Source organism: Myxocyprinus asiaticus, chromosome 34, assembly GCF_019703515.2.
Source record: "Myxocyprinus asiaticus isolate MX2 ecotype Aquarium Trade chromosome 34, UBuf_Myxa_2, whole genome shotgun sequence".
Taxonomy (NCBI): Eukaryota; Metazoa; Chordata; class Actinopteri; order Cypriniformes; family Catostomidae; genus Myxocyprinus; species Myxocyprinus asiaticus.
In genome coordinates this window covers 5,408,754-5,480,842 of record NC_059377.1, presented here as the reverse complement: position 1 = coordinate 5,480,842, position 72,089 = coordinate 5,408,754, and the positions used below count along the sequence as shown (strand labels likewise).

Sequence of the window (72,089 nt, the reverse complement as noted above, 5' to 3'; positions counted from 1 at the left end):
GGATGGGGTAGAGCACGGAGATTTGAGGAGGATTTGTTGCTGGCTCAGCCTTGTGTGCCTCTCTCCTCCAGCCAGGGCTGGGAGCACGCTGACACAGCGAGAATCAGAATCAGAATAATTTTATCTGTAACTTGACGTACATTGTTGATCACATGTTTTATTATAATTGCCCCCTTATATTGAAGCTTGGGGAGAATCCTTCTACGAACTTGTAGACGATTGTTCTCATGCTGACTTCTGCCTTTGAAGCGGCAAACAACCTTTCTTCAGTAAACTCTTCTTCAGTTGATTGCAACTTTGACTCCTGGCCATCATTTCACTCACTGGTTTTATGAGAGAGGTCAATGGAGAATGGCCAGACTGGTTTGAGCAGACAGAAATGCTACAGTAACTCAGATAACCACTCTGTACAATTGTAGTGAGCAGAATAGCATCTCAGAATGCACAACACATCAAACCTTGAGGCAGATGGGCTACAACAGCAGAAGATCACGTCATGTTCCACTTCTGTAAGCCAAGAACAGAAAACTGAGGCTGCGCTGGGCCTACCATTTGTGTACCTCAGCAGAAACTCCAAATAAGGACACAATGGAAACTGGATACTGTCGTAACCTCCATTCCCTGATGGAGGGTACGAGAAGTTGTATCGATGTAGTGACACTAGGGGTCACCCTTGGGAGCCCCAAACACCTCTGATCTTTGAGAAAAGGCCAATGGGAATTGGCGAGTAGAATTTGCATGCCACTCCCCCAGACATATGGGTATAAAAGGAGCTGGCTTGCAACCACTCATTCAGGTTTTGTTCTGAGGAGCTAAGACAAGGTTCTGGCCATTTCAGTGAGTAGTTCAGTGTCGTGGCAGGAGGGACACAATGTCTCGTTCCCTCCATCAGGGAATGAAGGTTACGACAGTAACCGAGACGTTCCCCTTCTGTCACACACTCGACGTTGTGTCGATGTAGTGACAGTAGGGGTCCCTATACAAAACGCCACAACTAACTGAACTGTGTTATGTGGACTGGCAGTGCAAGACTGGCAGACCTCTGTGTGCCTCGTAGCCAGCACACCCGGCCATCATGTAACCTCCCCCAATGCTCTTACAGGCGTCAAACGGTCCCCTGCACCTCAGGGGCAAGTCGACTGCCCAAAATTAGGGACCGGCTGACCCAGCCGCGGCCTCTTCTCTTTTTTCTCCCCAAAAGGAATGAAATCGTTCAGCTGGGGGCCATATAGGGTCCGTTTGTAGGGTGGTGTCCCTCCCAAGGGGAGAACACTGCGGAGACCACACCCCACCCGGAGGGGGTGTATTTGAGTGGAAATACGTCACATGGCCTTACCGAGTCTTGTCGGAAGCATCTCATGTGGAGAAGTGCCGTGGTAGGTCCTACCTGAGAGGGGAGGAGTTCTTCAAACATGGTGACCGGGGGCAGAGAGACCTCTGCCCAAGAAAAAACAAGTTAACCAACAGGGAAACTCTTTTTGCAGAAGATACATCACACGGGGTTACGTATAGGCAACCAGCGAATGTGGAGCACCTACCCCAGTACAGGGCCTAGTTAGCACACGTACTGGGCCGGCAGCGAGTTCCTCCGTAAACCCGCCTGCCACAGGGCTAAGGAGGAAGGACATCCAGGGTCCACGACTTCGTGAACACAACTGGAGGCAAAAAGCACATATCTTCACCTCAGGGGAGGGGAAAGGTGCTATGCCCAAGTGGTACACCCGGCCAGCTGTCCTGGAACTTATCTGTTCGTACCTGACAACACACGGGACGAGACCGGCTCAACCCGGAGATGATAGAATCTTGCAAAGGTGTTGGGTGTTGCCCAGCCCGCTGCTCTGCAGATGTCTGCTATAGAGGCGCCATTGGTCAGGGTCCAGGAGGCCGCCACACTCCTAGTAGTGTGGGCTCATAGCCCCAAGGGGAGCGGCACGTCCTGGGCGTGATATGCCATTGCGATGGCGTCAATGACCCAGTGGGCGATCCTCTGTTTGGAGACAGTGCTCCCTTTCCGCGAGGAGCGCGAGGTCCGAATACCAAGTCTGGGTGGGCCAGTAATGTGCTACTAGGATGACCTGCTCCTTGTCCTCCCTGACCTTGCACAACATCTGTGCAAGTAGGCTCACTGGGGGGAACGCATACTTGCGTATGTGCCAGTACATCTGTGCCAAGGGGAGCCTCGGTCAGGGCATACCAGAGCGAGCAGTGGGAGGATTCCCGGGAAGCAAACAGGTCCACCTGTTTTTTTACACAAACCTGTCGGTTTGCTTCAGAAGACATTAATTGATCGACTGGAGTCATGTGGATTACTTTATGCTGCCTAAATATGCCTTTTGGACTGTCAAATAGCCAGCAGTCTAATGACACCCATTCACTTTCATTGTATGAACAAACAGAGCTGAAATGTGCTTATAAAAACCTTCATTTCAGTTCTGCTGAAGAAGGAAAGTCAGACACATCTGGGATGGCTTAAAGGTGAGTAAATCATAAGAGATTTATCATTTTTGGGTGAACTAATCTTTTAATTTGCAACATAAATGGCTCATTCACACTCAAGAAATGGTTAAATTACAAAGTAATTTGATTGAAAACTGTGAAGACTGTGAATCAGAATTGAGATTATAACTGTCACTTGAAAAGAGAAAAGCGTCATCTGATGGGGATTACACACCTGTTAACATTAGTGTAAGTGAACAGAACTGCTTATAACAGCTCATAACACACTCACTATGATGCTGTGAACTCTTTATTTACTACTGCCTATATAAAGTTAAGTTATTAGCTTAAATTTAGCTTGGAAGAAATGTAGATGTCCTTGCTGATGTTTTACATGTTCATTTGGCAATGGGGACTGACACTGTTTGTTCAGTCTGCCTCATGTCACTATTACAGATGACCCAGCAACAATGTTTTTTTAAAAACATTTTTGGAGGATAATGTCTATAAAATTCTGCTTAAAACCACTCAAACACACATTAATCCCATAGACTCTTGTTGGAAAAAAGTAAACACTTGTCAGAGAAATGGCTCACGACAACCGTTGCTAGGATAGGATTGCTCAGAAATGCTTTTAGGGCTTAGCGAAGAGTCAATTTTGACATAATGCTTTGATATCAGAAATTATACTTTTTTAAATTTATACATTTAAAAGAATAGGCTAAAACTTTAGTGAAAGTTAAATGTGAACACTGCTCTCAGAACTTAGTCATGCAACAATGATATCAAAGCTTGCTTTAATGATGAACACTGTAAGAAAATACCTTTTTTTCTTTTTTTTTTTTTTATAAAACAAGCACAATTTTACAGGACATTAAATTTTAGGTAATATTTCTCAGGTTAAATGTTATTTTATTTTTTCAACAGAGACATTTGAAGGAGACAGAGAAAATTGCAGCAGAGAATCCAGCAGAGAGAGAAAGATGTTGAGGAGCTGAGAGAGGCTATGAAGTCTCATAAGGTGAGTTTTGAGCAGAAGAGAAGTTTGAGACTCAGTTGGGACTCTCCTCCAGTGCTGAAGCTCTTTCACTGTGTGAATGTAATGTGTGTGTAACAGTGCTCTGCACAGACAGCAGTGGAGGACAGTGAGAGGATCTTTACTGAGCTGATGCGCTCCATTGAGAGAAGCCGCTCTGAGGTGACACAGCTGATCAGAGGTCAGGAAAAGGCTGCAGTGAGTCGAGCTGAAGGACTCTTGGAGCGACTGGAGCTGGAGATTGATGATCTGAGGAGGAGAGAAGCTGAGATCCAGCAGCTTTCAAACACGGACGATCACATCCATTTCCTACAGGTAACAGAATGACAATACAATTATCAGTTGAAATGCTGACTGGAATGTTGTCAGGAATTCTGTCAGGCGATTTTAAATGTGTTGGGTTCTCATTATTCTCACTGAAACTTCTTTTTCTTGAGACTGAAGTTCTAAATGTTGCTCATCTCTGGATTATGTATTTTATTTAACATCAGCTATTTATTTATTTGCATGTTTTTTTAATTAGCTGTTTCTTTATGATCAAGACATATTACAAGAAAGATCACGTTGGGCTGCTGGGTAATTTGGGCCGGCCCACTGCTGTGCAGTACCAGCCCGTCCTACAAGCAATACAGGCAGCTACCCATGCAGACCCCATTACAGAGCGAATATACAATAAACACTGTAAGGTAAAGCCAATACAATGGCTTTTATTTTGAAATAATTAAATGTCTTATCGGAGCATATCCGCATGTGCACATTATTTCTGTACCTCGTTTGGGCCTTACTATTTAACATACAAATCACAATAATGGTGACGACCAAAAACAACATATTAAGTATAAGATGAGCTCTGAATATTTACTATATTATTGACTTTGCTTCCGAGTGTGTGTGTGTGTGTCCATGAGTAAGAGTTTGTGTGAGAGCTAAAGAGAGGGGGAGTGTGAGGCCGGGTGCTTTCCACTATATGAGAGGCTGATTTGGGCAAAATATATTGAAACACTAGCACATATTAAAAGTTATCGCTGATCATAAGGAGTGGTGGTGGCGTAGTGGACTAAAGCACATAACTGGTAATCAGAAGGTTGTTGGTTTGATCCCCACAGCCACCACCATTGTGTCGTTGAGCAAGGCACTTAACTCAAGGTTAATCCAGGGGGATTGTCCCTGTAATAAGGGCACTGTAAATCACTTTGGATTAAAGTGTCTGCCAAATGCATAAATGTAATAATGAAACTGTTGTATTGATCAAGTTGCAGAGGTGCGGCTCTGTTTGTTGGTCATAACTCATCTTTAAATGTGTGTGTGTAGCTGAGAGAGAGAGAGGAAGTGCAAGGGCACATTTAAATTGAAATAAATTTAGGATATTATAGAGATTGCTTGTCATTCTTATCTGATGTACTTAACCAGTGTCTTTGTTTTAGTTTGTTATTTTGCTGTGGTAGCCTGTACAGCTCTTTGAAATAAGCGAAGTGATATGGAACCGTTATGTGGTCAAGAACTGGAACTACTGCATAGCCGTGCGTTTACTTGAAAAATAATTGCACACCTTCGAACGTCTGTCAATCAATCCGAATCAAGCATTCAACAGACCTGTGGTATAATGATAAATAATGATAAATTATTTATTGTGCATATTTGTGAAACGTTTTGTAGAATAACATATTTCAACATTACTGAGTTTTGCACTCCGCTCACATTTCCTTCAAAAATGTAATATTTAGTCCTTAATTTGCAACTGTATCATTCCTTTCATGTTGGGTCCATATGTAACTGTGTGAAAAACCCTCCAATCAGAGAAGTCAATGATGAAAGGGAATTTCCGGCAGTCTCCTGTTTCCGTGGTAACACTCTTCGGCATTGTGGTTACTGTAGTTCTTCACCATGAATTCGACAGCTGACCCATGCCACCAGCTGTTTCCAAGCTGCTACTGTATGTCAAAGGGAAAAGCCCAGTTTGAGCCCCTCCATTGCGAACAGCAAGCTTAAACTGTTTACATTTACACATTTATATATACAGATATATATATATATATATATATATATATATATATATATATATATATATATATATATATATATATATACAGGTGCATCTCAATAAATTAGAATGTCGTGGAAAAGTTCATTTATTTCAGTAATTCAACTCAAATTGTGAAACTCGTGTATTAAATAAATTCAGTGCACACAGACTGAAGTAGTTTAAGTCTTTGGTTCTTTTAATTGTGATGATTTTGGCTCACATTTAACAAAAACCCACCAATTCACTATCTCAAAAAATTAGAATATGGTGACATGCCAATCAGCTAATCAACTCAAAACACCTGCAAAGGTTTCCTGAGCCTTCAAAATGGTCTCTCAGTTTGGTTCACTAGGCTACACAATCATGGGGAAGACTGCTGATCTGACAGTTGTCCAGAAGACAATCATTGACACCCTTCACAAGGAGGGTAAGCCACAAACATTCATTGCCAAAGAAGCTGACTGTTCACAGAGTGCTGTATCCAAGCATGTAAACAGAAAGTTGAGTGGAAGGAAAAAGTGTGGAAGAAAAAGATGCACAACCAACCGAGAGAACCGCAGCCTTATGAGGATTGTCAAGCAAAATCGATTCAAGAATTTGGGTGAACTTCACAAGGAATTGACTGAGGCTGGGGTCAAGGCATCAAGAGCCACCACACACAGACGTGTCAAGGAATTTGGCTACAGTTGTCATATTCCTCTTGTTAAGCCACTCCTGAACCACAGACAACATCAGAGGTGTCTTACCTGGGCTAAGGAGAAGAAGAACTGGACTGTTGCCCAGTGGTCCAAAGTCCTCTTTTCAGATGAGAGCAAGTTTTGTATTTCATTTGGAAACCAAGGTCCTAGAGTCTGGAGGAAGGGTGGAGAAGCTCATAGCCCAAGTTGCTTGAAGTCCAGTGTTAAGTTTCCACAGTCTGTGATGATTTGGGGTGCAATGTCATCTGCTGGTGTTGGTCCATTGTGTTTTTTGAAAAGCAAAGTCACTGCACCCGTTTACCAAGAAATTTTGGAGCACTTCATGCTTCCTTCTGCTGACCAGCTTTTTAAAGATGCTGATTTCATTTTCCAGCAGGATTTGGCACCTGCCCACACTGCAAAAAGCACCAAAAGTTGGTTAAATGACCATGGTGTTGGTGTGCTTGACTGGCCAGCAAACTCACCAGACCTGAACCCCATAGAGAATCTATGGGGTATTGTCGAAAGGAAAATGAGAAACAAGAGACCAAAAAATGCAGATGAGCTGAAGGCCACTGTCAAAGAAACCTGGGCTTCCATACCACCTCAGCAGTGCCACAAACTGATCACCTCCATGCCACGCCGAATTGAGGCAGTAATTAAAGCAAAAGGAGCCCCTACCAAGTATTGAGTACATATACAGTAAATGAACATACTTTCCAGAAGGCCAACAATTCACTAAAAATGTTTTTTTTTATTGGTCTTATGATGTATTCTAATTTTTTGAGATAGTGAATTGGTGGGTTTTTGTTAAATGTGAGCCAAAATCATCACAATTAAAAGAACCAAAGACTTAAACTACTTCAGTCTGTGTGCACTGAATTTATTTAATACACGAGTTTCACAATTTGAGTTGAATTACTGAAATAAATGAACTTTTCCACGACATTCTAATTTATTGAGATGCACCTGTATATCTGTATATAATTTTATTTTTTTAAGGGTGTAAAAAATATTGTATTGTATTGTATTGTATCGTACGATACAATGCTCACGTTTCAATACCATATGTATCGTATGATCTCCTCCACAGTGAGGGGGCGCTGAGTGCTCACAGGAAAAACAGAGCAACATACCTACAGTACATAGGCGAGAAGATCGATGGCAAACACCAAGTAGCGTTAGAGCTTGTCGACTTTGCCAAACAATGGTGTCATGTATGGCAAACATACTGTATGCTACAGTATGTCAAACATGTAGTTTTATTTTTGCCGACATCACAGCTCAAATCATTGGATTTGCGAGGCAGAAACAGCAGCAGCAAAGTTGCATTTAACATCCAGCCTCTCCCAGAGGCTAAATAATATTGGATTATGTATATATATCGTAAATCCAGAGGTCAGGTTCCTCTCAAGTTTTTTTTTTTTTTTTTTTTTCACCACTAAATAACATTGAAAGAAGTTTTTTCCTTGCTACAGTCATTTCAGTTTGTTCACAGGGGGCTTTAATACATTAAGGCATGATTTTCTATGAAGCTGCTTTGAAAGTGCTTTTGTGAAAGTGCTATACAAATATAAATGACTTGAGTGTAGACAAAAAAAAAAAAAAAAGAGTTTTTCTCATTACAATCACACAAAATAAATTCAGTGCTATTGTTTAAGTTACTTTATTATACATTATAATGCAGTTGTGGCCAAAAATATCAGCACCCTTGGTAAATATGAGCAAAGAAGGCTGTGAAAAATATGTCTTTATTGTTTATCGTTTTGATCTTTCATTCAAAATATTCACAAAAAAATATCTAACCTTTAATTGAAGTAAACTAATTGAAGGGGGGACAAATCTCATAAATAAATACATATTCTTCTCCAAAACACATTTGCCACAATTACTGGCACCCCTAGAAATTCTTTTGAGTAAAGTATATCTGAAGTTTATTCCCATTAATATTTTAGATTTTTTTAGTGCACCTGTGTGACTATGAACATGAAATTGTTCAGCCATGACTTCCTTTTTCACAGGGGTATAAATATGAGGTAACACACAAGCCAAATTCCCTTAATCATCCATCACAATGGGTAAGAGCAAAGAATAAAGTTATGATGTGCTGCAAAAGGTTGTTGAGCATCACAAAATGGGAAGTGGCTATAAGAAAATAGCCAAAGCACTGAAAATGCCCATTTCCACATTCAGGGCAATAATTAACAAGTTCCAATCAACTGGAGATGTTTAGAATTGGCCTGGAAGAGGATGTGTGTTTATATTGTCTCCATGCACGGTGAGGAGGATGGTTCAAGTGGCCAAAAATTCTCCAAGGATCACAGCTGGAGAACTGCAGAAATTAGTTGGGTCTTGGGGTCAGAAAGTCTCCAAAACTACAACCAGACGTCACCTACATCACCACAAGTTGTTTGGGAGTGTTTCTAGAAAAAAGCATCTGCTCTCATCCAACAACAAACTCAAGCATCTTCATTTTGCCAGACACTACTGGAATTTCAAATGGGACCGGGTTCTATGGTCACATGAAAGAAAAATAGAGCTTTTTGTCAGCAAACGCCAGGGATGGGTTTGGCATGCACACAGAGAGGTGGCCATATGAAAAAGAAACTCATGCCCACGGTTAAATATGGTGGTGGATCTATAACGTTGTGGGGCTGTTTTTATGCCAGAGGTACTGGACATCTCGTTCGGATAAATGGCATCATGGACTCTATCAAATACTAACATATAAAAAAATCAAAACCTGACCGCCTCTGCCAGAAAGCATAAAATGGGCCCTGGTTGGATCTTCCAGTAAGACAATGATCCAAAATAAACATACAAATCAACACAAAAATGTTTCACTGACCACAAAATCAAGGTTCTGCATGGCCATCCTAGTCCCCTGACCTGAACCCCATAGAAAACCTGTTAGGTTGAAGTGAAGAGGACAGTCCACTAGCATGGACCTCTGAATATGAAGTATCTGGAGAGATTCTGTATGTAGGAATGTATATTATTAACATTAAACAAGACACATAAATACCGTAAAGACGTGTTATTTTTTTATGGTTAGTTGACGTTAACTAATGCACTGAGTAATCTTAACTTGAACACCTTTTAAAGGTTCACTCAGTATTTTTTTTTCCTCATTAAAATTGTAATTTTGAAACATATGTATAAAATCATGAGCACTAACATTAAAATGAAGACTCCAGTCATATCAGTAACCTTATAAAAGCAGTTTTATTCTACATGGAGAGGGTCCGCATATGGGGGCTGCCATGTTAGAATCACATGACCAGCCGAAAACTACTTGCTTAATCTCAGTAACCGTCCTGTTATTTGACACTTTCACTCATTGATTAAAGTAAACATGGCTGACTGTAAATAGTGAATTTCTATAAAGGCATCTGTAACTAAAAACGATTGGTTTTAAACGATGCTGCATCCACGCTGCTAGGTGTCAGTGTAAGTCCAAGATGACACAAACAAAAAAGTTGCTGAGTGCACCTTTAATGTTAAGAAATGTATTATTATAGGCTTTTGTATAAATTGACATTAATAAACACTGTAAAGAAGCGCTGTTCCTTGTCAGTTCACATTAACTAAATATCTTTAAATGAACATAAACCAAGATTATCAAATGCTGTAAAAGGGTGTTGTTCATTGTTAGTTTACATTAGCTAATGCATTTAGAAATGTTTACATTTACACCTTTTTAATGTTAAGAAATATGTTAGCTTATGTATACATTAACATTAACCAAGATTAATAAATGCTGTACATAAGTGTTGTTCATTGTTAGTTCATGTTAACTAATGCATTAAATAATGTTAACTAAGGCATTAACTATGCAAACTTATTGTAAAGTGTTACCGATGAGGCTGCTGCCTCGGCAGCCTGCTTTTGTGATAATCAGCATTTTTCAAAATAATTCTACATTATTCACCTTTAATCTTCTAATTGTATGGTTTTGATATAAAAAATATTACTACTTTAGTCTCGCAATGTTACGACTTTATTCTCAGAACTGTATGCCTTTATTCTTGTAAGTGGCCTATTATGAGATTGTTCTCAAGACATTACTTTATCCTTAATCTTTTTTTATTTTAATGTGGCACTGATATGCCATCATAGTATGTACCATTACCTGTACTGTGAAATGTAAATAAAGAAAACAGTGAAGCTTTTTCTGTAATTTTTTATTGTTATAGTACAGTATACTTGGTTATACCTGTATACAATTTAAAGACATACTGTAGTGTGTTTTTTCCTCCATGATTGAAGGACTTGTTTATGTAATTAGGGGAGATCAGGGCATGTTGTCATACTTATTGTCTACTCCAGTGAATATTTCTTAGGGTAGGTTACTTGTTAAGTTCACCATGTAGTTACTGAAATATACTCCTCGTGACAACTTCCAAGTGAGACAACTAGCCCCGATCTGCTTTACAACGTTTCTGATCTGCACTCTAATTGGTGGCTGTTGGTAATTTACATAAGTAGATTAGAGCTGACAATTCTGTGCATTTTTTCAGCCAAATGTAATCCTTAAAACATTATGAAATACAAAACTATTCATGAAATGCTAAAATTGTAAAAGATAACAAACAAAAACTTCAAACAATTGTTTTGGTCAGCGGAAATAGTAATTACTAAATTTGATAAAATGACATTTGAAACACATGTGACAATTTGATTGGGGGTCTTTATAAAATTAGTTGCTCAATGATTTGATTTGATAGTGAAAAATGACTTATATTATAATCTGTTTAAAGTGTTTGTATGCTTTCAGAAGACTTGGAATATGATGAATGAACTAATTTTATGACACTTTTGGGTGTTTTATTAAAGGGATAGTTCACCCTAAATGAATATTCTCTCATCATTTACTCACCCTCATGCCATACCAGATGTGTATAAATGTCTTTCTTCTGCTGAACACAAAAGCTCTGTTGGTCCTTTCAATGCAGCTGAATGGTGGCCAGAAATCTGAGGTCCAAAAAGCAGATAAAGTAGCATAAAATTCATCCAAAAGACTTCAGTGTATAAATTCATATCTTCAAAAGCGATACAATAGGTGTGGGTAAGAAACAGATGAAGATTTAAGTCCTTTTTAACTATAAATCTCCACTTTGACTTTTACATCTGAAATTTACATGTGGCGCCTGTTTAGTTACACTTTTTACATCTGAAAGTGAAAGTAAAAGTGGAGATTTATAGAAGAAAAAAGAAAAGAAAAAAAGGATGTAAATATTGATCAGATTCTTACCCACACCAATCATATGGAGTCTTATGGATTACCTTAATGCTACCTTTATTCCCTTAACACTCTTTCTGGATGAATTATCCCTTTAAGATTTAAAGTGAGTTACTATGCACTGCCATTGTCTTGAATTCAGCCAATGTGTCTGTACTAAATATCATTAAATCATAAAAGTAATATGGGTTTGGAATGACATTAGGGGTGTAAATGATAACAGAGTTGTAATTTTTAGGTGAACTATTCCTTTAATGTATGGCAGTGTGGTTTTATTGAATTCACTTATTTACTCAACATTTATAGCAACAATATGAAGATACTGGAATTTTAGTTTGATTCACAAAATTCATATTATAATTTACAACAGCTTTGAACTACTGTAAATGTTTGAAACCTACATACAAAACCACTGCAAGAGCAAACATTTTTGACTCAAAACCTTATAATTACTTATATATAGTCCTTGTGACAAATTCCCCATATGAGAATAAGTCCCAGTCTACCACATTTCTGATCTGTACTCTGTTTGGATGCTGTTTGCACTTTACTCAAGTAGGTGGAGCTCTGAGCACAATAACCCAATCTGATTTCATTCCATCCTCCCCCTTGGTGTGCTGAAGTTGGTACAGTCTGTTACTTGCTGCCACACACACACACACACACACACACAGACAGAGAGAGAGAGAGAGAGACAGAAGATGCCCTGATACACACCTGTTCTGTCCTTGCGAAACATGATGCACAGAGACAAGGAAAACATCTCTCTGTAGGGCTGCTCATTATTGGTAAGTGAGACAATTAATCTAGAATATTAGATTGTTAATATTATATTAAAGATATGCATTATTATAGATATGCTTTTTGCACTTGAGAAGCAAACATACCAATTTGATTTGTGTTTTCACATTTATTACAAACAAGTTTTGCATTATATGAACATCAGTGGACACAAACAGCCACCCATATTGAAATGTCCAATATTACTGCGGAATTAAAGCCAGTTAACATTTGTTTGATGTTCCAGTCATAAAATATAGATACTGTCACATGTCATTGTTTTTAAGAGTATGAAGTGAATTGATGCACATAAGGAGGAAAATCTACCTTAAAAACCCAAATGTTCCTGTTGTCATATTGCATGGTTTGTTTGAGCTTAATGTAATAAGAAAATCTACACTGTAATTCTGATGGGCCAAAGTTCAGTCTGTGCAAGAGAGACAGCACCTTATTAGTCGTAAAACCATTATCAGTAACATTATCAATAACATTCAACATGATCATAAATATTATTTTGAATCTGATGCTTCAGTTTAGAAATATTCTTCACTTAGCAAATGAATAGTTGTCTAAATGTGACCTAAAGAACGTAAGCCTATTTACCTCATCGCAGACATGCATTAGCTATGATCCGAGTTTATATTTTTCAGCCAAGGCCTGTTTGGTTTGCTGTGTACTTGCCAAAGGCTACATTATAAAAATGTCATCATGACCCATATGACAAGATGCTGTTTGTGTTTTGTCTTGTTTAATTAGAGGAGACCGGGGCCAGTTGTCACAAGGTCTATTTCTCAGTAATGATAAGGTTTTGAGTCAAATGTCCAATTACTTCTCTAGCAGTGGCTTTACATGTTGGTTTCAAAACCCTCTTCAATGAAACATTTTTTTGTGTATTCTATCCCCCCAAACAACAATTCCAATATCATCCATTTTTTGTAATGTTAGGTAAACAAGTAAACACAATAAAACCACACTAGCATACATTCAGGTATGAGTCAAGAATATAATGAAGGTAGATTTGAACTGAAAGGTTGAACTGTGTTCCAGAACAAGTGTATATTATCTCAGTTTGGGGCAGGTTGTCACATATTTATTGGGCTGTTATTACATGTGTTTTACATTTTTGTATGTTTCATGAATCATTGCTTTACTGTTTAAATTGTGCCATTATGCGATTTAATGTCAGGGCCCCTGACAACTTACCCCATGTAGTGTGACAACATGCCTCACCATAAGCTAACATGCGTCAGATGAACTGTCTTTTTTCCTGGGAAATAACGGAGGAAATATTCTGGAGCTTATTTGTTGCAAATACTTAAAGTTTGTGTCTACTCTGAAATTGACTTTCAAAAATAAACCTACCTATACTGAGAAATATTCATTGGAGTAAAAAGCATGACAGCTAACCCTGGTCTCCCATATTTAACTTGACTGTTAACACTTTACATCAAGGTTCTCTTTGCTTGGGGTTTATCAATGGGTTCATTAATGACTAATAAGTTATTTACAAATGTATTATAAATCATTGACATGCAGTTATAACAACATGCAAAAAGGGCATTTTTCATGCAATATAAATTATATATAGTTATAAATGCTTAATACTGAGGATTAAATCATCAACATGAATAATACATCAAACATGAATAATAATCAACACGAATAAGTAGATTTTTTTTCTCCCCAATTTAGAATGCCCAGTTCCCAATGCGTCCTCGTGGTGGAGTAGTGACTCACCTCAATCAGGGTGGCGGAGGACGAATCTCAGTTGCCTCCGCGTCTGAGACTGTCAATCCGCGCATCTTATCACGTGGCTTGTTGAGCAGGTTACCGCAGAGACATAGCGCGTGTGGAGGCTTCACGCTATTCTCCGCAGCATCCACGCACAACTCACCACACGCCCCACCGAGAGCGAGCCTCATTATAGTGACCACGAGGAGGTTACCCCATGTGTCTCTACCCTCCCTAGCAACCGGGCCAATTTGGTTGCTTAGGAGACCTGGCTGGAGTCACTCAGCACGCCCTGGATTCGAACTCACGACTCCAGAGGTGGTAGACAGTGTCAATACTCGCTGAGCTACCCAGGCCCCCTTAAGTTGATATTATTAATCAAAATGATAAAATACCCCAATTTATGATTTATGTCACAATTCAGCAAAAACAGATGATTATAGTGAGATTAAAAATGAGGTATTATGTTTATATTCATTACTGTAATGTCTTGACTCACTTGTGTTGTGACTTGCCTTGTGACATTGATGTCAAAAGAATGGTTTTAACTAGTTCTAGTTACCTAAAGTCCTCTGCAAAAACACTTTTCAGCTCTTTATGCTCATTCACAGCATACATCATATAATAAAGCCTGATGACCATTAAAAAATACTGTACATTATGTACACAGGTTTCTAATATTGGCGACTTCTCAATAAATTCTTCATGTGTGTCCATATTACATAAAGGTGCATTCTCATAGTTTCCTAATGTTGAATATGTATTTATAGCATGAAGGGTAAAATGGCTCACTATTGGGCAGGTATTGCACGAAAGTCACTCTTTTTTGCATTTTGTTATAACCGCATATTAATCATTTATAAAGCATTTGTAAATTACTTATTAGTCATTAATGAGCCCTTTATAAATATTAACAAAGGGAACATTAATGTAAAGTGTTACCATATTATTTTTCAAAAGCATGTGGAGGCTGATATTTCGATTTCCCCTTGGAGAAATGTCAGCCTGTAATGATCTCTTTAACCAAATGAGTCACTCTCATCTCTTTACACCCCGCCCTGTGTTCCAGGACATGTAGCTTTTATGTAGTGCAATGGAAAGGAGCAAAAGATGCATAAACGCGCTGTGTGTACTTTTGATTCCCAGCAACATATGGTAGTTGTATAAGATGTCTCAGAGTGGTATTCTGGGTAATTCAGCACAGTTAGCCCACACTTTAACCTTACTTTGTGAGCTGCTTAGAGTCGCTCCGTGTTTACTGGCTCTTTGTGGTCACCTTGACAAGACATTTCATCATCTTTCAACCAGTCTCTCTCACTCTCTTTCTCTCCTTCAATTTGCTGTCAGTTAATACACATTGGCTTAAAGAGAGAGCTGGTTGTTGAGCACCTTGGGTGTATGTTGTTTATTATTAGCTATTTGTCCAATTTTATTATCAGACTCAAGTGGGCAGCAATCATACTAAACAAACAAGCAAGAAGTGGCAACTCAGATTTTTGTGCTTATACTCCTACAAGGGTGCTAGGATGTTGTGAGTGGTTACCAGTGAGCTGCTATGCAGTTGCTAAGGTGTTCCAAGTCATTTTGTGAGCGTTGAAATGTGGTTGCTAGGGTGTTCTGGTGGTTGCTAAGTAGTTAGTTACTGACCCAAACAAAATCTTCCACCTCCAAAGTCTCTATGTATGATATTCTGGTCTCTAGATGGCAAGTGCATCAGTGCAAGTCTATTGGATGTTTTTGCATGTTTTATCATCCACCATATAGAAATGTTGGGTTTCTTCGAAAGATAATTCACATACCTCTCTTCAACCAGCTGCATGATTTGACGTTTCATTTGTGTCCGTAGCACAAACAATGTCGGACGAGTAACATGCAAGAGTTTAATTTAATTCACTAAAACATCCATCCACAGATCAATTGGTCACTCTTTTAGCATATATCACAAGATGAGATGTTTACATATATGTAGGCTATGATGACAAACTAGAGATATAGCGAGCTAATTATACAAGTGTCGGTAAAGTACACTAGAGTGGCTGCCTGTTGTAAACAGGGTTAATACTAGCAGATGAACTGTATGGGTTATTAAAAGGCCAATTTCGATAAAATTGTGATATAGCAGAAGATTTTTTCTTCTGCTGTCAGAGCAAATGGGTATGCAAGAATATGGTCTCCCAAGTACCTTTATAGAAGTGTACAATCTATAGTTAACAGTACTTTGACATTCCAAACCCAGAAATCTGACAACGTTGAGTACATGAATATTAAATTTTGGCCGATTATTCAGCTTGGGGTGCATTTCTTAAAAGCATTGTTAGCCAGCTATGGTCGCAAGTTCCATTGTTACAAACATAGTTCAACAATTTGGTGTTTCCAGAAACCGTAGTTCCAACGAACATTCACAAACAGCATCGCAAAGTTGTGTGGTTAGAACTACAGCTCTTCACCTGTGGTTACAAGCATAATTCTTTGTTAGTTTGCTGTGTGGACATCATCATTCCAGGGTTTTGCAGAAAAGCGCTGTTCTTAAACATGATGTCACGTAAACACGGATGCAGCCATTTAAGGGATTAAAGGCTGTTAAGAGAAAGCGCTTTATCACACACATTTTCTGTCGGAGAATGCAGCTTTTATGTGTATATGTTAACGCATAAATGGCGTTTATATGTTTCTGAAGAGTGCGCATGTGCATATGTGCTCAAGTGCGTTGGGGAACCCTGAAGTTTGATGTAGAGGGAATGCAGCTTTCCTGTCTTCAGCAGCTTTCTCACATTAAATGGCTTTTGGTGTATGTTTAAACGAGCTTATATAATTTAATATTCGCAGAAGTTATTACTCAACCCTCTGACGTCATTAACGACAGCTCTATACTGTTGAATCAATATGGTTCGAACTATGGATGTCCAACACAGTTACTACGGTTTCAGGAAACAGTCGAGACTAGCTAATGTCTTCAACAATGCATCGTACTATGGTGAAGTGAGTTACGTCATTGTATGGGAAACGCACCTCTGGCTGGTAAATTATCACTAGTTAAGCTCAATCAACAGCATTTGTGGTATAATATTGATTACCAAAAAAAAACATTTTTGACTCGTCCCTCCTTTTCTTTAAAAACAGCAAAAATCTGGGTTACAGTGAGGCACTTACAATGGAAGTGAATGGGGAAAATGAAAGTGAATGGGGCCAATTTTTGGAGGGTTTAAAGGCAGAAATGTGAAGCTTATAATTCTATAGAATCGCTTACATTAATTCTTCTGTTAAACTCGTATTATTTGAGCTGTAAAGTTGTTTAAATCATAATTTTTATAGTCTTTTACAGTTCATTGACTTACATCGTCAAGCAAAGACGCTGACTACCACACCTGGAGTCGCATGTTCGAATCCTGGGTGTGCTGAGTGACTCCAGTCAGGCTTCCTAAGCAACCAGTTGGCCCGGTTGCTAGGGTGGGTAGAGTCATGTTGGGTTAACCTCGACGTTGGGTCGCTATAATGTGGTTCTCGCTCTCAGTGGGGCACATGGTGAGTTGCGCGTGGATGCCGCGGAGAATAGCATGAAGCCTCCACACGCGCTAGGTCTCCGTGGTAACGTGCTCAACAAGCCACGTGATAAGATGCGCGGATTGATGGTCTCAGATGCGGAGGCAACTGAGATTCGTCCTCCGCCACCCGGATTGAGTCACTACGCCACCACAGGGACCTAGAGCACATTGGGCATTCCAAATTGGGGAGAATCCCCCCCCCCCCCCCAAAAAAAAGGGAAAAAAAAAGAAAAGGAGGTGCAGGTCAAAATTAATTTAGGTGGTAATCAACATTATGCCATAAATGCTGTAGATTGAGCTTAACTTGTATTGAACCAGGGATATTCCTTTAATACTAGTATTTTTTTAGCAAACTCCTACTAAAACTGTAAATGTAGAGACTCCAGCTAAAATACTGATGTTTTGTTGCCACCAACAGCACACACTGCATTTCCCAACATGCTACAGAATGTGTGTTTTTCATATGGAGTTCTATTTGTCTGGCTTATTTTCTAGTGTTGGGTTCGAGTCCATCTCAGTCAAGTCTGAGTCAAGACCAATTGCATGAAACCCCTTAAATTAATAAAACCTTTAGTGACAATACACTTGCAATTATAAGGGTTTTCTTATCTTAAGGTGGTTTCCTGCAACTAGGCCTTGTTCTTTAATCAAATTTGAGTCAAGTTCGAGTCCAAAGTGGGCTGAAATAGACTCAAGACCAAATCCATAACAGCTGAGTCCATGTCGAGACTGGAAGTGAATCTGTTTATGAATCTGAATTCAAATTGCAACTGTAAACTCAACACTAAGCCATTACCTCAACCTTTTTAACTTACTTTAACCTTCAAATAAGTTCACAACTAAAGAAAAACAATATGACAATATCAGGGGTGCAACTATCCATTTATGTATAAAGTTGCACTTGAGACCATCAAGTCCAAGTCAGAGTCCGGATTCAAGTACCCCAACTTGCCCTTTAAGTTTTTAAATAGGTGCTCAAAGGCAAAATGGGTTTATGTTACAGGGCAAGCAGAATCCTTCCAGCCTTTTGTTTTGCATTTGTCTGGAGCTGTGTCAGAGGCAGGGCCAGTACTTTGAGCCAGATGGCCTCTGATCGCTGGTGCACATATGCTAACTGACCGTACTATAGATAAGTGTCACACACTCTCTGTGTTTGGACTGACCTTTCAAAGACCTTGCAGTTTGCAGTGACTCTTTGTGCTATACGTGTATTATGAGTGTGTTTGTGTATGTTTCCAGTTGCATGATTTTGTCTCATGTAAGTTAATCCTCATTCGTTTCTAGTTTGGTAAAAACAACTGTTGACATTTAACTCCGCAATTAGGCTGCAAAGGTTAAGGAAAATGAGATCTATAATAGCGGTTATGACTGCTGTGGTCTTTTCTACTATATTAAGTACTCAGTGATGATTAGTAATATATATATATATATATATATATATATATATATAGTGTCAAGAAAAAGTATGTGAACCCTTTGGAATTACCTGCATTTATGTATAAATTTGTTTTAAAATCTGGTTTGATCTTCATCTAAGTTACAATAATGAACAGGCACAGTCTGTTTTAACTAATAACACACAAATGACATACTGAATACATCATTAAAACACAGAGTAGGTTGGAAAAAGTATGTGAACCCCTAGGCTAATGACGTCAACAAAAACTTAGTCAGGAGTTGGCAAACCTGGCATCTAATTAATGAAACGAGATTGGAGGTGTGGGTTAGAGCTACTTTGACTTATAAAAAGCACTCAAACATTTTGAGTTTGCTATTCACATCTGCTGACATGGACCATGGCTCGCAAAAAAAGAGATCTCAGAAGATCTACAACAAAGAACATGCAGCACTACGTATGGCGTAAAAGGGCACCGCATACCAGCAAGAAAACATCATCCCAATGGTGAAGTACAACATCATCGAGGGGAAAATGAATTCAGAATCAGAATTAGAATGAGCTTTTTTGCCAAGTATGCTTACACATACAAGGAATTTGTCTTTGTGACAGAAGCTTCTAGTGCACAAACAATACAACAACAAGACAGAGATAATAATAATTTAAAAAAAAAACTGAAAAAGTGAAAATAAAATAAAAATAAAAAGCAAATAGAAAATATATGTATATATAGAAATACACAATAAGACTATATATATACACTACTAGTCAAAAGTTTTGAAACACTTACTCATTCTTTATTATATTTTTTTTTTTTCTTCACATTTTAGAATAATAGTAAAGTCATCAAAACTATGGAATAACATAAATGGAACTATGGGAATTATGTTTTGTCTAAACAAAATCCAAAATAAATCAAATCTGTGTTATATTTTAGCATCTTCAAAGTAGTCACCCTTTGTCTAGAATTTGCAGACATGTACTCTTGACATTTTCTCAACCAACTTCTTGAGGTATCACCCTGGGATGCTTTTTAAACAGGAGGAAGGGGAAGGGGTTCCCATCTATGCAATTATTGGCTGCTTTTCTTTATTAATTGGACCAAGTCATTAATTTCGAAATCTTTTTTTATTTTTTTTTTATTACATTTTAGTTTTATAATGAAATAAATTAATATGGTGGCACAATTATATTTTTGTCTACAAAACTAATTTCAAACTTCAGATCAAAAGATTTTTAAGATCATGAGAAACATTTCAGTCAAATGTTTCAAAACTTTTGACCGGTAGTGTATATAAATATATATATATATATATATATATATATATATATATATATATATATATATATATATATATATATATATATATATATATACAAATCTGTTAAGGGAATGTAATGCAGAAGAGGTGTGGTATGTTGGATAAATATAAATAGACTAAGCTGTGAATTGCACATTTTTGCTCAATGGGGCAGTTTTAACTGTTCATGAGATGGATAGCCTGCGGGAAAAAACTGTTCCTGTGCCTGACAGTTCTGATGCTCTGTAGCGCCGGCCAGAAGGCAACAGTTCAAAAGGTAGTGGGCTGGGTGAATGGGGCCCAGAGTGATTTTTACAGCCCTTTTCCTCACTCTGGAAGTGTACAGATCTTGAAGGGAGGGCAGGGGGAAACCAATAATCCACTCAGCAGTCTGAACTGTCCTTTGTAGTCTTCTGATGTCCGATTTCATAGCTGCACCAAACCAGGCAGTTATTGAAGTGCAGAGGACAGACTCAATGACTGCTGAGTAGAACTGTATCAGCAGCGCCTGTGGCAGGTTGAACTTCCTCAACTGGCGAAGGAAGTACAACCTCTGCTGGGCCTTTTTCACAATGGATTCAATGTGAGATGGTAGTGCCCAGGAACCTGAATGACTCCACTGCTGCCACAGTGCTGTTTAGAATGGTGAGCAGGGTCAGTGTTGGGGTGTTCCTCCTAAAGTCCACTATCATCTCCACTGTTTTAAGCATGTTCAGCTCCAGGTTGTTTTGACTGCACCAGACAGCCAACTGTTCAACCTCCCTTCTGTATGCAGACTTATCATCATCCTGTCATATCCTACAGGATAATGTCAGTGTGGCTGTGTGCCAGCTGAAGCTCAGTAGAAGTTGGGTGATGCAGCAGGACAATGACCCTAAACAGCGAAGTAAATCTACTAGAAGTGCTTCAAAAAAATTAAATCCACCCTTTGGAGTGGCCAAGTCAGAGCCCAGACCTTAACCCAATAGAGATGCTGTGGAATGACCCCAAGGAAGACGTTCACACCAAACATTAAGAATATGGATGAGCTGAAACAGTTCAGTAAGGAAGAATAGCCCAAAATTCCTTCTGAACATTGTGCAGGTCTAATCTGCAGCTACAGGAAACTCTTAGTTGAGGTTATTGCTGCCAAAGGAGGATTGACCAGTTATTAAATCCTAGGGTTTACTTACTTTTAAAAAAAAATAATAATTTTGACATCCCTCCTTTTCTTTAAAAAAAGCAAAAATCTAGATTCCATTGAGGCGCTTCCAATGGAAGTGAATGGGGGCCAATTTTTGAACGTTAAAATACTCACTTTTTCAAAAGTAAAAGACATAAACAGTATGAGTGCAAACATGATTTTTATGTGATGAAATCACTTACTAACCTTTTCTGTGAAAAGTTATGGCCAATTTTACAACTTCTTTGTCATGACGATGTGATGTCAACAAACCCTAAAACACTAAAACGACTGTAAATGATAATTTAAACAACTTTACAGCTCAAATAATACATGAGTTTTAACAGAAGAATTAATGCAAGTGCATTTATAAAATTATAAGCTTCACATTTCTGTGTTTAAACCCTCCAAAAATTTGCCACACTCACTTCCATTGTAAGTTTCTCACTGTAACCTCGATTTTTTTCTTTTTTTAAAGAAAAGGAGGGATGAGTCGAAATAATTTTTTTTGTTAATCATTATTATGCCACAAATGCTGTCGACTGAGCTAAACTTCTACACACTTTTACCTACAGTTGTGTAGAATTAAGCAGATTATTTGTCGTTCTTACTTTCATGAATAGTGATCAAGTGTGGAGATTGATTTATTTTTACAAACGGTCATTTTACGTCTGCAATCCACAGTAGTGCTCGACTAACTTGCTATGTAATGTTATTGTTTTGGTAAGGGTTTTCTAATCAGCTGTGGGCCGGCTTTTAACTAAAACTGTGTAACAAAAATGGTCAATCTCAAAAGTCTTAAGTAATTATATAATTACAAGCTGTAATGTTACGGACACTATCCACGATTGTCCACAGCTATCTTGCTCACTAACTCACTAATACACCCGGTAATGTCCAACCGGGAGTAAGTCTCTGTTCTCCGTTCATATCTCGGCTGAAAAAAGTTCGGCCAAAACCATTCCAGCAAAAGATGACTAACTTAGATGCAATATGTGTCTTTTACATGAAGCTTTGTTAGGTTCACAATAATCAACAGTGTACTTGTGAGAAAGCTACAAAGTTAAAACTTACCACTGTGAAACATTCTGCTCAAGTTGTGTTTGCGAAGGTGGTTCGGGTCGATCATCTTGTTCTTCCAAACTTACATCATAGGACTCAGGCTAGAGCTGGTACGGCAAAAACCAACGCCACTGTTACCATAGTTACAGTAGTGTTTACAGCTGCTCAGGAAGACTCAGGAGCTGAAACTCGGTTATGGTTACATTTCTGACACACGCACTACGTGGTTGACCAATCACAACAGACTAGGCCAGCTAGTACCCTTTTTGTACAAAAGGGTTCTTTAGGCTGACAATTGCTTAATGTGAGTATGTATGCATGTATAAGTATGTTTAATTTACATTATTAAAAGTTTTATTTATAATTAGTTTTGAACAATACACTACATTACTTTTGCATTAGCAAGCATTTCATACTGCAGAAAAATAAAACTTCCAATTTACTTTTTCAATTTCGAGTTTAATTAGAAAAGGATAAATTACTGTACTCTTTTAGAGGACGAGTTTATCTCAGTATCAGTATACAGACTATGGTACAGCCTATTCTTGATTCATAATTCAACAACAGATGCATAAATTGTGTTTATCATAAACATCAAAAACTTGAACTTGAGCAAACAACATAGCACTAAGACGCATTTAAGCTGCGCGCTTGCAGATGCGCAACTCGCACAAGTGATAAAAATGCGCGATCATCCTTTTTCAAATGTCAACTGTCATGGAAAGTCGGTTGAGCTGAAAGCCTGAGAGGGTGATATTACCCTGGTCACTGAGAGAAATGTATTTGTTGATATATTTTATATTATTTTTATTTATTTTGACCTAACTCCTTGTCATTTATGACTTACATGTTAATATTAACAAGCACAAAGAAAAAAAGTCGACAAAACTGTTTCATCCAGGCCTGCAATACTCTCCACCAGGAGGCTAGTCATTTCAAACTTGAATCATTACTAACATCTCTTTAGTAATCCTGATATAACAGCTGACAGGTTATGTTATAATTTACTTTTCTTTCCACCTAGAAAAATGGAAAAAACAAAACAAGTTTCCAGGAGCACATCAAAGCCAAACATTGAATTAAGCACAACGCACTGATTAAAGAGAATGTAAATTGTCTAATGTCAAAGAAAGGAAGTGATGGAAATGCTTCAATTTTTCTACTTGTGAGTATTTGGTGTTTGTAGTTTTATTGTAATTTACAAAAATAAAATAATTATGTATTTATTTTTTCATATTAAGCATATTAATTGAACATGGGTTTTTAGCAAAGACCTTCACCTAACTCAGAGAGCACTTCTGAAGTTCTGGCCGGTTGCACTTAACTTAGCCTAGTTGTGGCGTAAATGGGCACTAAGTCACAATTTACGCACTACTAAATATTTGAGCATTGCATCATTAATCTTAGGTAGAACATAACCCTACGTATAAACTAAATATCTATGGAAGACTCCAACCAGGAGTAACTGATGTAATAAAAAAGCAGACTCACTTAATGACATAAATGAGCTCATGTTTTAGTTGACAGGCTTCAGTCCTTTTGACATAAACTCAGCAAAAAAATAAAAAAAAAAAACGTCCCTTTTTCAGTACACTGTATTTTAAAGATAATTTTGTCAAAAATCCAAATAGCTTTACAGATCTTTATTGTAAAGGGTTTAAACAATGTTTTCCATGCTTGTTCAATGAACCATAAACAATTAATGAACATGCACCTGTGGAACGGTCGTTAAGACACTAACAGCTTACAGACGGTAGGCAATTAAGGTCACAGTTCAAAAACTTAGGACACTAAAGAGACCTTTCTGCTGACTCTGTAAAACACCAAAAGAAAGATGCCCAGGGTCCCTGCTCATCTGCGTGAACGTGCATTAGGCATGCTGCATGGAGGCATGAGGACTGCAGATGTGGCCAGGGCTATAAATTGCAATGTCCGTACCGTGAGATGCCTAAGACAGCGCTACAGGGAGACAGGAAGGACAGCTGATCATCCTCGCAGTGGCAGACCACGTGTAACAACACCTGCACAGGATTGGTACATCCGAATATCACACCTGCAGGACAGGTACAGGATGGCAACAACAACTGCCCGAGTTACACCAGCAACACACAATCCCTCCATCAGTGCTCAGACTGTCTGCAATAGGCTGAGAGAGGGCTTGTAGGCCTGTTGTAAGGCAGGTCCTTACCAGACATCATCGGCAACAACGTCACCTGTGGGCACAAACCCACCTTCGCTGGACCAGACAGGACTGGCAAAAAGTGCTCTTCACTGACAAGTCGTGATTTTGTCTCACCAGGTGTGATGGTCGGACTCACGTTTATCGGCGAAGGAATGAGCGTTACACCGAGGCCTGTATTCTGGAGCGGGATCGATTTGGAGGTGGAGGGTCCGTCATGGTCTGGGGCAGTGTGTCACAGCATCATCGGACTGAGCTTGTTGTCATTACAGGCAATCTCAATGCTGTGTGTTTCAGGGAAGACATCCTCCTCCCTTATGTGGTACCCTTCCTGCAATGCCACCAGCCATACTGCTCGTTCTGTGCGTGATTTCCTGCAAGACAGGAATGTCAGTGTTCTGCCATGGCCAGCGAAGAGCCTGGGGACATCTGGGACCTGTTGGATCGGAGGGTGAGGGCTAGGGCCATTCCCCCCAGAAATGTCCAGGAACTTGCAAGTGCCTTGGTGGAAGAGTGGGGTAACATCTCACAGCAAGGACTGGCAAATCTAGTGCAGTCCATGAGGAGGAGATGCACTGCAGTACTTAATGCAGCTGGTGGCCACACCAGATACTGACTGTTACTTTTGATTTTGACCCCCCCTTTGTTCAGGGACACATTATTCCATTTCTGTTAGTCACATGTCTGTGAAACTTGTTCACATGTCTGTGAAACAGGTGTCCTGTCTTGTTTTTGTCGTCTGTTGCATTGAGTCACAGCCACTTGTGTATTTTCTCCTAAAAGGTGTATCATTTTGCTGTGGCCAAAGGCTTTTAAAGAGCTATCCTGGGACTAAAATTTATTTTTGACAGGCCCAACCCTGTCTGGCGCCCGAATTTTTTAATTCAATTTATTTCATTTAATTGAATTAACTGTTTAAATAGCTATTTTGTGTTCGCCACCGTTACATTTCGGTCTGAGATTTTGAGTTTGTGTGTGGCCAAATTCTCACACAGGTGTCCTGTCTTGTTTTTTCACCTGTTACGTGCATCGTGTGGCATTTGCCTCGTGATGTATGCTCAGGTTTAGTTTATAGTGTGAATGCATGGCATCGCTTTGTTTACCATTGCTAAGCATTCTCTCGTCTTGTTTGTCGGTTGGCATGGGCGTATATAGCCTTATTGTCTTGGCGAAGTGCGCTCATGCCACTCGGGTGTTGTCTTGTGAGAGCACATGGCTTTGTTTTGTTTCTGTATCACCGCATGTCTCTCTGTCTTACGTCATACCCCGCCTCCTTGTTTGCCCATTATTAGTTTATTAGTCACACCTGCCCTGTCTTGTTAACCTGTTGATTTCTCTCCATATTTTAGTCTCATCATGTGTGCTGTCCAGGGCCAGTTCATCTTGTGTGTCCAGTCGGTTGGTCTAGTTTATTCCCTGTCGGTCCTGTTTCCCCTGTCTGGTTCCTGTTTCGGTCTGGTCGGTCCTGTTTCCCTCTGCCCCAGCCTCGATTACCATTTCCCCCCCTCAGGGTAGTTTATGTTTATTTTTTTCCCCGTTGTGGGAGTTTTTTTTTTCCTTGTTTTTTTGTTTTTTTTGTATTCAATAAATTACTGTTTTTGCACTCTGCTATTGGGTCCTGCCTCTGCATTTGTGACAGCCAACATCATCAGATCCATGACAAGTGAAAGTCAAAAGGGGACATTTTAACTAAAAACAATGACATAAAAGGTATATCTTTTCCCATTATTTTGTACTGCATCAAGGTTTTTATGATACTAAGAAATTATTAATTATTAATAACTTTCCATTTTTAATTACACTGCATACTGACATCATGTCTATTTCATGTTTCTCTTACTTACAGGGTTTAGCACATCCATCCTCGACCTAATCTTTCATATGGTGTCCAGACCCCTCAGAGAGTACAGAGAGTTGGCATTAAAATGACAACAGGGAGATTGCTGAAGTAAAGTTTTGTTCAATTTGTTGTATTCAAAATACCTCATTCAGTGGGTTACAATATGGCCATGCTGTAGAAAGAACCCCAGTGGAAACAAAATTATTCTGTATCTGCCCCAGTGATAAAATTGTTAAACAAATTTCCATAGGTAATTTGTTTTAATTTATTTTTCACTTAGTTTTGTACTTATTTATTAATCTTACTTATGGTAATAATTTTAATTTATGGTTAATGTTATATGATATATAATATTACTACTTTTAGCTTATTACAAACCTGTGGATTTATTAAGTCAATTGTTATAACTATTGCATTATGAATTGTGTTATTTATTATTCGTCTTATAAACTATTAAAAATACTTTACTAAATAATACCTAAATGTGTTTTATATGGTTATTTCACTTTCTTAGTGATATAGTATCTATATGAACTATTTAATTCACATATCCATTAAACGTTATTCTGGTAATAAAACTACATTTAAAAACTAAACAAAAACCAATTAAACCAATTGAACCTAAAAGGTTCTATATAGAACCTTTTCACCTGGCTCAAAGAACCCTTAAAGGATCTATATAGAACCTTTTCACCTGGCTCAAAGAACCCTTAAGGGATCTATACAGAACCATTTTGGGGTTCCAAATATGAAGCGGGTGATAGAACCCTTTTGAGTTCTATATGGAACCTTTTCTTCTAAATGTATCGGTTCAACCCGCTGAACGAATACGCCCCTCCTTCACTGAACTAGTCGGTCATTTGAGTCTGAACGAGATGAGAGGTGGTTCATGAACGAACTCAATATACTAATAAACTCATTTGCGAATGACTCGTGAACGAAGATCTGCTGAACAACTGAATGACATGTGAGTCAGTCGCGTTCAACAAGGAAAGACGGGGTGAAATGCACTTAAGACAAGTTTATTGGTATTCTCAAAACATTATCAACAATTTATGAATGTGTAAAGATGACTGAAGATGTACAGTAAAAATTACATAAATTACAGATGGAAATGTTGTGCTTTGATGCACAGTGTAAGATATTTCGGCTTTTTTAAAACTTTTTCTTTGTCTTGGTAATAATTGAGCCCAGCATTTGACAAACTATAGGGAAAATAATACCTGCCATTTATGGTGAAAAATATTATGGTGTTAAACTCTATTTTTAAAGTATCTTCGTACATTTAAACACAAATAATTTGTCGTGCTTGTAAAGACTGTCTTCAGCGTGAGCCAGTAGTATTAGAGAGCAGGCTGTGAAGGAGGATATCATTGGTTTAAACCACTGCACGAATACACCCCTTACCTGAACTAGTCAGTCATTTTGTTTGTGTCGTGAATGAACTGAATGTACTGGTAAACTCGTTCGCAAATAGCATGAATGAATCAGTCATCATGAACGATTATCTGCTGCCCGGGAGAAGGAGCTGTATCTCGTTCAACAAGAAAAGGGGACGGATGAATTATAAATAAAAGTGAGTGATGACAACACATTACAATGACATACAGACGTTATTGAAACTCCTAATTATTTTTAGGCTAGTATTTTATTATTATTTTTTTTATATATAGTTTGATAAAAAGTCGTGCTCAGCAGTTCACAGTATGATAGATATGCTTTGTTGTCATTTGTGGGGAAAAACTTATGATGCTTTAACACTGCCTACTCTGTGTAAGTCTCTTAGTAGAATTTTAATAAAGGATAATTAAACTGCTTTCAGTTCAATGCAATTACCTAAAATATGGTAATTTGGCGCCATCTGCAGGCACAAAGGTGTAATTGACAATCTGGTCAGTGAACGAATCACTGAATAAATCGGAATGAATCGGAATCAAAAGAATCGATTCACTAAAATTAATCAAAATCACCACCACTACTGCTGAGTCAAATTTTGCACAGTTTCTAATAAGACCCAATAGAAAATTGTAAAGAATAAAGTAACAGTTACTAATTACGGCATGCATTAAATATTTTTAAAGAATTAGCTTATTGTTTTCAATTTAATTTCATGTCAACTAACCAATGTTTTGATTGTGATGTCTATACGTTTTATCATTGTATGAATATATTGTGTAAAATGCAAAGAAACAAATTTTTCATGTAAATGGACAGTTAAGTCAGTGCTTAACATTTCCGCTCCAGTGGATGATAATGAGATGGTTGCCATGGAAGCAGAACCAGGGGATGGAATACATGCACATGCTGTAACAGTCTATTAATAGACAGACAGTATTAAAGACCTTTAAATTAACCATTTCCACATAATGTGATCCTGAAGCCGTTAATAACCCACGCTGCATAAAAGCATACAGCCTGTGAATGGGCAGTTTGAGGGTTTTGTTTGTTTTGTTTATTTTAGATTAGTTATTTGAAAGTTGTGGATAACCATCAAAGTTTAAACCAGTTTTAAACCATGAGCTTATTATATTTTTGATGGCTTGATTCACTTTATGAAACAACTTGTTAATTAGCATTTTTGAAGTTAATTGCCCACTTCTGTGATGCACTGTGAGAATAAATAATATAATGGGTATAAACTGATTGTATATTGGATTACATACTTAGAAATGGATTATAAGCATATCTTTAATAAAAATGTATCTTGCGTCATTAGCCATCATGGATTTATTATTTTCACCAAGCTTGAACATAACAGTGAATTATCGGTATGCCTTCTCAAATGGTATGCTGCCTTAGAATTTGGCATCTTTCTTAGAAGAAAGTGTAATTAAGTTACCAAGCTTTTGGAGCAGCCTTCGTGTCGGGAGCACACCTATGATATCTTAAAATGCTGCCTCAAAGTCAGCTGACTAGGTGTTGGATCAGACTACAGTGATATATTCTTTATAGACTTCGTGAAATGTTGGAAGTGCACTGAGCAGTATTATTTGATATATTTAAAGTAATAAATAAGCACAACTATATATTAGATACTTTACTAGATTTTTTAATTTTCTGAAGAAAATGTCCACCAAGATGCTAGGTGGTTGCCAGGTTGATGTTATGTGATTGTTAAGGTGTCAGAGTGGTTGTTAGAGGTTGCTGAGTGGTTGTCTCCTGGGTGGATGCTTGGGCATTTCTAGGTGGTTGATAGGGTGTTCTTACAACTGTCATGACACCGTCTGGACTGCACTCTGCTTGTCTATTGTGGCTGTGTGTTTGTTTCTGGTTTTGTGTGTTATCACATGGCTTCGTGTTTGTCAGTCATGTGCTCCCCTGACCCTGCCTCCATGTTTCCTCTCACCACACCTTCTCATTTAGTCCTTGTTCAGTCCTCGTCACCACCTGCTCCTCATGTGCATGCTCCCCTTTACATTGTTCCCTCTTACATCTTATGTTTGTTGGATCGTTTTGTTTGTTCCTTTCTTGTCATGTCTGTTGGTTCCTGCTCTGCTTCAGATGGTTTTGTGCCTCACAGCCCTGTGTGTAGTCTGTTTTTCTCCACTGTGAGAGTTTCTGTTGTGTTTATCTTTTGTTTAATGAAATCCAGTTTTTGCATTCCTGCGTCTGGGTTCTCCTTCCGGCAACTCGTGTCAGCATCATGATCACATGGGAAGTCAGCATGTTGTGTCCAAGAGTTCCAGTACCCTAGAATCGGACACATTATGAAGAAACACTGACAAGTGTCATCACCCATCAAACATTTTTGCATTGGCTCCAGCATGTTTACCTTCCCTTGTGGCATGACTGGAAGTGTGCTGTGTCATCAGCGTTGGAGACCTGGGTTCGGATCCCTCGTTAAAACCAGGAAGTATTTCGGAGATTGCATTTTTCCCCTTGGTTTGGGGCTTGTGGCTGGGTCAGCAAGAGACAGATACAGTGGGTGTGGCGTCAAGCCTTGGAGTGGCGTTTATTTTAAATATTAAAAACAAAATAAAATGTTCAAAAGTGGGGATTAAAGTGTCCATGGGGATAAGTGTCCAAACAAAATGGAATCTGGAAACTTCGCAGTGCACTGGGTATATCTGCAGGATGTGCAGTGAAGACAGGGGAAGGTCCAGGTATAATGGGTGGGGTCCAGTGGCCACACACGTTCCCCTCCTGGGCTCGGTGCACGAGAGGCGGCGGCTTCCTCGAGCGGCTCAGCTTCCCTGAGGCTGAGGTATGTTAGGGGAATGGCAGCCCGGCATCTTGGGCCGTCAGCCGCAACACGTGGTCCAATCCCTGGCATCACATCTAACTCGCACAGGGGTCCAACGACGCATCAAATTCACGCTTGACTCTTCCCGATCCGTGCCTGGACCAGCAAGGATGCCAGTGTGTGCACACAAGGAAATAGAAGCTGGCTCCGCTCGACGTATTTATTGCAGCAGTGATTAGGATCTATTCACCTCAGGTGCACCTCATCATCCACTGCCCAAACAAGACTTATTAAATTGCACCCCTCCTCTCTCCTGCCCACTCCCGTTGTAAGCCTGGCTAAAGAACGGCCCTCAGAGGTGGGACGATAACGATGACAGGAAAGTGCGGGTCATTCCGCCACAGGGTTTATTTAGCACAATATGCATTCCTCTTCACTGTGTTACATCCTGTACAGCTGAAAACAACTTGCTGCACAACTCGCTTTAGGCAACCTTTTTACCCAGAAAATGGAGCTTACATGTGCCCATAAGCACAACAACACTTACCGCTTTGTACACTGGAGGTAGTGTTTCAAATTAGGTACGTACAGACCAATTTTAGTTAAAGAAAAGTAAACCTACTGGTTTTGAGTAGTTGCTTACTGGTCAAAAGAGTCTACCCTGAAGTCTCTTGAACACTCTTGATGTGGCTCGGGTCCCTCTTCAGTATAAGTCTATGGGATTTTTTCGCCCATGTTATCATATGCCACGTCTAAGTCTGCTTGCTTGTAAAAGTAACAACACACCTCTCCTCATCCAATTCGCACAGTTTGTGGTATTATTCCTGTCTGAAGCACATAGGCTACAGTGTGGTATAAATCATGTGCCCAAGGTAAATGCGGGAGGTTAGGGCTTTACGCAGAGCACTAACCCCACATATGAACAATAGGTTTTGTGGTGCTTGCCTTATAAAACACCACTGATTACTCTCCACTGTACATTCTTAAAAATGTTTTTTTCTTTTTTTTTCCTTTTTTAGATATTCCTGTGCCATCTAAAGAAGCTTTCATTATTGCAAACACCTACTCAAAAGTGAGCAAAAATATAATTTAGTGAAGAAGTTATTGGAATTGGATGTTGTTTATGTCAGCTCTCCATTTGTTGGTATGTCTTTTGTCAATTTTTTGACTTAGAGAATCTCTTCAGAAAAAAAATAAGCACACATTTTCTAAAATGACTGCTCTATTACTGAATATAAGCCATGCTCTTGACTCAAGTTCTCTTTTGCTGGACTAGGTTCTCTCAGCCTCCACACGCTTAACGTTATACATGTACGATTTTACATTTTGCAGATGTATTATCCATGATTCTTCCAAAATTGATCCAAGAGACTTGCAAATAAGGAATGCCACAATACAAGCAATTTATCCTAAGAAGAAAGTACAAATTAAAAAAGTTGGCTAGAAATTTACAAGCTAGTACAGAGACGTAGGAGTGACAGAGCAACGGCGAAACTGAAAGGAGTAATTTCTTTTAAAATAAGGGTTCAGAAGGCAGTATAAAAAGGGTTTGAGTGTTAAGGCCGAAACAAACTCTACACAAGTATGTGAACACAGACATTTCCAGCGACACAAACTCAACTTCGTGTGTTATATTCCCAAATGTATCAGACTGCAATTCTTTGCACAATGCAAGTATTGCATTCTCATCGTTGCCACAAGGGGTGCTAAGCGAGATTAGTGTGAATTGTCTACTTCTACATTTGTCTTGCGATTTAACAACTGTCATGGGAAGGTAAGAGCAAGTAAGTTAAAGTCAATATATTTATAGCAACCTTCATATACCTGAATAATAACACATCAAGTTACATGGCACAGACTTTTTGTACTCTCTCTTTACTCTCATTACCCTTATGTTATTTCAAACCTGTATGACTTTTTCTTCCACAAAATGAGATGTTTAGCACAATGTCCCTGAAAATGTTCCCCTCCACCATAGCTCTCAAAACCCAGTCCGCATATATGGCACACGAAGGTGCCGTGACCAATTTGAGCTCATGATGCCAAATGCCACTGGTTCTTGCGTGACTCTTAACCGAACGTGATGCGCCAGTGTGAATGTGCAGATGTGTGCTTCAGATTTAAGAGTACACAAAACTATCCTGTTGCTTCAGAAGACTTTGAATATAGCTATGGGTCATACGGACTATGTTTATGGTGCTTCTTTGGTGCTTTTGTCATTTTTGGAGCATGACATCATGCGTTCCCATTAATTTTGTTGTTTGGAAAATTGCAGTATAAGCATTCTGCTTAACTTCTTGTTTTGTGCTCCACAGAAGAAGGAAATTCATACAAGTTTGGAATGGCATGAGGGTGAGTAAATTATGACAGAACTGGGTAAACTATTCCTTTAATGATTATGGATCAAGTACTCATGGTAGATCAAGCAGTTATTTAGTTTGGGACACAAACAATCACTTAATCAATTATTTGACCGATCTTTGAAACATTGACAAATATTCCAAATTCTGTCACAGATGTGCTTCTCATGTTACATTTTATGTTCACATCAGGGACTATGAAGTTCTGTGAACTTGTGCATGTTTGTATGCGCTTTTACCGGCAAAGTTTAAAAACTTCATTTTAGTGCAGCGGTTGATTGACAGTTAGAAGTTTCACACTAGAACTTTGTTTCACTGGACTCAAACAAGGGGAGTCAAAAAATCTATCATAAAAGCCTATCTACTGTCATTTATGTGCCATTATAATGGATGCTACGTCCCTCAATGCCCTAGTACTAATAAAATGAAAACAATTATGACTGATAAAAATAGATCATAACAGAAATTTTACAGAGAGTGAAGAATAAAGACTTTTTCTAGCGCAACCTCTGAACATGATGTCACACAAACATCCCTAATAATTTAATCCCAGCACAAAATACCACTAAGACATGCACATCCACGTCAAAAAGCTCAAGTAAACGTGAAAGTAAACCACAGATAGGCAAATCGTCAAAGGGTGTGCATATTATCTCACTAACTCGAATGAACAGCATAACAAAACTGATCAAAATGACAACAGACTTCTGATATTTATCAGTCATTGTAATCTAATAAAAACCAATGCATCAACAACAAAACACCTCAACGCAATGGCATACAATTCATTGAAATGATGAACGGTGCACTTTAACTAATCCAACCAGCCGCACATTCGGAAAAAATAGCTTACCAATGAAATTCACTACGCAGGTCTACCTTGCACCCAGTAACTTTCGAGGCTCATGTCAACAGCTTGACATAAATATGATCGAAACTTTTGACTGGCTCAGGGGCAAAAGCAAACTAGCCCCTCAGGCCATCTTTGAATGCTCGTTGCACATGCGCATGACGTTCTCCAGATCTCCATTGATTAACATTGAGGATGAAGGGCTAGACACACGCATCGCAAATGAGAACAATTAAATGGCTTTTAAGCAACCTACCTTAATAATAATAGAATTTCTCAAAAGAATATATACTTCTTTCTTGTATAATGGACATTTAAGTTGCGGAAAATATAATATTTCTTAAAATAAAGTTATGATGATGCCATGCAATTTGCACAACAGCGCCACCTCTGGCGGGGCATAGCCCCCACTTGCCCCAAATGTAGAGATGCGGCTGAGATCAAGTACTCATGGTAGAATCATGTTAAGATGAATCAAGATGTTTTTGAAGATCGTGAGCTGCTCGTGTGAAGTTTGGAAGATAATTCTGCCTGTTGTGATGGTACCATGAGATGCTGCTTATAGAGCACAGAAGTTAGGAGGATTGGATGCCTTGCACAGTGGGTTTTTTATAGTATCAGTCTAATATGACAGATTTTGGCCCTGTTGTCCGCTGACTGAAGCAGTTATAAATGTTGACAGTGGATAATTGCAACATGTTTTGTCTGATTCAACAGGCGAGACAAAGCAGAGACCTGAAATCTCTGCCTGCTCTAACCCTGCTAAAATATGTATCTCTCTGTAGCTTGTGAGATCCTTGTTAGAGGGACCAAGTCACCTGCTTATGTTGTGTTTTTGGTGCTGGTCCCCCAGGATGGGATACTGGTGTGCTGGTGACTCCACCAGGCTTTTAAACTAGCTTCAACCAGCTTCATCAGAAAGACCATGCTGGTCAACCATCTTCACCAGCTAGATTTTGCTAGTGAAAAGCATGGCTATGCTGGTCCACCAGCTAGCACAGTACCAAACAAGCACTAGCCAGCATAAAACAGCCTAGGCCAGCATGGGAATTGCATGCTGTTTAAGCTGGTCTTTTTAGTAGGGATAATAGACTGACGCTGAGAAAAATTAATTAATATAATTTCACTGCAGTGTCGGTCTGGCTGTATAGAAAAGAAGAAGTAATTAGCAGAAATGTGTATAGACTTTCAAATTTTTGTTCTCAAAAAATAAATCGATTTTTTAACCCTCCTGTTATGTTTGGGGTCAAATTGACATTACAGCAATTGTTCCTAAGCAACTTTGCCATCTCTTAAAAATATGCTAAACTTGAATCTTTCTGACTTTTCCTACATTTCACAGAAGAACACATAAATACTGTATGTACTTCACGTTTCAGAGTTGTCAAAATCCCTGTATACATTTTGACCACATCTGTGATGTTTAGGGTCATTTTGACCCCAACCTATTTTATGGTAGGCAACCCGGAAAAATGTACAGCTTTATTTTTCTCTGCTGTTTTACCTTTTCTTACCGACTCTCTCCCATGATATTGTCAACTTATTAAAAAAGTATCCCTTACCTTTATGCCCGAACATGAGTTTTTCTCTATTAGATAGCTTTTATGAGCTTTTTGTCCCCTTTCAGTGTTTCATGCCTCTGAAAACCTCTTTTTGACTAATTGGGAATGCTTGATATCAGCAGCTTTTCCTAAAATAAAGGCAGAAAACAAGTATTTGTATAAAAAAAAAAAAAAAAAAAGGTTTATAAACACATTACTCAATGAAAAGGCGTCGCTTTCAGATGCAATAAACATTTACAAATGGTCTGTACATTGTAAACATTGTGCAATGTACTATTCTAAATTTGTGTTTAGCATGCAACACACTATCAATAGTGCCACAGAAAAAGGTATACACATTTGAATTGATGCAGAGATGTCTGATGGGGGATGGCGCTTGCCAGCAACTCGGCAGAATGGGGTCGATATCAGGGTGCTGGAATATTTGTGAGCAACATATTGACTTCCAGTATTATCATGTTGATTGGAAAGGGAGAGGTTTTCAATTGTACACTGCATACCCAATTATTAGGCAAGTCAGTATTCTGATCTTATCATTATTTCCATGCACATTTTCCAACTCCAAACCATATTAACTTGAATGCTTATCGGATTCAATCATTTTCAGGTGGTATGTATTTGTGTAATGAGGGAGGGTGTGGCAAAAGTGACTAACACCTTATATCAAGGTGTGCATAATTATTAGGCAGCTTCATTACCTCAGGTAAAATGGGCCAAAAAAGAGATTAAACTGACACTGAAAAGTCAAATGTTGTAAAATGCCTTTCAGACGGATGCAACACTCTTGAAATAGCTAAACTATTGAGGCGTGACCACCGGACAATCAAACGTTTTGTTGCAAATAGTCAACTGGGGCGCAAAAAACGCATGGAGAAGAAAAGGCGCAAATTAACTGCAAAATACTTTTTTGCAAGAAGCTACCAGGAACCCATTATCCTTCAGTGCTACCATATTCCAGAACTGCAACCTACCTGGAGTGTCCAGAAGTACAAGGTGTCAAGTGCTCAGAGACATGGCCAAGGTCAAGAAGGCTGAAACACGACCACCACTGAATATATTCATGACGCTTCAACTTGATAAGTTGAAGCATCAAGATTGGGCAAAGAAATACATGAAGACAGATTTTTCAAAGGTTTTATGGACAGATGAAATGAGAGTGACTCTTGATGGACCAGATGGATGGGCCCGTGGCTGGATCACTAATGGACACAGGGCACCACTTCGAGTCAGGTGCCAGCAAGGTGGAGGCGGGGTACTGGCACGGGCTGCTATCATTAAGGATGAGATAGTTGGACCTTTTCGAGTTGAAGATGGACTGAAACTCAACTCTAAAACCTACTGCCAGTTTCTGGAAAGTACTTTCTTTAAGCAGTGGTACAGGAAGAAGTCCTCAACATTCAAGAAGGCCATGATCTTTATGCAGGACAATGCTCCATCACATGCATCCAAGTACTCCACTGCTTGGCTAGCCAGCAAGGGCCTCAAAGATGCCCAAATAATGACTTAGCCCCCTTCCTCACCTGACTTAAATCCTACTGAGAACTTGTGGGCCTTTCTCAAACGTGAGATTTACAGTGAGGGAAGATAATACACCTCTTTGAACAGCATTTGGGAGGCTGTGGTTGCTACTTCAGCGAAAGTTGATCATGAACAGATCAAGAAACTGACAGACTCCATGGATGGAAGGCTCATGGCAGTTATTGAAATGAAGGGTGGCTATATTGGTCACTGAATAAAAGGCCAAAAATATTATTTAATTGTCATTTTGTGTTACTTATCTGTTGCACCTACTCTAAAAATTGAGAATAAACAATTGAGTAGGGAGAAATTCTTTTTATAATTTAGTTAATAATTGTGCACACTAATAGTTGCCTAATAATTGTGCACACTTATATATTCCCCAGAGAAAGACAAAACTCACTTTTTCTTTGTTAAACATTCAGGTTTGAGGTTCAATAACATTTTGGATTGACTGAGAGCATTCTGTTTGTTCAACAATAAAATGAATCCTGAGGAATACAGTTTGCCTAATAATTGGGCACGCAGTGTATTTATCAATAAATTAAGGAACAAAGTCAGCTGGCATGACATAAAAGCAAATCTTATTTTGAATTTGAGTAATTATTCTTATTTTAAAATGTTTGAGGTAATTTTGACCCCAAACATAAAAGTTGTCACCCAAATTTACACACAACAGGATGGTTTTAAGTACAGTTCTGCTTAGGGATATGTCATTGTTACAACATTACTTACATGCTACTAAGTACCCCAAACAAAACTCAAAGAACTGATGTCAATAACCTGGCAAACTCTGGGAAATTCAGTAATTAATTCATCCTTGGAAGTGCTCATTGGAGCAGCCTGGAACCTTGTAAACACAACTTTGTTTCCAGGTGGACTGGTGCATCCCTTCATCACCTTCACTGGTCACTTAATTCCTGGGCATGATTTTTAGTTCCAGGAATACAATGGTGACTCTGACTTTAGGAAGACCAGTGACCATCAGGGCTTGCCTGTCTCACTTTCGAGTAGGTGCGAGAATCAGCTGGAAGTTGTGTCTCCGGCTTATGGGTCTAATGGTAGCCACAGTGCAGGCAGTCCCTCTAGCTCTCTTACTCATGCAACCTTTACAGCAATGTCTCTTGGACCTAGGGTTGCTTCCTCAGGAAGCCCTGTCAACAAAGGTGCTGGTGACTCTGAAACTTTGGGTGGACCTTTACATCACGATGGTCAGCAGACTGGGCACAGTGTTTCTTCTGAAGCTAATATCAACAGTTGCCTCTTAGGATGGCTCAGGAGCAGTTCTCGCAGGCTGGGGCATCAGTGGTTGTTGGACAATGTTTTGGAATTGAGGTCAATTAATCTTGCACTTCAGTACTTTCTTCCACAGCTTCAGGGCTATCATGCGCTGGTCTAAACCAACAGCACAGTAGCTGCAGCATACATCAACAGGTAAGGGGGCTTTGGCTCTCCTCTCCTGTGTTGGTTAGCACACAGTTTGTGGATATGGGTACATGTACAGTTCCTGTCCTCAAGGGCTGCACATATACAGGGTCCACAAGTGTGTGGCAGCATATCTCCTGTCCAATGGAATCTAAACCTAGGGTATTGGAGGCTTCACCCAGAGGTGGACACACTTATCTGGCGCCAATTTGGGCCAGCAGTTGCAGACCTATTTGTCTCCAGGGAGTCGACACACTGCCCGCTGTTCTTCTCTCTGGGGAGGGACAACCCCCTCCCGGGACAGATGCCTTGGCACACCAGTGGCCTCAGGGCCAGCTGTATGCATTTCCCCCATTCAGTTGGCTTCTTCAAGGTTCACTGTTTCATCCCTTCCTTCAGGGTCTCGCAATCCAGGGCTGGCACCTGAAAGAGCCAGGTTTATACTGTAGCTATTGGGCTACCAGAAAATGTAGTTAGGACCCTGGAAGGTGCTAACTTAGGGAATGTTTAAGTCTTGGTGTGAGGTGAACAAGGTGAACCCCCACACATCCACAGCCTGTAATATCCAGAAGTTTTTGTAGGAGCAACTGGATGCAGGAAAATCTCCTACCACCCTCAGAGACATCAAAACTGCAGTCAAAACTACTGTGCCCCAGTGGGACTTAAATTGGGTCCTGGGGCACTGCATCACCCTCACTTTTAGCTTATGGAATCTGTGGAACTGAAATGGCTGTCCCTAAAGACAGCTTTCCTCATGGCAGTGACCTTTGCTTAGAGAATTGGGGAACCCCAAGTTATTTCAGTCAATGAAAACTGTTGTAAGTTTGTGGAGGCTGGGGTGTGATCAAGCGCCGAACTGTGGAGAGTGAGGTCTGGTGAAGCTGAGTGGTTAAGGATTTACACCTGTGCTAACACCTGTTTGTGTTTTCTGTGAACTGTGGCGGAGATAAAATAGGAGACGGCGGCAGATGAGAGAGTTGTGCTTGAACCGCCTGTGTGTGTGTGTGTGGTGTGCACGCAGAGTGTGTTGCTGAAAAGCAACAAATTAATTTGATAATAAAGAACTGTTTATTGGAATGCAGTGCGCCATCTCCCGCTTCCTCCTTCCCTGGAACTAAGGGATTTTTTACAGTGGTGCTGAAACCCAGGAACATGGAAGAACGCCGTAATGGAGTCCTCGCTGCTGGCCGAAATCAACAAGACCCTCGTTGGCATCCACAAGATGCAACATCAGGCCCTCCTGAAGCTGCGGTCGGAACAAGAACAACGGTTCCAGGCCATGATGCAAGCCCAGGCGGAGGACCGACAGGCCATGGGGGGTACTCTAGCAGCGACCCCGACCATGCCCACTGTGCCTCGGATCACACTCACAAAGACTGATCACCAGGATAACCCCAAAGCCTTCATAGATCTTTTTGAGCATGTTGCGTAGGGGTTGGGGAGGTCCCGTGCACAGTGGGCGGTCCGATTATTGCCACTGTTGTCGGGGGAGGCTCAGCTTGCAGCCCAACAGCTATCTGTCACGAGTCCACTGGAGTACTCAGACCTGAAATTGGCCATCCTGTAACAGGTCAGCCAGAACCCAGAACAGCACCATCAGCCTTCGCCCAAAAAGCTCCATAGCACCTGTCAGAGGTGGTTGCTGGCTGAGGGCCACAGTGCCAATGGAATCGTCAATCTGGTGGTACTGGAGCAGTGCATAGACCGTCTACCAAAGGGGACAGCAGAGTGGGTCCAGTGCCGCCGTCAGGCATCACTGGAAGAGGAAGTCCAGCTGACAGAGGACCACTTGGTGGTGTATCCGGGAGCCAGCGAAACCTGTTCTCTCTCCAATGCTCTCTTTCCCTCTTTCTCTTCTCCTTCCCCATTCTGTACTGTGCCTGTCCCTACCCCCCGGTGACGGGGGGTTCATTGCCCCAAAGCCTGCTCCCCGGACCCGGGGCAGTTCTATTGCCCCGACCCTCTCTTTTTCTGTTCCCATTTCCCACCAAGTTGGTGAATCCGGGGTCAATGCCCGGTGATGGATGTGGGGCCGTGGGTCCAGATCCCCGACACATCACAAGCCACCCCCGATCGAGCAGGGACATACCACATACCAGTGAGTATCCAAGGGGGTACATACCAAGCCTTGGTGGATTTGAGTTGTAATCAGATTTTGATTCACCAAAGCTTGGTTCAAAGTGAGGCTTTGGGTACAGCACGCTGGGTGAAGGTGAGGTGTGTGCATGGGGATATATATACGAATACCCTTTAGTTCCTGTTACTGTTAAATTCCAGGGACAAAAACAGAATAGAGGTGGCGGTTAGTCCCCGCCTCACCCATCCACTGATCTTGGGTACGAATTGGCCAACATTTCAGTCATTATTGAATGAAATGTGTGCGGATGGGTCCTGCCATTGTGCCCTCTTCTATTGATCGAGGTCCCCTTCAAAAGAATTGGCATGGACCTCTTTGGGCCATTTGAGTGGATGGCACGGGGGCATTGCTTTGTATTAGTCTTGGTGGATTATGCAGCGCAATATCCTGAAGCAGTGCCCCAGCACAACATTTCAGCACACAGCAGTGGGGGTATGAGGAGGCGGTGGTGTGATCGAGCGCTGATCTGTGGTGAGTGTGGTCCAGGAAAGCTGAGTGGTTAAGGATTTACACCTGTGCTAACACAGTTAGCACTGTGCTTTCCAGTGAGCTGTGGCGGAGATAATAGGGGTGGAGATGGTGGCAGACGAGAGAGAGAGTTGTGCTTGAACCGCCTGTGTGTGTGTGTGTGTGTATGTATGTGCGCAGAGTGTGTTGATGAAATGCAACAAGTTAACTTGAAAATAAAGAACTGTTTATTGAAACGCAGTACGCCATCTCCCGCTTCCTCCTTCCCTGGAACTAAAGGATTTGTTACAAGGTTTTTGCCAGAAAGGTGTTGTCTTGCACCATAATGAAGCTGTCCTCCCTAAAGTTCTGTCTGACATACATTTGAAAAAGTCAGTTGAGTTTTGCCCTTTCCTTCTCTAATAAGAAGGTTTAGGAGCTGAACAGAAGCAGTCACTGCTTTGTCCAGTGAGAACACTGTCTGTGTATATGCAGCGCACCCAAGCATTTAGACAGACTGACCAGCTGTTTGTAATTTTTAAGACAGAGTGTTTGGGCAAGCAACTTTCTAAGGAAAGCTGCTAAGGGAAGGCTGTCATGTTGGGTTTCAGAGACAATCCAGCTGGCCTATGAGCAGATGGATGAACCACCAGTACCAGGGTTGCAGGCCCACCTAACAAGAAGAGTTGTGACCTCAAGGGCTTTGTGGCTTCTCTGAAGGAGATTTACAAAGCTGCCTCATTGTTATCTCCACCTACTTAATTCAATAAATGAAATGTTTCAGCCAGCCCCTCCTTTGGGGAGTTTGTGCTGGGAGTATCTAGAATTTAGCTGTGTCATCCTGGTCGGGCCTCATGATGGCTGTATAGTCTCTGCGTCTGGCAAGACTGGTGAACCCTTGGTGGTACAAGGCAGAAGTATTGCTTCTGGCAGTATTGATAGCTGAGGGACATTTAAATAGTGAACATAGTTTGTTTGGTTGGTACCTAAGTTTTGACTGCACTGTTCCCTCGTGGTATGTCTTACAGCAGAGATAGTCTCTTCACTCAGAGAGTAAAGGTTATATCATAACTGAACATTCTGCCCAAGGATATGTCATTGTTACTAAGAAGGACATTCCCTCAAATGTTGATGATGGGAGATAATGCCTTCCAGACCTGAAACAGACTAGATATACTCTCTCTTGGTGAGAGCAAGAGCGACAACAGATGGTTTGCTATTACATTGGTTGTGGGTGTGCGTACATTTCTCTGCTCTCCTTAAAGGTATAGTGTGTGTTTTTATTTGTATTTAATTTGATTTTTTTTATGATAAAAACTTTCCCTATTCCAGCTAAATAAACAGAGATAATAACAATAATGATTATTATTCCTAACATTTATATAGCACTTTTCTGTACAGTTATAGCACTTTACAACATACATAAAACAAATTACTGCACTTTTAACATACATAATATTAATACATAATTTAACATACATAATTCTCTTCTCTATCATTTGATCATTATTTAATAAATTACTACTGCCATGATTGATAGAAAATGTACACTTTTAAATACAATTAAGTTTGCCACCTGCTTTCATGAGTGTAAATAGCAGTAATGAATCAGGTGCTTATGAGAATGGAGGGTTAATAAAGGTCACCAAAGAGGAAGAGAGGAATATAACAGAATGATCACATGTTTGTCTAGCAGTGATTATTTTTTTACTCATTACCATAGAAACAGCAGTGCTGCTGTGATTGTTTCTGCTATTATTCAAGTAAGAAATGTGTTCTAATCTGTAGGGTTTAGTGTGTGCACATTCTGATAACACCATATGCATTAACACACAAAATAAAAAACGATATATCATTAATTGTAAAGCATAAGACAATGTTTGCTAAGTAGTGTATAGATTTTCATTTGTATTGTGTTGTTCTGTACTGTTTATTGTTTTGTGTTTTGTTCAGTTGTTGTTTTTGTTGAGTCTATGGGAGAATATCAATAATATGATATATCAAGTAACATAGAGCAACACAATAACGCAGGCCGAGGCCACGACATAATTTTCTGAACTGAACTTTTACTGAAAGTGTCGACATGTATCCTTTCCAAAGGATGAGCTGGCCATATCCATGGGTGAAGTGGTGCAGGACATGGTGCATTTTGTATATGCTGGCAAGACTGGCATGATTTGGACTGAAGCTCAATCTGGCCATTGATACCTGGCCACCAGACTTATCTATGGGCCAGATTTTTATTCTCACCACTCATGGATGTCCCAAATGCAAGTCAGCTATCACACGAAAGCGAGTTTGGGAGGTATGATTACACGACTGACCCACATTAGACATCCTTGAATAACTGTCAGCTCACTGTGGTGTGTCACAAATAGTGATAACTTTTTACACGTGTCTTTACTGTTTGGGAACATTCCTGTTGAAACCATGTCTGATTTCTGCACTGCTGATGGGCAGGGTGGCTACCTGGGTGGCATAGAACACTTCCACTGTGTCCGCTCTCTCTTTGTGATCCACTTGTAGTAGTAACCGTGACAGTCCATCGGCATTAGCATAAAGAGCTGCTTTCTTCTACTCAATGACATAGTCATGGACCTAACACCAGAGCCCTGCTTTCTGGCTGATGCCATTGGTTGGACACTTTTGTGTGGGCTGAGAATAGCAGTCAAGGGTCGATGGTTGGTAAGTAGGGTAAACCTTCTGCCATATATGTATTGATGGAATTTGCTAATTATACACAGGGCCTCGCACTCGATCTGAGCGTAATTTTGTTTCGCTTTGCTAAGCGTCCTAGATGCGAAAGCAATTGGCTTGTCCTCGCCACTGGATAAAACATGTGATATCATAGCGCCTACCCCATACGGGGATGCATCACAGGCGAGACGAATGGGCAGCTCTGGGTCATAATGGGTAAGTACTGTTTGTGAGAAAAGGAGATCCTTTGCTTCCTTGAATGAATTTTCACAAGCTGCACTCCAAGTCTATTTCTTATCCTTGCATAGGAGAGCATTGATTGGATTCAATGTGGATGCAATATTAGGGATAAAATGGCCATAATAATTTATCATAACAAGGAAAGAATGTATTTGGCTTACATTCGTCAATGCAGGTGCTTCAATGATTGCTCTAGTCTTTTCTGGAGACTTGTGTAGCCCTGCTGCATCAATGTAGTGGCCCAAATACTCCAGTGACTGTTTAAAAAAAGTCACATTCCTCACACTGCAGTTTCAGATCAAATTCCTCTAGTTTAGTGAGTAATTGGTCCAGTGTTTTGAGGTGTTCTGAGTCATTTCGGCCAGTTATCAGTATGTCGTCGAGATAACAGTGGGTATTTGGAAGCCCCAGAAGGACTTGGTCCATTGCTTTCTGAAATAACGCTGGTGCTGAAGCAATCCCAAATGGTAAGCAATTATAGCAGAGTAAGCCTTTTTGAGTAGATATAGTGAGTAATTTCCTGGACTCCTGCTCTACTTGCATCTGTAAATAAGCATTTGATAAGTCCAGCTTACTGAACAGTTGGCCGCCAGCTAGAGATGCAAAGAGGTCTTCGATGCGTGGAATAGGGTAGTGATCTATACAGATGGCTTGGTTGAGTGTCACTTTAAATTCGCTTTCTCACTGAGTCTCACTGAGCCTCACTGAGCCATATTTTTTTATCACTGGAACCACTGGTGTGGCCCACTCACTATACTGTATTGGCAAAATCACTCCCAACTCATTAAAGCATGTCAACTCAGCCTCCATCTTTGGTCTTATGGCATAAGGTACCACATGTGGCTGACAGAATTTAGGAGCACGGTCAGGCTTGAGTGTTATTTTTGCCACTATTCCCTTCATGGTGCCCAGTTCCTTTCCAATTAGTTTTTAACACAGTCTCCAAAGTGTATGCACATCCGCTTTTGACCGTTTATTTTCTTGCCAGTTGAGTTTTATTGATCTCAGCCATTCTTTACAGAATAATGGTGGTGTGTCACCATTGACAACATACAGGTGCATCTCAATAAATTAGAATGTCATGGAAAAGTTCATTTATTTCAGTAATTCAACTCAAATTGTGAAACTCGTGTATTAAATAAATTCAATGCACACAGACTGAAGTAGTTTAAGTCTTTGGTTCTTTTAATTGTGATGATTTTGGCTCACATTTAACAAAAACCCACCAATTCACTATCACAAAAAATTAGAATATGGTGACATGCCAATCAGCTAATCAACTCAAAACACCTGCAAAGGTTTCCTGAGCCTTCAAAATGGTCTCTCAGTTTGGTTCACTAGGCTACACAATCATGGGGAAGACTGCTGATCTGACAGTTGTCCAGAAGACAATCATTGACACCCTTCACAAGGAGGGTAAGCCACAAACATTCATTGCCAAAGAAGCTGGCTGTTCACAGAGTGCTGTATCCAAGCATGTTAACAGAAAGTTGAGTGGAAGGAAAAAGTGTGGAAGAAAAAGATGCACAACCAACCGAGAGAACCGCAGCCTTATGATTGTCAAGCAAAATCGATTCAAGAATTTGGGTGAACTTCACAAGGAATGGACTGAGGCTGGGGTCAAGGCATCAAGAGCAACCACACACAGACGTGTCAAGGAATTTGGCTACAGTTGTCGTATTCCTCTTGTTAAGCCACTCCTGAACCACAGACAATGTCAGAGGCATCTTACCTGGGCTAAGGAGAAGAAGAACTGGACTGTTGCCCAGTGGTCCAAAGTCCTCTTTTCAGATGAGAGCAAGTTTTGTATTTCATTTGGAAACCAAGGTCCTAGAGTCTGGAGGAAGAGTGGAGAAGCTCATAGCCCAAACTGCTTGAAGTCCAGTGTTAAGTTTCCACAGTCTGTGATGATTTGGGGTGTAATGTCATCTGCTGGTGTTGGTCCATTGTGTTTTTTGAAAACCAAAATCACTGCACCCGTTTACCAAGAAATTTTGGAGCACTTCATGCTTCCTTCTGCTGACCAGCTTTTTAAAGATGCTGATTTCATTTTCCAGCAGGATTTGGCACCTGCCCACACTGCCAAAAGCACCAAAAGTTGGTTAAATGACCATGGTGTTGGTGTGCTTGACTGGCCAGCAAACTCACCAGACCTGAACCCCATAAAGAATCTATGGGGTATTGTCAAGAGGAAAATGAGAAACAAGAGACCAAAAAATGCAGATGAGCTGAAGGCCACTGTCAAAGAAACCTGGGCTTCCATACCACCTCAGCAGTGCCACAAACTGATCACCTCCATGCCACGCCGAATTGAGGCAGTAATTAAAGCAAAAGGAGCCCCTACCAAGTATTGAGTACATATACAGTAAATGAACATACTTTCCAGAAGGCCAACAATTCACTAAAAATGTTTTTTTTATTGGTCTTATGATGTATTCTAATTTTTTGAGATAGTGAATTGGTGGGTTTTTGTTAAATGTGAGCCAAAATCATCACAATTAAAAGAACCAAAGACTTAAACTACTTCAGTCTGTGTGCATTGAATTTATTTAATACACGAGTTTCACAATTTGAGTTGAATTACTGAAATAAATGAACTTTTCCACGACATTCTAATTTATTGAGATGCACCTGTACAGTGGCAAATGTGCTGACTGATTATTTAACTTTACAGCCACTTTGATGACCCCTACTGGTGCAAGTGCTTCTCCAGTGTATGTTTTGAGGATTATGTCAGTTGGTTGCAATGGAATATGCCTCAAATTACTTTCAAATATTTATTTTGAAATTAAGGATACTGCAGCCCCTGTATCCAGTTCTATTTCAATCATTTTTCCTTCAATTTCTGGAGTCACACAAATGTGTGTAAGTTGCTCTCTCTTTCTGTTATCATAAACAATAACATTTCCTTTTCGGTGTCTGTACTCAACTCACCACTTTGTTTTTCACGTGCGTCCAGATGATAAACTTGTCTCTTGCTGTCTTTTCCCCATCGTTTAAATGGTTTGCCTGTCAAATTTCTGTTTATTTCTACACATGTGTCTGATATGGCCTTTCCTTCCACACGAATGGCAGGCTTGGTCTTTGTAGCATCTGTGTGGTTATTTATTTCCACATCTCTTACAATTCCTTCAGTGCTTTTGCACGGTTATATGCATTGCATTCACTCTGAGGAAGCCGCTGAGCTGATGCACTTCGCGTGCAACTGTCTCTGCCAAAACAACGATTTCCACTGCTTTGTGAAAGGTAAGCGCAGCCTCTGTAAGAACCTGCTTCTATGTCACCTCATTGTTAAGTCCATAGATGAACTGATCTCGTAGGGCATCCTCCAGATGGGTACCGAAGTCACAGTGTTCAGAAAGTCGTTTTAAAACTGCCACAAACTGTGCAACAGTCTCGCCCTCCTCTTGGTATGAAAACAGAATCTCTACGCTATTATGAGGGGTTTCAGAAAAAAAAATTTCATTCAATGTAAAAACAGTCCCCTGGTACGTCTTTTCCCCTGGTTTAGCAGGTACAGTTAAGCTGCACAGAAGGCTGTAAGTTGTTGTGCCTATCACACTTAACAGCACTGACACTAGCTTTTCTTCTGCAATCTAATTTGCATATGTGAAGTGGTCAACCCTTCAATATACGTTATCCATTGCTCGATGGTCTCATCAAAAGCATCAATATGCCCAAAAGCTGTCATCCTTTTGGCTGTTTGCCTCGATTCTTCCTCTGCTTGTTTGCAGTCTTCAGCAGACATGTGTGTACACTTGTATAACATTTATCGACTCTCATTACGCAACGAAGTTAAAGTAAATAACCACCTTGAGTCTATGGGAGAATATCAATATATTCTTTAATGTAGAGCGACACAATAACACAGGTTGAGGCCATGACATACTTTTTCTGAACTGAAAATTTACTGAAAGTGTTTCATGGCATAAAAGACAATACAGCACCACATAGTGTTTCAAAATAATTGCAGGATAAATCAGTTTCTGACAATGAATACATAAACGTTTCGTTTCAAACACAATTAATTGTTTCCATGAGAGCTTCTTCAAAAAAACAAAAAACAAACAAAAAAATCTATCATCTAACTTTACACTAAACAGTAAAGAGTGGTAACCTTCAATCCTTAAAATTAGTTGGTGGTATAACCTAATGTATCCAGATTGATTCAGTATGTGTTTTTACTTCAATATATTTTACTTGAATTAAACCAGTTAATTTAGATGTTTAATTTAGATACGTGCTTGTTGAACATTTCATTTCAAAACCACGGGCATTTACTCACAATCATTTCCATACCTTGCTTTGTGTACACAAGTATTGTCATGCTGGAAAAAATTTACACACCTTTCTACTAAAAAAAGTTTGTCTAAGGAGTTTGCACGGTTATTTGCTTAATTTTATGCACCTTCTATTAATGGGTGTTGCTGAAAAAGCCAGACCCAATAATTAGGTTTCCACATAGTATTGGCCATGTAGTGTGCTTTATTTTGATTTAATATAACAGATGTCCTTCCTGTTGAAGTAGATCTTTGTCTTTGTTAATTTAATTATTAAATGATTATCTCTCTCTATCAGGGCAGTGGTGAGATGACGGAGGTGGAGCCAGTGTTGGATTTTGGGTCGTCAGGTCGATCGGGCAGACGGAATGCTCTGCCTGACATCCTGGGCTCTCCGGCTGGTGTGAACCCCTCCGACCTGCCACTCAAACTAGCTGAACTCTCCCTCACAGGTCAGTCAAGTACTAGTTTCATTCACAGAAGACTCACCCACAGTCTGGTCACTGACTGTTTGATGCATATTTCACACAAAACTGGAAAGCACTTTCTAAATCATGTAAGCTCAAATTAGATTGGCTGGCTTTACACAACTTATGCGGCACACAGGGTTTTTTTTATCAGTCCACCTGGAAACAAAGTTGTGTTTGTAAGGTTCCGGGTTGATACCAACATGATCACATGTGAAAACGACATGTTGCTTCTGAATGTTCATGTACCCCGAAATCCACCCCATTCTGCTGAATTACTGACATGCACAAGACATTTTGCATCAGTTCAAATGTGTTTACCTTATGTAGCGCTACCGATAGTGCATTGTGCAAGTAACCTCCGAGACATGGGTTCTAATCTCATGGAAACCAGGAAGTGATTACGTTTAAATAAACAATAGTGAGCAAGATTTAGAGGTTACGTATTTGCTCTAAAATTAAATTTTTACTCCACTGACAGTCAGGTTTACTGTTGGGGTTTGGGTTAGGCTGTAGAGTTAATAAAATATGCATTCCTTTTGACTGTATTACATCCTTTAAAATGAAAAATACAATTCTCTTTTGGCCCCATTCTGTGGACATTTCACCCAGAAACTTGAGCTCACATGTGCCCATATATTCTGTGTCTTAGCCCATGTCTATGTTATGTTTCTTCAGATGATCCTGGAGGGGCTCAGTCTCCTACATCACAGGAAGTTCCGCCCCCTGCAGAGAGCTCAGAGGAGAGTCAGTGAACTTGAAAACTCTCTACACCTCATAAATGAACAGCTACTCTACATAACTGATGGAGAGAAATGAGAGAGAAATAGAAATAGAAATGCACTCTTCAATTAGCCTGTGTTACTGGGGTTGACCTTCAGTATTGGCTGTCCTGCAGACTAACAGTGGTCTACCGCACACACATTCTCTCTCTTCCTTTTTCACACACACTCACATTTATAATGGCCAGAGACTATGTGTAGTGACGGGATGAATAAACCAACAGGTAATTTGCCAAAATCCATTATGTTGAATTTTTTTCAAAGGTGAAGTGGGTTATATTTGCACCACAAGCATCACCAAATGAAACTGCAGTCAAGGTTATTATAGTTAGTTTTATTTTTCTTTTCTTTTTTTATCTTTTATTTTTTCTTTTTTTCAATATGTCCTTTCAATTTAGTTTAAAGCTGATGTAGGAGCTTTCTTGGTCCAATTTTAATGCAAACTTAAGCCACCCACCTGGTCCTGAAGGTTGAGGGGTTTTACGACACAAATAAATCCAATAATGATCTCCAAACAAAGGCCACTGATGATAAAATAAAGTAATTTATTTTCCCAAAAATATGTTTCAAAATACACCTAGAAATGTGGTCTCCCAGCATTCCAATCATAGGGTGTATTCCAATCGAAAGTGATCATCCTTATGCACCACTCACTACAAACGAAAAGAGCACTTGATGTGGGCACTCTGAAGGAAGCATGGCATTACAGTTTGAATGTACCTTTCACTACAAGTCTTGTGAATAGGCCCTTTGTGAACAATTTTTAATTTCTTACTTTTGTATGGAATGACCCTTTGAGTGGCGTCCCTTTCCCGAAGTGCCCTTCAAGAGCACAAAAATCCATAAATTAATAATCAAAACCATACTAAATCTATAAATCATCAATTCAATTCAACAATTCATAATCAACCCAAATAATTAATTTAACTAAACAAATAAATACATTTAATTACATTCAATCAAACCGGTGCACTCAGCAATTTTTTGAAGTATGTCGAAGTGGCTTATATTGGTTTACACTGACACCTGGTGGCCTGGATGCTGCATCATTCAAACGCAGTACTTTTCAGTTACCAATGCCATTGTAGAAATTCACTATGCACAGTAAACCAGGATTAATTTAATCCATGAATGAAAGTGTCCAATAACAGGGCAGTTACTGAGATTAAGCGAGCAGTATTCAGCTGGTCATATGATTCTAACATGGCTGCCCCCATGAGGCACCCCTGCCCCATGTAGAATAAAAGGGCTTTTATAAAGTAACTGACATGTCTGAACTCTTTATCTCACATGAGTGGTCATGATTTCATGCATAAGTTTCAAAATTACTATTAATTTCTTTAGAAGTAAAACTTTTAAAATGAGGAAACTAGTGTACCTTTAAATGGCTCCAACAGCTAAAGTGTCTATATTTTTGAAGTTTAAATACTTTCACCTATCCCAGTTTAATATGCAAAGACAACTATAAGTAAGCCATTCATCGGCTGATTTCCTAGAGTCCGAAACTGCTTACTGTCACAGTATGTACTGTATTTTATAAAGGACACACAGTATGTTCTTTTAGGAATGCATGCGAGTAGTATGAATAGATTTCGGACATACTTCATCCGGGGATGTTGGAATCATTTCGTGACCCGAATATACAGTATGACGTAATAACAACAACCACGCACCACTGAAGCACAAGGAACAATTATCTTGGTGTATGTATAGCACTTACAGTTGAGAGGAGTCGTCCACCTCATGATTCACCACCGTTCCTTTAAATCAAGTTTTTGAACATGGCATTGCCTCAGCTCACGAGGGATTATGGAACGTTAAGTGTACAGTCGATCCGCACTTCAAAATCTCGCCAGAAATAGTAGGTCATCCAGGTATTTCTAGCTTACTGCTCCATGAATACTGTGGATTCGGACATACTACTCCATTGGCATACTGTTTTTAGCATACTATATAGTAGAGAAGTATGGATATTTGGTCACAGCGACTGTGTCTCTTTGGCACTATAACAAGAGCTCCATTTGTTTGAGCGGCCCAACAAAGCATCACTGACTCAACTAATTGTGTTAGTTTGGGGCGGGGCTATCTGTTTGTTCGACCAATGGAACGGGAGAGTATTTGGGTAAGCTGTTTGAAAATGATGTTTATTTTTGCCATTCTTTTTGGTAGATTTGCATTAATATTTCAGCTTTAGTTTTGTTAGTTTTCACTCTGTGATTTGTTAGTTTTAGTTTTTTCAGTGTTTAGTTTCAGTTTAGTTGTAGCTTTTCAGTATATTTAGTTTTTTTAACTTTAGGCACATAGTGACAAATTTCATTTAATGAAGGTGGGTAGTAAAGGTTTCAAATTATATAATAATACTATGTACCAAAAACTATTATTAGTTAGTTTTGAAGTCATGGAAATGTATTTTATTGTAATTTTTTTTCAATTGTGTAAAGTTTTTAGTTTTATTTGAGTTAACAAAAATGTTTTCATTTAGATTTTGTTTTAATTTTTGCTAACAGTATTAACGTTGCGCTCTGTTTGAGCAGCCCGACTGAGATCAACACAACAAAAATTGGCCTAACATAAACAACTTTTGATTTTAAAATGTATTACTACATTGTTGAAATCAACATTAACCAAGATTAATAAATGCTGTAAAAGTATTGTTCATTGTTAGTTCATGTTAACTAATGTTGTTAACTTATGTTAACAAGTGGTACCTTATTGTAAAGTGTCACTGTAATTACACTCTGCGGATTTAAGTGTAAGAAATGAAGAATATATGACATATTTATTTATTTATTGTACTGAACATTTAACTGTGTTTGTACTACACTGATGATCTTTTACTTAGAATATACAGTATATGTCATGTGGCACCTGTATGTTATAAAAGTTTTCTTTTAATGTTAAATATTGCAGTAAGGGAATGTAAGAATCGATCTGTTTATTCTGATGTTTGAAAGAGGCAGTTTATTAATAACATTCAAGTCTTTGAAAGTATTTGTGCAATGAATTATTCTTATGGTATATGGACTCATGAAATACTGTATGTATTTATTCACAGCAAGCACCACTAGTGTGTATCATCAGCATATGCTGGGGGAACTGGCAATGTCACATGTGTTACAAACACAGTATGCATCACTTCTGCAAACACAGCTTTCAATGTCACCTTCTGCCACTCAGCTGCATGAAACGCATCATTGGTTCACAGCTATTAGCACATTAGCTGACGTGCTAAAAAAGAGACAATAGCATCAAAGATCGCCGACACGACCTCAGACGACAGAAACAAGACTGTGAGTTGGCTGGGATGAGCCATGATTCATATGACCAATCTCTATAGGAACAATGAATTTTTGTAAATAGTGTAATATTGGGCTAAGATTAAGGGTATTTCCCACGTGTTTATTTTCAGTATTTTACAAATGCAAACTGTGTCAGGTCCCCTGTTGACTCTGTTTTGACTCTTATAGTGAAATACAAAAAAATTGAGAACTCGTATATGTTGATGATTATGCAACATGCACTACCAATAAAAAGTTTGGACAAACCTACTCATTCTTCATTATTACTATTTTGCACACTTTAGTGTAGTGAAGTCATCAAAACTATTAAATTGCACAAATGGAAGTATGTGAAGATTGTAGTGGGAAAAATATTCAATGAATTAAAACTATATTATTATATGTAGGGTGGCCAGATGTCCCGTTTTTCCCGGGACAGTCCCGTATTTAAGCACTTTTTCTAGTGTCCCGACTTATTCTGAAAAAAACGTGTTTTGTCCCGTATTTCCCCTCTCCTAAAAGCCTGAGCGGCTTTCTCAGTCACGCAAGTATTCTAATCAAAGGTAGTCAAGGATACAGCTTGTAAAACCAATAAAATCACACCATGTTATTTGAAGTAAATGATTGGATTAAACTATCCAATCACAATCCCCTATCAATAGACGTCAAGTTAGTGAACTGATTGAAGAATCAGTTTAAAAGAGCACACAGATGAAACTGCGGTTGGAAAAATGTCAAGGAAGCATGCATGTACATTTAATGAGGATCTTCAAAAAGAGTTTACATTTCTAAAAAAATAAGTCACAGAGCCTAGTAAAGTGAGGTGTGAGATTTGTGGAGCTCGCTTTTCCATCGCCCATGGAGGCCGCACTGACATTGAGCAGCATGTTCATACAAAAAAGCATGTGGATGCTGCTAAAAGTAAGTGTGCCACACCAAGTGTTAGTGATTTTTTTGTGAAGCAAAGTTCAGAATCTGACAAGGTGCATGCAAGTGAAGGACTTTTTGCTTATCATTCTGTTGTGCACAGCCATAGATTTCGGTCGGCTGACTGCACTGCGAAATTGATCAAGAAATTGTATGATCTGAAATCTGAAGCTGTCATATGCAATGTACTCGCTTTTGTGCAGCTGGACTATCAGAAATTACTGCAGCATGGCAACACACGTTTCCTCTCTCTTGGTCCTGCTCTTGAAAGTATACTACACATTTTCAATGGTCTGCATGCATACTTTTTTTCTCAAGAAAACTGCCCAAAGTTTCTAAGAGACATTTTCAGCGATCCTTGCACTAAACTTTGGATTGGCTTTGCACTAAAGCAAACAGCCACTTTTAACCGTGCACTGGAGATAGTAGAGCAAGACCTTATATCACCCACAGAAGTGGCTTTGCACATTCATGATCTGAGAAGTCTTGCAGGCCAGGCTGGAGGAATCATTCATACCCTCTGACATTAAAAAGCAGATGGGTGCCCTGGTTGAAGCTGGTGACATGTGAGCGGATGTTTTCTTTTGTGCAGTGAGAAACTTTCATTCAGCATCGGTGGATTACCTCCAAAATTGGAGCCGCTCATTGGAGAACACAGAAAAAACTTGAGTGTGCCCTACTAAGAGACATCCCAGAGTGGAAAGACATTCAGAGGAGCCTCAAACACTTCTACTCCAGAATCTCCGCTCTCAGTTTGATTGACGAAACCACGCTCTTTGATGAGTGAGACTGCGCGAAAAACATTGTCACTTGTCGCATCACTGAGTGGAACATGAACCAGACGGCCGTGTCTGAGAGATGGACAGACATTTTTTGTGAGCTCGAGAGCAAGACCATCAACTTCAGAGTCTTAGCCAAGGTCGTGGAGTTTGTTTTATGCCTGCCTGGGACATCTGCATCTGTGGAGCATGTGTTCTCATTAATGAACGCAGCATGGATAAATCTTGACTCAGTGTAGCAGTCATGAAGGCAATGCTTTTCATACATCTTAATTTTGGACTGGACTGCTCTGCATTTTACGATAAACTCTTGAAAGACAAGTGCAGACTGAAAAAAATTGCTGCCAGCGAAAAGTCCAAGGTGACAACAGTTACAGATGCGAATGCACCCTCTACTTTGCATTGATCTATGCCTAGGTAAGGATACGTCAATTTCATTTTTGCTGGGAGGGTGCTGTACCATTTTCCACAAGCAAGTATCTTGTCACCCTAATTATATGCTTCTTTGTCTAGATTCCTGCTCAGCGCTCCCAGTTTATCCCTTCAAGCAACTTCATAAGTTGCATCCCGAGATGCTTTTTAAACAGTATTGAAGGAGTGCACATGTAGGCTACACTGGGCACTTGTTGACTGATTGCCACTCACTATCCACTACAACTTACACATTTAAAAAAGATAAATTAAAACTTTAGTTTTGTGAAGAAATTCATACATTTGTCTGCAAGACTCATTTGAAGCATTTAAGCATAAGCCTTTAGATCAAAACATTTTCAGGATCATGAGAAACATGAATCCATTCCACTGTCCACACATACTGTACTTTGAAAAAGCACTAAATGTGCAAAATTGTGTTTAGATATGTATGTTCTTGCTCTTGTGTGCCTATTTAAACATTATTGTAAGTGGAATACAATAAGGCTCAAGCCATAATTAACTCTTTTTTTTTCCTGATATATTTTCAGGTAACCTGCTACTTTCTTGATCCAATACTTTACTGAAGCTACAATGAATGAATATACATGAGCCTGGCTCTTATCTGTGCATTGTGCTCTTATGAGTGAATTCCAAACTGGCAAAATAAAAGACTGAGAATGAAGGGTAATTACTGTAGTCAATGACATTTTAAATAAACCATGTTTGTAATTGTGACTTGTTAGGACTTCTGCTAAATAAGAAAAATTCCCCATATTTGTACCAAGCACTGTTGTAGTCGAGACCAGCTTATCCGAGTCCAAGACCAGAGTAGGTTGAGTTTGAGTCAAGACCGAGACCAGAAGAGGGTCGAGTCCAAGTCTAGACCAAGACCGGAGAGGGCCGAGTCCGAGTTGAGACTGAGACCGGTAAAGGCTGAGTCTAAGACAAGAGTTTTTTATGAATGTATTAAATGTATAATATAAAGAACTATTGACTCTAGGCGCGTATATCAAATAAACCTCATTTATTATTTTCTTAAGCTTATGTTGGTTAAACAGTATTACCAGTTGAAAATAAAAAATAAATAAATGCCATGTCCTAGGTTAAGTGAACAAATTGGTATTATAATTACAACATGTCAGTTTTAACAAAGTGTCAGTGAAAAACTCTAATAAAAGGTTCAAAATGTCTACAGTATGTGGCTTAGCATGGCAATACAAACTACCAACTTCTGTTTACTATTATATTCCATTCAAGTCAAGTAAACTTTTCTGTAAAATACAGTTTTACTGTACTAACTAAAATGGGCCTATAAACAAACAATAATGTATTAAATATGACAATGTTTATGCAGAAAGTGAATATAAACATTTACATTTAATTTGTTAACAATTTCCTCAATTGCATTACTATATTTCATTCATTGTAAGTCAGGTAAGCATTTCTGCTTGCTTTTGCCTGCAAGATTTCATGTTGAACCGAGATGTCTGTTTTAGATCTTTTCATCTGGAAAGCATATACTAAACATCTTAAAAAGATCAGATTTACTATCATTCTAAATCATAAACATCTCAAAGACATTTGCTGAATGTCTTATTGACATCTGAGTCATACTTATTGACATACGTCTTATAGACGTATTGCAGATGGGCAAACAACGTAAAATAGACATCTTCCAGATGTAAACACACACATCAAATAGACTTCTGGGTGTTGTACGCGTGCTATCAGGAAAAGAATAACACAGGTGTCTCGAGACACATTTTTAACAGTTGTTGTTCTTTTTAACTTGACAAATGAACAAAAAAAAAAATAGTGGTGCTCCTGCATTAGACGTAATGCAATGGTCAAAGACATCCGTTTAGCATGTTGACATAGGAAAACAACTGAAAAACAGCATGGATGGATGCAAAAACATGTTTGGTATGAAAAGCCCCTTATTAACAAGACAGTTTGTTTTCTGGTGTCTAAATTATCCCGATGCTGTTTTAATTAGTAAGAGTCTGCTGCAAATTATTCAATGAGATAGCAGTCCGAACTAAACGGACTGAATAGCCAATCGATTCAGACCTTTTTCCTAACCTGTTTGGCCAATTCGGGTTTAGGGTTTTCAATTACAGATACTTTTTACCAAAATATGTGGTGTGTGTGTTATATATATATATATATATATATATATATATATATATATTCACACGTACACAAACACACACACACACACACACACACAGTTGTGCTCAAAAGTTTGCATACCCTTGGAGAATTGGTATTATATGTACCATTTTTAAAGAAAACATGAGTGAGCAGGCAAAACACATTTCTTTTATTTCTTATGGGATTCATAATCATCTGTAGGTTATAACAAAATGGCACAATCATAAAACAAAACATGGCAACAAAGAAAAAAATGAAATGACCCCTGTTCAAAAGTCTGCATACCCTTAGTTCTTAATACTGTGTATTGCCCCCTTTAGCATCAATGACAGCATGTAGTCTTTTGTAATAGTTGTCTATGAGGCCCCAAATTCTTGCAGGTGGTATAGCTGCCCATTCGTCTTGGCAAAATGCCTCCAGGTCATGCAAAGTCTTTGGTCGTCTTGCATGAACCGCACGTTTGAGATCTCCCCAGAGTGGCTCGATGATATTAAGGTCAGGAGACTGTGATGGCCACTCCAGAACCTTCACCTTTTTCTGCTGTAACCACTGGAGGGTCAACTTGGCTTTGTGCTTAGGGTCATTGTCATGCTGGAAAGTCCAAGAGCGTCCCATGCGCAGCTTTCGTGCAGAAGAATGCAAATTGTCTGCCAGTATTTTCTGATAACATGCTGCATTATTCTTGCCATCAATTTTCACAAGATTCCCCGTGCCTTTAGAGCTCACACACCCCCAAAACATCAGTGAGCCACCACCATGCTTCACAGTGGGGATGGTATTCTTTTCACTATAGGCCTTGTTGACACCTCTCCAAACATAGCGCTTATGGTTGTGACCATAAAGCTCTATTTTGGTCTCATCACTCCAAATTACAGTGTGCCAGAAGCAGTGAGGCATGTCAAGGTATTGTAAACTGGCTTTTTTGTGGCACTGGCGCAGTAAAGGCTTCTTTCTGGCAACTCGACCATGCAGCTCATTTTTGTTCAAGTATCGTCGTATTGTGCTCCTTGAAACAACCACACCGTCTTTTTCTAGAGCAGCCTGTATTTCTCCTGAGGTTACCTGTGGGTTTTTCTTTGTATCCCGAACAATTCTTCTGGCAGTTGTGGCTGAAATCTTTCTTGGTCTACCTGACCTTGGCTTGGTATCAAGAGATCCCCAAATTTTCCACTTCTTAATAAGTGATTGAACAGTACTGACTGGCATTTTCAAGGCTTTGGATATCTTTTTATATCCTTTTCCATCTTTATAAAGTTCCATTACCTTGTTACGCAGGTCTTTTGACAGTTCTTTTCTGCTCCCCATGGCTCAGTATCTAGCCTGCTCAGTGCATCCACGTGAGAGCTAACAAACTCATTGACTATTTATACACAGACACTAATTGCAATTTAAAAAGCCACAGGTGTGGGAAATTAACCTTTAATTGCCATTTAAACCTGTGTGTGTCACCTTGTGTGTCTGTAACAAGGCCAAACATTCAAGGGTATGTAAACTTTTGATCAGGGCCATTTGGGTGATTTCTGTTATCATTATGATTTAAAAAGGAGCCAAACAACAATGTGATAATAAATGGCTTCATATGATCACTATCCTTAATTAATAGACTTTTTTTTTGTTTTTTGTTTTTTTGTTTTTTTTGCATGATCAGTCCTATTTTCAAAATCAATGCCAAAATTTCACAATTTCTGCCAGGATATGCAAACTTTTGAGCACAACTGTGTGTGTGTGTGTGTGTGTGTGTGTGTGTGTGTGTGTGTGTGTGTGTGTGTGTGTGTGTGTGTGTGTGTGTGCATAACCCTTAAAAAAAACTTTATGTGTTTGCCAACCCTGTTACATTCAAAATAAACATTAGCCTACTTGTTGAGGGCAGTGCAAAAATGTCTAATAACAGCCTCAACATGCACATATTATCAAACCATGCCACATTATTCAGAGTCAATATATTTGTACATTTGCAGGGGGAAAAAAACGAATTATTCCCATAACAGAGTTAAATTATTGAGCTTGACAAAGCCAACATAAGTGTAAAAATAATGAGATACTGAAAAGACTGTACCTCTGTTTAAACCATGTGCTAAAACAAATGTATGATGTCATTCTCTTATGATGCCAGACAGATCATTCCATTATTTTTTTAAAAGGGGGAAATAACTGCATTTAAAAACAGGGGAAAAAACACTGTTTTAGAAAGGGCATAAAACATTTTAGGGCAAATTTGTCATCAAACTTAAGGGCATTAATTTATATTGTAAGTTCAATAAAAGGAACATTTATGTAATTTAGGTATACAATATTTTTGCATAAGGCATATACAGTAAACAGTGAAAACTATCAAAGAATGTGACTTAGTTTAGTCATCTGAATATCTTTTGTATCATTTTTATCACTTTAGCGTGAGTTTGTGGTGCACAGAGAGTGGAGCAGATCTGAAGATGTTTTCTGCTTAAACACTGAAGCAGTGTCCACACGTCAGGACTGCCTGGTAGCATTCAAGGAACTGAAACTGTTCTGAAAGCAAACAGTGGTGTGATGTGTTTTTGTAATGTGGTGTGATGACTCAGGCATTTGTTATTGCTAATACTTAGGGTAAGCGATTTGAACAAACCCTAACCCAAAGGAATTACTTAATTCATAAGTAAAAGTAAGCAATCAGACTCACTATTGCCTTGCAGATGATAAAATGAGCAGGAAACAAATTCATGGGCTGAAAAATTAGCAATGCCCTGTTGCACATGCAAAAAAGCACCACTCACATTTTCTTTAGAAAATGTAAAAATCTAGTCACATGATGATCCTTATAATGTTTGAAGAAAGAACTACAACTAGTTTGCGTTTTATGACAGACCACATGTTTTTATCATGTTTTATGTTTTTCAAAATCAGATGATGGATGTTATGATGATGTCATTGTGCATTTCCCCTATTTGTACTCTAGATGGAGACTTTAGTCTTTCTAACACACCAAACCATGTTTGCACAATCCATTTTTAGACATAAAATGTGAAGGAAAAAAAATGCTATTATAGGATATTAAACTGTCAGTTATAAATTTGACATCTTTATAAGTAATATGAGATAATGATACAAAGAGTCCGTACTCATATTATTTAATGGAAGTGTGTGTGTGTGTGTGTGTGTGTGTGTGTGTGTGTGTGTGTGTGTGAACAGTGAATGGTTCGGAGCGACATTCCCCGTTTATTTCTTTTTAGACTAGTCTTGTCTAGACATCTTTGTTTTGAAATCCTGACTCAGCAAGTGAATTATGCAAATAACAAATAAAAGCACTGCTCATAGGATGACTAGCCAAAATCAGAAATGAAATCTCTTTAATATTAAAAATGTAAATTCCGTTCTCAAAAGACATCAATGAGATTAAAATGTGGGCAAATGGAGACAAATGGAGAAGATCCCAGTAATATCACACATGTCTCCTATAGAGTTTAAGAAGAGATCTCAACAGTGTGAACTCAAACATTTCTCATCAAATTCCTTTAAGACCAAATGATCTGAGATATGATATCCCCCATTCATTTTATCACTCTAGACTTTTACTGTCAACAATTGTCTAATTTCAGACAATTTTTTTTATTTTTATTTTTATTTTTATTTTTTTTTATATCTCCTAAGGAGAAACAACTAAGACAATGCTTATAAAATATATGTATATCTGAGAATAAGTCTCCAATAAGTCTCATTAGTTATGAAAGAGCAACATCTGAGCAAAAAAAAAATAAATCTTCCTCTGGTTACTGCTGAAATTTTCCAGGTATCCTGCAGGATATGTCCAGTAGGCCTACATGTGTATCAGTATGTTAGTGGATTCACACCTTAGAAAAGTTCACAGCAGGACTGCACTAATGCCATCTAAAACTGTTTGTGACATAAAACATAAAACAATAGGTATGAACAGGGGCGTAGGAACCATTATAACTGTGGGGGAACTGTCCCTCTCACTTTTAGACTTAACTAAAGTTACACACATACACTTATTTGAGACATAATAATTGCATTTTAACCTTTTCGCAGGTGAGTTTCTCCTGTAATGACGGAACCCCCAGCCCTCCAAAAAAATCTTACCTTACACTTCACAGCAGATGCACTGAAGAACAGATTATATATTATCAAATATATAATGTGGTTTTTAGATGTTTATAATGATTGATTTTGATAGATAATATGCGATCGTGAATGCACTTGCTGGCTATGCGTGCTGCCATATTGTTTACACTACAATGCAGCATGGGATTCTGAGTTCGTCATAGCATAGAAGGTTCTAAAAGCCTAGCCCTTCCACTTTCTCAGCACCGGAAGTGGTTAGAATGAGTGATGGACGGAATGGGAGAAAGCTTGAGTAGACTGACCAGTTTGTATATTCTTTGTTTGATGTCAGAAAACATGGTCGCATCACTGCATCAAAACAGTGCGCTCCGACGGTAATAATTTTAAACTTTTATTTAGTGATTGTTTCAATGTTTGTAACATATATAAATAAAGATATTGTGATGTTGAAAAGACTATTTGAGCAGCTGGTTCATTATGACAACCGATTCAGTCCCTCTTTAGTTGGTAAACAGCAGTATGAATGCAGATTGCACCGGTTTGATCATATGCATCGCAGCCTAGTGTAATCACACCGGTTTGATCACACATGCGAAGGGGTTAATAATTTTATTTTGTTTAACTGTAGTGTAAGGGAAAAAAGTGCAGCCGTTCACCTAATACGAAGCCTTTAAGACCCAAAGGAAGCCTCTGCCAGCTGGTTGCTTCGGCAGTGGGCAGAACTAACTCAAAAGCACTAATCCCATTGGTTATTGCTCACATGTCACAGTCCACGTTTTAACGCAGACAACATGATTAATATTAATGAGCCCAACAGCCTGCCAGGCAGTCTACCTGAGACAAGACTTGAGCAAACAGAGAAGTCATATTTTGGCACTTTTCCACTGCACGTTACGGTTTGACTTGACTCGACTCTGCTTGCTTTACTTTTCTGAGCTTGCTTTTCCACTGCAGTTTAGTGCCGCCTCAATGTGGGTGGGATTATAGGCTGATCATCATAGTTGCACCGCCTCTACTGCCGTGACATCATCTTAAATGCGACACAAACATTACTGACCATAAACAATAACACGACCGCTAGCTGTTAGCTACTAGCTCATTGTGCTGCATAAAGCAGTTGTTGCATGGTGATTTTACACATGTGTAACAGTTAAATTGGCCTGGTTGTTTTAGAAGCAAGCTTTCCAGTAGCTGGTCAACTAAATAAAGTGAAGCTTTCAAGCAGAATATAGAGTTAACGTAACATAACGTACCATCCTCCATCGTGGACTCCAACAACGCTGTGGCCGAGTCCTGGGCACTCTCCCTCCCATTGCTCGCCGGTATATTGCCATAGATAGCGTCCATTTGGTCGAACCACTTCCACTTTCTTCTGTTTGAACCACTCTGGCTGTTGTGGTCCTTGATGGTTCTGTAGTCACTTTTAAGTTTTTTTTACTTTTCCCTACACTGTTGGTAGGTCCGGTGGTAGCCGTGTGCGGCCAACAACTGAGACACTTCCTGAAAGACTTTTTCGTTTTGCGTCGTTTCGTTTCGTCCGTCGCTAACGAGAGGAATGTCTGCACCTCATTTATTGACCACAGCATGGTTTTGCGCACAGCCATTTCTTTTTACAATTCGAAAGTCACGTGAACAAATGATATTGCTGTCGCTGTTGCTAACTTTAAAACTAGCGCGTTGATGTCCTGTGTCGCAAATCCAGTGACGCTGGTAGTGACGATTCTCTCTGACCAATCAGTGATCTGCAGGGTTTTGACGTCACATTTAGTATCGGCTCGGCTCGCTTGGAACCTCGACCGAGGTGGTACTAAAAAAAGTAGCAGGTACCAGGTACTATCCACAGTGGAAAACACCAAAAAAGTGAGTCGAGTTGAGTCGAGCTGTACCGTGCAGTGGAAAAGCCCCATTTGACTACTGTTAGTTAATGTTGTTCAACAGATGAAAACATTTTACATTTTGGTAACTTTCAGCGAGTTTAAAAACCTCTGACTTCTTTATTGTTAGTCTTTTTCACTGAAACACTGAATGAACAATATCTTATGTACAACCCCAAAAAACTGAAGGGGACAGACATTTGGGATTTCTTTCATAGTGCTTTCGTAGGAGTGACAACAATAATCTAATGTCAGTCTTAGTATACATCTAAACAAAATTGTGTTTAGTTCTTTGTGTATGTGTATGAATGTTCTTTGACTTTTCCATGTTTTTTTGTTTGGCTATTATATTGAATTTAGATTAATGGTGATGTTTGTGGCATATCTATTTTAGAAAAAAAAATTAAAAAAAGATGTGACACAAGCTTCTGAAATTGTTCAGGTAAGATCATATTTGACATGGATATTCACCCTTTCGCACGTACGATCAAACCAGTGCGATTATACCAGGGATGTGCTGTCCATATAAGCAAGGTAAGCAGTGCTAACCTAACAGAAGGGGGAAAAGAAAAATGACACTATGAAATATTTAAATATAATTGTTAATTTAAACTACTGTTTTCATTCTAATTCGTCATCTTTTATCTCAGTTAAGCAGCACAGACAGTCAGTAATATATTTGCTTTGGTGCCACTCTCAGGTATAAGCACTTTATGTTATGCTTTCTCTGATTCAAAGCATTGTTTACTGCCCTTTCATTCAACACTGTATGTTCATTCAAGCCCACAACAAATGGCCAAGGTAAGCATGCTTACCAAAATGAGTAAGCCAATCAGAAGCTCTTTTCACGTTCAGTCACGCTATCTGTATTTATTTAGCGTCAACACATTCAAGTTCACATAACTAATGCTTTATTAAGCCCTAAAATGGATATACTGTAGTGTAAGCATCGGCAACCTATGGGGATTTCGCAAAGTTGTTTTCAATGGAATCAAAAAAGAGAGGCTATTGAAACTTTAACAAGTGGGTGACTTTCACAACAAAGTAACGGAGATGTTCATTCACAAGGAGAGACATGATTTTGTGTTCAAGTAAAGGTAAGTTAATTTATTTATTAAAAATTAGTCTGAGGCTATGAAGTGGTGATCTAGCAATCATGTCCTAGTGGAGTGGTGGTGGTGTAGTGGACTAAAGCACTGAACTGATAAGTGGAATGTTGTTGGTTCAATCCCCACAGCCACCCCCATTGTGTCCTTGAGCAAGGCACTTAACTCCAGGTTGTTCCAGGGGGATTGTCCCTGTTTATCAGGGCACTGTAAGTTGCTTTGGATAAAAGCATCTGCTAAATGCATAAATGTCCTTCTTGTGTTATGTCTGTTTTATAGTTCTAACGTTAGGGGACAGTGTCTGTTTATATTATAATATAATGTTTATGTTGTAATATTAAGGAATGTAGACTGCTGTGTCTATGTTACATTTTCTTTGTGCATTCAGTTTAAGATTGTTGTCTTTGGTGGTCAGATTAGTTAATTTCTTCTGTCCATTCCAGTGGTACTGAACTGTGGGAGTGACGTGTGAGGCCAATGATGTTGAAACTAGTAACTGGCAATCTCTTTTTTTTTTTTTTTTTTTTTTTTGCTGTATGTCAAAACAAGCTCTTCTGGGACTGTGGTTCACTGTATGATTTATGGACATAAACATGCTTGGCTCAATATATGATAATCTTATATTTGTGTGATATGAGCAATATTGCTGTCCTGAATTTAAAACAATTTGGCCATGATGTTCTCCATTGTGGCATAATTGTTTCCATTGACTGGTGGGTTCTAAGGCAACAATTTACATCAATAACATTTCAGCATCATTACATTCACCCATATAATGTGTTTTGGGCACAGTGTTTAATAATGTGTATTAAAAATCTTTGATGCTTGCCCAGTCTCAAAGCCCATGGCACGTGGCTGGATTACACTAGGCTGGGCTCAGATGCGTACAATCAAACTGGTGTGATCTGCATTCCTGCTGCTGTTTACCAGTAAAAGAGGGACTGAAACGGTTGTCATAATGAACCAGCTGCTCAAATAGACTTTTCAACATCACAATATCTTTATTTTTATATGTTACTAACATTCAAACAATCACTCAATAAAAGTTTAAAGCTGTTACAGTTTTGATGCAGCGATGTGGCCATATTTTCTGACATCAAACAAAGAATATTCAAACTAGTCAGTCCACTCAAGCCTTCTCCCATTCCATCCGTCACTCATTCTTACCACCACCGGTGCTGGTAAAGTGGAAGGACTAGGCTTTTAGAACCTTCTATCATAAACTAAAAATCCCATGTTGCACTGCATGTAAACAATATGGCGGCGCGCATAGCACGTTCGCGATCGCATCTTATCTATCATAATCAATCATTATAAACATCTAAAAACCACATTATATGTTTGATAATATATAACCTGACCTTCAGTGCACCTGCTGTGATATAATCTGTCCTTCAGTGCATCTGCTGGGAAGTGTAAGATGTTTTTTAAATTACAGCAAGCATTAAAGAACTCACGCTGGGGGGTCCGTCAGTACAGGAGAAACTCATGTGCGAAAAGGTTAAAGGGGAGATGAAGTGTGTATATATATATATATATATATATATATATATATATATATATATATATATATATATATATATATAAATAATATAATTGTATTATCTTCCCTGAGGTCCAATGATAATGTTATAAAAGTTTTTTGCACCAAAACAGTCACAGTTTAGTAATATATGAACATTTTCCACCCTGTGTTTGGCCCTCTGTCTGAAAAGTTCAGTTTGGCATAAGCGCCTTCATAAAACTTCAACGTAAACGCCCACTTTTATGATTGTCTAACATCATGAAGCTGCTCAGATTCAGCAAACTCAATCGTAAGAAAATGAACCTCAACATTATAAAACAAAATTTCAGGGTTTTCACATAATGCACATCCAACACATTGCATCTGAATATATTAAACTGTTCATCTCAAGCACAACTCAGCACCATACACTATCAAACAGTCATGACATTTGAAATATTCTTCAATGAAGCAGTTTACTTAAGTTTTTGATGTGTTTTTAACTGCCTCGTTGTTCAATAACAGTTCCTTTGCAAAGCTTGCATCATATTATGACGGTTCACAAACAATCAACGCTGACATAAGCTGAAAAAAACAACAACAAAAACATACTGTAGGCACACTGAGGTGCACATCACCTGAAACACACAGAACAGTCAAAGACTTCCATCTTCAAAGATGTCCTATGTTTACATACACCGACAATTAAAAATAGCGCAGATGTGCGAAAGAACGCATCCATGATGCGTTTGTGCTCAAAACAGCAAGAGGCAGCAGCTGAATGACAGAGCATTGCTTCTCCTGTTCAGAGTTGTAACTTGACACAGCGTCTTTTCAAAGTAGCGAGATACATGACAGCGGTCAAAGAGTGTAGTTCATGTTTATATACAAAATAATTCAAAATAGGCCAGATGGTATGTGGCTAAGGTGGTATGTTAGGAATAGTTAGCCAAGGAAGGCCTGCTCTCTTGACTTGAACTGCGCTCCAGTGGGCGGGGCAAAGGTGCGATGACACATTTCATGGGAAGTGTAAATACAAATGAGCAATGTGTCGTGACGTCACGGACAGATTTCAAAATGAGACATTTCAGCAGGGTGGCAATTATAAATGCTCTTTTTAGACTGGGGAGGAAGTTTTCAGTTCTGAAATTTACAGCATGTTTTATAGTACAGTTACCTCTTATAGTCTAAATATCAAGGAAAATTTGATTCTCCATTTCATGATGCCTTAAAGGATTTCTTTTCTTTTTTTTTTTTTTTTGGTGTGTGCTTTGATTCTTTGGTTCTGACTGACTGGACCAATGTTTGAAATGTTTGACACTCATTAAATGATAATTATTTTATTTTATATGAACATTTTCATTCATACATGGTTTCTACATTTTAGTTCTAATTATTAATATCATAAAAATGCTCAGTTGATATGCTTTCTTTCAAATATATCACATATTCTTAAAAACATAAATTCTTTAAAACTGTCATATTGTGAAAAGAGGCTGATTTAGAATGTCCCCCCTCCATTTTTCAGATCATTCCTACACCCCTGGGTATGAACAAAGATAGATACTGTTTCTTTTCTACCCAAAACACAATACAGGTTTTCCATTATTTATTCTCCCTAGTCCTTTTTGTCTTTATATATTGGAAACAATTCAAAATGCATGAATTCTTGTCTAGTGTACAATGGCACTAAATACCCCCCTTAATGAAAAGTTTTATTGTGGTCCCAATGTATATAATGTTAGGGGGGAAATTAGATACACAGAATATTTAAAGAACTAATAAATAAATAAAAGATTAAAAACTTGGCAAACATTTGCCAAGGATGTCTCAATTTACATTCATTTCAATCACTTATCTTGAAGGTGCTCTCAGTTATTTAGTTGAACTCCTAAAGACATGAATTGTAATTGTGCAATATATGTATAAAATCATGAGCACTCACATTAAAATGAAGACTCGAGTCATATCAGTAACCTTATAAAAGCTGTTTTATTCTACATGGAGAGGGTCTGCACATGGGGGCTGCCATGTTAGTCACATGACCAGCTGAATACTACTTGCTTAATCTCAGTAACCGTCCTGTTATTTGACACTTTCACTCACTGATTAAAGTAATCATGGCTGACTGTGAATAATACATTTCTACAATGACATCTGAAACTGAAAACTAATTAATTTAAATGATGCTGCATCCAAGCCACTAGGTGTCAGTGTAAGTCCAAGATGACACAAAAACAAAAGTTACTGAGTGCACCTTTAACTATATTACAACAATTTCTGAATTATTACAACAAATCCATTTCTTCCCACTAATGGCATACAATTTGTTGCAGTGTTACAGGGGTTTAGGAAGGTGCCATAATAGATATTTATGCCGTCTTATGTTTTTGGAGAAAATTATAAGCAATAGGTCTTTTACCATTGAGGGGCCTGTAACCCCCTTTTACCCTATCATAAAAAAGTTACGTTGGTAAACATATTTACTAACATATTACCTGCTCAAAATTGTAAATAAATAAAAAATGTTCTGTGTGTATGTGTGTGTGTGTGCATGTTTGAGAGGAAAGTCTGCAATTTGTGGGAAAGATGCAGTACCCAGTGAAGTAGGTGGGGAAGCTAGAGAACAGTATGGGGCTAGGGAATAAATTTGAGAAAATGTGAATTATTGTTAGGTCAAATTTGATTCATAGATGTACAAAAAACTATTTAAAGCTGAATAACGTCCAGAAAGTCTGAAGGTGAAAATTCACAACTGGTTATGGGTCAAAAATGACTGTAAGACAATAAGAGGGTTAAAAGTTAATGTAACCTCACCTATGCAAGGCAGTGTCTTAGTGGGCATTGATGCTATGTAACATATTTGGGTGATGAATCAATCATTCTGTCTAGAAGAAACTCTCTATTTTGCAATGCTGCATGGGACATGTACAGACCATTGACAGTCATGTTTTTCATTAAATGAATAAACAGCTACCTGATCTGTCCCTAAAGGCTGCAGTCAGGCAACAGCAATGTGTGAGACTCCCACTTTCGCTTTCAGGAATTATAAATCATAAGTTTACAATGAGAACATGTAGAGACCAGGGTCTGTCAAACTCCAAAAAAGGACAAAAAAGCACCATAAACTTATCATAAATGTAGATCAAAAGACTTGTGAGCTATATTCCAAGTCTTCTGAAGTCATGTGATAGCTAATTTGAGAAACAGACTGAAATTTAAGTTTATATTTAGGCATTGTCACCGCAAATCATTCACATTAGAAGTCTAGTTACAATCTTCATTTATTTATAATTTTTTTAAACTCTCAGTTTGCTATCTCCCTGTTTACATTTGAACAGTTAAATGTATAAGATACTAGCATGTATGTTTTAGGCAACAGTGGAGGGAAAGGTTTTCAGTGAATAACAAGTTCAATTTCTGTCTGTTCTTCAGACAAAGTTATTATATGACTTCAGAAGACTTGGAATATACAGTAGCAAAAATCTTTTGCAGCTTGACAGTAACTGGACACTTTATACTTTCAATGTATAAAAAAGAACAGCAAAAATAAAGGAAAGAAAAATACATCATCAGGTTTGAGGATATGTAAATGATTAGGAGTGAACTAGGAGTGAACTATAGCATTGAAATAGAGCTCACACACAGTCCTGCCTCAGGAGAATCAGGGTGACATGAGGGAAGAGAGCACAAGAGCACAGAGCAAAACAGAAAGAGCTAAAGAAAGAGGGAAGGTGGGAAAGAGATAACATGTGCCACTATGTCATAGAAATCACAAAATATCAGTAAACGAATATGCTGGCAGTCCTAAGTGAGTCTACTTTAACATTTAGCAGACACTTTTATCCAGTGCAACTTACAGTGTATTTGACCTCCTGTGTGTTTTTCCAGAGAATAGAATCCATGACCCTTGCAATGCTTGCACCAGCACAGCTATAGTAACTGTCTTGTCTACCATAGAAGGATTGTTTTAGAATTCAGGAGGTGTTGTTCTCTTTTCCTCATGCCTCTTTTAGCCATTCCTCCTCTGTCCACTGGGGAATTCTGGGTGGCGACTTCATCCTTTGTTCTGATTTGGATGACAAAGCTGTGAAAAGAACACACAGACACACACACACACACACACACACACACTGAGGTCCCGTACCAGTGACATCACCACCCACATGACTGGAGCCAAAAAAACTGGGAGCCAGAGTTACAGCCCAGTCTATCAATGTTAGAGCCGTATAATCACAGATAGATAGATAGATAGATAGGCAGGCAGACAGACAGACATAGATAGATCACTGCAAAAATAATTTTGTGGTTAATATAGCAGAAAAGATTAAGTGCTTTCTACACAGAATAAGTTAAAGCAAAAACATGAAAATATTACGTAAATTCTACATTCAAACGTACAAAATAATTATCTAGCTTGTAAGTAAATTTTATTTATGATTGAGTTATTTTTACAATGTGTCAAATCCTAATTTAGAAAACCATGTTAAATGTATTTGCTAATTTCACTAAATTTACTGAAGTAAATTTTACTTAACTTTTCAAGCTGGTGTTCCCAGCATGCACCGGGCTTGCAATTGTTAATTTTGTTGTTATATTTGGTAACTTCTTGTTTTGTGCAGTCTGAAGTTTATTTTCTGCTCAAAATGAACCGTTCATGATCAAAAAAATGATCTTTGATTGTATTGTATAAAATGTACTGGTGTATGTTGAAATTAACATTAGATTAATAAGTGTGAAAAGTTCATTATTGTAAAGTGTTCTCTTTTTTCTTATATTAATGCTGTATGACCGAATTGTACTGTATTGAAACTGTATTTTTTATTAACTACTAAATAAATAAATAGTTTACAAAAATATATTAAAAGTAGATATATTAAATATATTAAATAAATATATTAAAATCTTACTCTCATGTAATACAGTAATGCCAGTCATCCTGTGGGGACACAATTATATTTGGAGTGATGTTTTGAATAGAAATCAGCATTAGATAAATTCACTACTGCAAATTCTACCATGATGTATAAAATCATGTCTTTATGCAAATGTAATTTATTTATTTAGATTTTGGGGTCAAATATGACCCAGGCATGTTTTTGACCAGTTTTGTTGGAGAGAACACAATCTTTGACAACTATGAGTGGAATTGAATGTAACAATTTAACTCCCTTGTCATATAAGTGGACAGTCACAATGCAATGTTGTGTTTTTCCTCACCATTCCTCCTAATCCTAATATCCCTCCATTTTGTTGGTGACATCATGTTCCCAGGGTTGTGGTGTGATGTTAACACTGCCTGATTCAGCAGCATTCCCCTCCTTGGCCCCTCCTCGTTGCTGACTCCGTTTGTACTGTACGTTACAATTGATTTGATAACCACCTACTTTCAACAACTCTGTAACATAACTAGCATGAAATAAAAATGCTCAAGTAACCATCACAGTAATGTGACAGGGAGATTCTGATTACATTCTTCTTAATTACTGAAGTTGATGTTATTCAATGACCCAGAACAGAGCCAGATTTCTCACTTTAAATGAACACAAAATCTCCTTTTCAAAAAACAAGAGTCAGTCATCATAATTTAAAAAGAAGCAGTCCTTTTTAGTATTTTTAAAAACGGTAAAAATAGTCATGTGGTTAGTAGCTTAGAGTATGTCTGAAGCCACAACTGTAGAACACAAATCAAACTGACAGTGCATCACTGTATACGCCCTTATAAGCATGCTTCCATCAAAAAGTGATATGTTAGCCCAATTTGAAATCTACAGACAAAAATTGAGGAGCTGTTTGCCCCATTTTCTGTGTAGTTCTTAATAAACAGGTCAAACTCTGCCTTCAGAAACAAACAAGATTACAGTTGATCATTCGTATTCACCCTGTAGAGCAGCAGACAAGGAAACAACGCTGCTGTGTTGAGCTGACTGCACTCAAACAGAGAGCTCCACTGAGACAGTAGGCAATTGCTAGGAAGCAAAGGAAAGCCAATGTCCTTCACTGATACATGATAAACAGCACTGCGGTTTATGTTCAAACAGTTTGAATCCACACCTGAGCCCTAAACATTACCAGCACATGAGTAAATTACAGTAATAGCTCAGGAAAAGCAACTGTACATTTGCATATGCATTTAAGATCCCCCAGTGCATTTGTTGCTCAGCAATATACAGCAAGTATTATTAATAATACAGTGGCAAGAAAAAGTATGAACCCTTTGGAATTAGCTGGTTTTATACATTAATTGCTCAAAATGTGATCTCATCTTCATTAAAGTCACAAGTATAGACAAAGCACAATGTGCTTAAGCTAACAACACACAAACAAATGTAATCTTTCATGTTTTTAATGAACACATCCCATTAAACATTAAAAGTGCTGTGGAAAAAGTAAATGAATCCCTAGGCTAAAGAAAAAAAAGGTAATTACAGTCAAGAGTTGGCAAACCTGGCATACAATTAATGAAATGAGATTGGAGGTGTGGGTTGGAGCTACTTTGACTTATAAATTTTTTTTTTTTCTTTTTGAGTTTGCTGTTCACATGAAGCATCTGCTGACATGGACCATGCCTCACAAAAAAGAGATCTCAGTAGACCTACGATCAAGAATTGTTGCTTTGCATAAAGCTAGAAACTGTTA

General features: G+C 38.8%; 1 protein-coding gene across 1 annotated transcript; it reads left to right on the top strand.

Annotated features, from left to right (window-relative positions):
* The first annotated feature begins 12,116 nt into the window (after positions 1 to 12,116).
* On the top strand, positions 12,117 to 52,895 carry LOC127425729 (cAMP-dependent protein kinase inhibitor beta-like). The gene is made up of 4 exons (XM_051671993.1): positions 12,117 to 12,202; positions 32,906 to 32,942; positions 48,405 to 48,558; positions 49,252 to 52,895. The coding sequence occupies exons 2-4, from the start codon at positions 32,937 to 32,939 to the stop codon at positions 49,326 to 49,328; spliced, it is 237 nt and encodes a 78-aa protein (XP_051527953.1). The 5' UTR covers positions 12,117 to 12,202; positions 32,906 to 32,936; the 3' UTR covers positions 49,329 to 52,895.
* The last annotated feature ends 19,194 nt before the right edge of the window (positions 52,896 to 72,089 follow it).

Coding starts and splice junctions, on each gene's coding strand:
- LOC127425729 (XM_051671993.1), top strand. Junction 48,559..49,251: donor AGCTGAACTCTCCCTCACAG/GTCAGTCAAGTA, acceptor ATGTTTCTTCAG/ATGATCCTGGAGGGGCTCAG.